Consider the following 72,089-nt stretch of genomic DNA (forward strand, 5'->3'; position numbering starts at 1 on the left):
AGAATTCTTCTCTCCTTGAGCCCTGGCTTCACTGCTAGAGTTGGCAGTTGAGCAACAGTTAAATTTAATATATTATTATTACTAATATTATTAGCCAATACGTATAGAGTAAGGAAGATGACCTTGATGGAGATATGCATTATCTAAGCCAAAAAAAGTAATCTTTTTTTTTAGCTCCAGAACAAAAAACTAACATCAGAAGCTGTTCAGGCAGACAACTCCCTTATTTACTGAACTGTAAAAAAGATGAAGAAGGACAGCACAATCATACTTACAAGATTCTGTCATTATAGCCAATCTAAATTAAATAATTTAACCTTCCTATGGAGTTGATTTCCTGGTCTGGTCTACCAAGCAGGGTTGACACAATCTAAGTGGCAATCAATGCATGCAGCCAGTTCACAATATTCACAATATACCCCTTGGATGTATATAGAGCAGATAGACAGATAATGACAGAGACTCTTGAATCTCTTCTCTATAGGAAAAAATTAGTTCTTGAAGAAACACTTAACAAACTATTGTGGAAGTCCTTTGGTTGTCACCCAATAGGAGGAGGAGTAATTTAAAATATATCAACACATCCTTGAGCATTCACTTGCCAAAAATAGGAGCTTTTTTTGCCAGGCATGGAATGTTCAGAAATTAGCTTAAGCTATTACTGATTTATATTTGTTAATAATTTTTAGCTGCCCAGAGTCATTTGACACGAGATGGGTAGGAAAATAAATAAAATCTCCAGTGTAAATGGGGAAAGATTGAAAAAAATGATTCTAATTAAGCTGAAATGGAGATAAGCAGTAAAATTCTCTGTAGCAACTTTTTCTAGTATTATTCTAACAATAATGGTGTGCTTTCATTTATGTTTCATTTTCTTTAAAGCTATTTTACAGTATTATACTTTCCCCCTGGAAATGTGTCTGTTTTTCATGAGTGCATTATAAGGACAAACGGATGAGACAAGGGAAGGTAATGAATCAGCTAGAGCTTTCAAATGCCTAAAGAAATATGAACTCGGAATGAATTATATTATACAATACATATTCTACTAAATATCTGTCAGCATGAAAACTGGATAATGGTAAATTATAAGACTTTTCCTCTCTTTGGGGACACATGATAAAAGCTAGATTTATACAGCTTAGTTCTGGTTAATAATAAATATCAAATATTGGCCTGGTAATTGTGCCTCCATAAAATGGTATTTTACAAATGTAATAAATATGTTGTACTTATTTTGGAAAAAAGAATACTATTTTATTTGATCTTCATGCCAATTTCATTGAGCTGAAAATGTTCTAAAATTTAAACTGTACTATTTGACCTGATTTGTCTGTGTTTATTTAAAAGAAATAAAGGAAGACAAGCAATGACCTCCTTGAAATAAATTAAAAGAATAAATTAGAACTTCTGAAGAAGTTCCATATGATTACCAAGACATATACGGATGAGATGCATGTCTGTATTAATGCATTTTACAAACTTGATATAATGCTAAATTTTGAGGAGCTGAATTTAATCACATCCCAAAAAGAATACCTAATCACTACAAAGGAAGTCTAATACTGCAAGGGCATGGATCCAAAAGCAGTTGAATAATACGTGTGTTTCCGTACATCAATACTCTACCAGAAAGATCTCTGCATTTTCTCTAAAATAGAGACTGCTTTCACAGTGCAAGAAACTTTTGATCTTCTACCATATTTCCAGGGTGCTTGAGAATTTTTAAAACTTTTGATGAGGTTTTTGAACTTATTCTATAGTTGAGGTTAGCAAGGAATGCTTTCTATAACTATTGTTGCATCACTTTGAAACTGGTTATATTGTCCATCTAAATAAAGCCCAATAAGTGTAGTTTCTTCACAATGCCTTTATTTGACATTTAAAGAGATTGCAGGATGCTGGAGTAAAGTTTGTACACACCACAATCTACGAAGGAGGGTTTTCCTAAACTTCCCTTCTCTTATTAGATAATACATTGTCTATGGGGCCTGACTTGTGGAACACCAAGTTGCACTTTGATTCTCATTCAGGAACACTACAGTCTATGGATAGGCCATCGCAATATATTTCTTTTGTCTTGACCATTTGCTTTAGGATTCAGTCCACATTCATTCATCAGCTATTCATTATCAATTCTATCTCTTCTTGTTTTAATGTACACATGTAGTTAAATATTGTACTCTTATTGCGTTCAACTTTTGTTTCTTCTAACATATCCAAATCTCACTTTCATATAACAAAGTAAGTAAAAGCACACTGGCATACAAACCTTTTTACTTTCTTTAACAAATATTCACTTTTAGTAACAAACCACATGCCATCACCAACTTTTCTAACTTGCATGTCTTAAAATTTCTCCATCCATTTTACAAGTTAGTAAACATCTACAAGCGCCAAAAATCATCTAATTGCATTTATTTATTTATTTATTTATTTATTTATTTATTTATTTATTTATTTATTTATTTATATCATTTATGAATTACTGCAATCATTACTGAATTACTGTCACTGAATCATTAATTTTCAGATCCATGCTCCTAATTGCATCATATAAGATATTTTACTTTCATTATATGCTGCTCCTATCACATTCAGGAACCAGCTCTCAACTCTATTTTCTCATAAAGATTCCATAATTCAAGTTATCATACAATTTTGTCAAAAAGTAATCAACTCCTCACAGATTTCCTGACTTTTTCCCTATCTTTTCCAATCAATCAAAATTTTATGTGGATCTTGCTGATTTATAAAGATGATGTGGGTGACAGTGCTTCCTTCATTTATTTCATAAACAATTCATCCCACAGATGGAGTTTACAAGTGTGAAAAGTAATCTGTCTTTAGATTTGATAACTGATTGTACAACCTTTAACTGAAATAGTTGCAACAAAGCATTCACCATAATTGGTGATGTATCAGGTAGATGTGCAGAATTAGTGTCACACTGATGTGTAGAATTTCAGCTCATTTCTCCATGGGCAATTGCTTCAACAGAAATATTTCAGATTTTTTCTAGCATGAACTGCTTGCTTAAAAAATTGGATTTATTCTTTCATCCATTCTTGTGGACTTGCTTATATATTTGAGAACATTATCTTATGACACACTTATAGTTCAGCTTCAGCTGATGGACAGATGCTGATATTCTCCTGTTGAATTCTTTGACACAAAGCACAATTAGTTATTCCTTCAATGATGGTAAGTCATACAGGTCCAGAGGCAGTGACATCTTCCCAAACCGTGAGACTATTACTTTCATGCCTCACAGTTGGTATAAGTTCTGATTGCAGAATGCAATCTTTGGCTTCCATCAATAACCTTTTCCAGACTGATAGGCATTGTTGACTATTTTATAGAAGTCTTTCAAAGAGTCCTTTGTGTTGGGAATAATGTTTGAAAGAGAAAAAAAAATAAGGAAATGTATGTCTACCCACAGTTTTGTAATTGCCAGATTCTGAATTTAAAAAAAAAATAATCACACCAGATAGAACAATATAGTTAGATTCTATTACCAGTTTGAACTACTTTGAAAAAGCCTGAATCAGATACAGGAAAAGATTTGCCTTTTTCTTTTGAGTGTGCTAATGCTAGTAGTGATAATCATATTATCTAATTATGACTTGAAGAATCATAGTTAAATGATAGAAGCATTTTTTTCATCATTTGTTACCACTGCCAGAGTCGTTATTAAAATCATTTTCATCTTGTCTTTGTTTCTTCCCTACTTCTGAATTGCCTAAACACTGCAGAAAGGCCTTAAAACTGAAGCATTTATTGGCCTCCAACTTCTCTGATGACCTTTTGTTTTGTTTCCTTATATTTCCGACTGCCTGATTTGTATTTATAACCAGTCATTGTGAACAAGTGAGAAAGACTAGAATGTGCTGCAGCCTGTAATATGTTCATCGTCCCTTTCCTCCCTCCATATGCATAACAAGGGACTCGAGGATTTTTAGTTCATGAGATGACAAGTCACACAGGAAAACATAAATCCTTCCATTTCTCAGTTACAAGTTTTAGAATTAATCACATGGCACATTCAGGCTATAAAAAGGCTGATCCGGCCACACATGATTCAGTTTTATTTTTGTTTTTGATTGGTCACATACTTTTGTATGCAGAGCATGTTCCATTATTGGTTGAGAATTCAAATGATTTGCAGTGATTGTTGGGTCTCATCTATACATTCTGTCAATCTGCTTTTCTTCCATCCTTGAGATGGCAGGAAAATCAGTCAGTTGGAGAACCAAGCCCTCCACCCTATTCCTCAGGAACGAGTCTTTTGCGGTGCCACCTTCACACAAAGCTGGCTGCTGCCTGCAGGAATATGAAGAACACAAATTGGAAAAGGATTCCCCTCTTTCTCTCCTGACCAACCAAGCACAACTGCTTTGACTTCTCCATCTTTCTCCCTTCTGCTATCCCTTCCCTTACTAATGTAAAGTGAATAGCATGTTTGTAGATATATACAACGAGTTGTACGATATACTGTACTGCTGTTGGCTGCAGTTTCTACCCATGCTGTAGAAACTGTTGTCTAATAAATAAAGCAAACACCAACAGTTTTATTCAGCTCTTTGTTCTGTTTCTTTTCCTTTTTTTTTTACTTTTCCATTTCATGTGCTGATAATTCCAGAGTTATCAGCTCATCACCTTCAAGTGCCACATTGCTCAGGATATCCTTGGATGGCATCCGTGGCCCAAAAAAAGACTTTTAGAATGGCGGAACTGTCTCCAAGGTTTTAAAATGAAATCTCTGAAATCTTGGAAGATTCAGTGTTCCATATGACAATTCAGGGAGTTTTTAAAAAGGTAGAAAGGAACGCTTGCTGTCTGAAAATAGTGCCATCACTTGCAATATTTCATTTCAGTTCTTGACAGTTGAAATTATACAGTAAATGCTGTCATGCTTCTTTAGTCAGGATGATGAAGACAGCATTGTGACATTGTGCTGCAGAATTCCATTCTTTTCACATATCCACACAGCCTCACAACATGCATATAAAAGTGGGGGGGGGATGACATCATGTGCCACAACTCTTTTATCATTCTAAGCAACTAATTCTGTCTACTAGGCACCTCTGAATACTATATAGGTAATTCTCATTTAGCAACCATAATTAGAAGAGGCAATTTGGGCATTAAGCAAATCAGTCACTAAGTGAAACTGTCAATGCTGCTAACATTGGATGTTCCTGCTCTGACAACTCACGAAAATGCAGCCATTTTCTCTTCTCCTTTAACATGGTTTTTCTTGCTTTTAGAAATCAAGTGCAGCGGGGTGTGTGTGTTTGTTGGGATGTAAGTTCAGCTAGCCATGATAATAACGCTGCTGTGGGACAAGCTGATAACATTTTGGCAGGCTGAGGAGCTGAGGAGAAAGCCCGTGCTTTAAGGTAATTGGGGAATGTGCTTTATGACAGTTTATTGGGGGTGAGAATTGTACTTTGTTACTTTTTTTTATCTGGGGGAAGGGAATTTAGTTTTGGGGTTCAACTATGTAGTGCCTATATTTTGTTTCCTGAATAAGTGTTCTTTATGGAAGAATATTGCCTCAAAGTTTCTTTTGATGGGTTTTATCTATCAGAACCATGACAGAAACATCTCATGATCATGACTGCGATCACAATTGTACTTGGGCTTTCCTTTGCTTTCTAGCATCAGAAGAATACGATCCCAAACACTCCAAATGGCAAAGGAGAAAGCTGGTTAAAATGACAAATTTTATAGCCCCTTTTCTCTGGTCCCCCACCCTTTGTAATGCTTACCTTGGGACTATGATAATGAGCAAGATCAGAACTGATATTTGTATTTACATTTACATGCATTCATTTCATTTTTATTTATTAATCAAATGAATATGGCTGCCCAGCTCATAGAAAATGGCTCATTGGAGAGGAAGGGATGTCAAAAGAATAAGCAGGTATACAATGAAAGCAATGCACCGGCATCGGCTATTTGCCTATTGGGCTCACAGTTATGAGCCATGAGCTGCTTAGGAAGCAGATGAAAGCCTTCAGTGTGAAATTTGAAGTAGCATCTCTGAGGTGGCTAATTAAGTTCACAGACCTCAGCTTGTTAACTTCCAGTTAGCACTTTTTAGGGATGCTCTGTGTTGTGGAGGAAAAAAAAACAGTTCAGGAAGAGATTGCTTGTTAAAGCACTCTCTCTGCTCTGCAAGGGGAGAAGAAAAAAAAACAGGTCAGGACAATGCATTCTTAGTGGCTGTAGCTGTGAATACCTAATTGAGAGAAAGAGAGACACTGTGAAGATTGTAATGCGGGCAGTGGTTGCAAAATTTCTATTTCATCACTATCATAACTATGAATAGTTGCTATCCGAGCCATTTTCACTAAATGAGCATTACCTGTACATTAAACACACATTCAGCATTGTCACTGTATTAGAGGTGAAGCCTTTGTGAGCTACAACATGATTATGCTGTAGAAAGAGCAAACACTCTGAATATTTAAGGCAAACATGAGATTTAGAAAAACAGAATTCAGCCATAGAAGGAATGTGCCTCTATCATGGAAGAACTTGGGGGAAAAAGAATCCTCTGGCAGTATACATTATTGGAGCAACAGTATTAGAAAGAACAACAGAAGAAAAGGATTTAGGTATCCTCCTAGCAGATGACTACAAGATGAGTAAACAGTGTGGCCAGGCAGCTGTGAAGGCAAACAAAATTCTGGGATGCATCATTAGAGGGAAATGGAGGTCCTAATCCTTCTATATAGGGCTTTAGTCAGACCTTGTTTGGAACACTGTGTCCCATTCCAGAGACCTCACTTTAAAAAAAAAAGATATTGATAAGATTAAGTGAGTCCAGAGACTGGCAACAAAAGTGGTGCAAGGTCTGAGGGACAAAACATATCAGGAGAGATTGGAGGAACTGAATATGTAAAGCCTGGAGGAAAGAAGGGACAAGGTGAGGACGAGATTGAAAAAATAAATAAATTTACTGACAGCAGAGAAGTTCAAAATAATGTTAGAAAGTACCACTTCACAGAAAAAGTAGTATAAACTTGGAAACAACTTCCAGTGGAGGAGTGAGTCAATCATCAGTAGCTAAGTTTAAACATGCTTTGGATAAAATCATGTCCATCATCCAACAATTTTGTTAAAAATAATAATTAGAAAATAATAAAACAGCAGAATAAACAACAAAAAAATTTCAAAAGGCAAATTTAATGGTCCACTAGGTCTTTTTTTTTGTGCCATCAGTTTTCTATGTTTCTAAGATTATGGTACTCCCGGGAACTTTCTTTCAATAGGACAGCAACTTTTGAGTTACCTTTGTAACCATGTGTATAACAAGCTCTTATTCCAAAGGTGCTTTTTCACGAGGCAACTGTATTTTTTTATTTTCTCTTTGAAAATAGCTTCTTCAGCTCTGGACTGAGAATCTCCCATAAACAAACTCTTATATGCTTCACCATCATGAAATTCTTAGGATTGTGGACATTGATCCATTCAGGAATGTTGATAAGATTTCCCCATTATCTCAGTGACATGGCAATCAAAATTATCATTCTTTTTGATGCATTTTCCCCCTTTTTCTCTATTTAAGACACTCCATTGTCTCAGCAATCTGTAAATCTTATGCTAAAGGATGAATGTCATTTTCCTCAAAATTTAAGAAAGATTGCCTTTTCAAACATCAATCTGTTCTTTTTAATTCTCCAAATGAATGAGTCATTTCTTTCTTATGCAACAGCATCTGATGTTTATTAAAATCTTTACTTAAAATGGTAATATTTAAGCATTATTTTTTCCTCCCATAAATATAAAATAATAGTAGTCTTTAGTTTGAAGGATTACAGTGGTCTGTTCTTTATTCTTATCTGTTCTTTAATTGGCAAGTGTTTTCTAGATTCATCTAATGAATGAGCAGAAAACAGAACATCCTAAAACCAGGCGATTAGACTTTTTATAGACTTTTTGTTAGTGTTGGTATTCATATGTAGATGTTCATATAATTACATAACACATTTCAGATTATGTTTTGAGCCCTTGAACAGAGCAGTACAGTATTTTAATGAGTTGCTTTTCTTTCAGCCTCACCTTTTTAGTTTTAGAAAGCTAACGTTCCTTTTTTTAATTGTAAAATGGCACAGTTCAGGTCTGACATGAGATGAGGTTTCATGTCTCAGTAAAATCATCCAGGATTTCTTAGTAAATCTTCAAAGGATTGAGATGAAAGTGAATTCATAGTCAGCAAGCCCAGCACCAGAGTACAGATATTCTATCGAGTGGACACATACAGTTTCTACAGAAGACCTTTAACTTATCTTAATGAATTATAAGAGGTCATCTTTGATAAAAGTCATGTAGGGCTAGCAAGGCTTCACCCCTAAAATGCTGAAGGAGGTCAGAAAAGTGATTTGATGTTTAGATAGTGAGGTTACTATCAATATAAAGAACAGCATGAAGTAGCAGAAAGAGAGCTAGCACAATAATGGTGGATTCATATTGAGTTAAGCTATTGAAATGGAAGGTAAAAGTTCCAGTGGGGCCCTATATGGAATGCCTACAAGTATGATACACATGCCTATTGTGATTTTATAATTACTAGGAAGTGAATGTCGGAAACTACATAAAATTTTCTCATCAATGCTTGTAAGACCATGTTATATTGTGCACCATGTATTGCTGCAAATAGAATTTTATCTAAAGTACTAATTGGGAATAAGTTTGTTTTTAATCTGAACCAAAAGCTAAGGTGGTCAGATCTATCTGTGACAATCTGTACAACCATCAAATAACATCAGAGCAATAGGAAAGTCTTCCTCTTCTAACCTCTATTTGTTGTCTGGATTTTTGCAGCCCAGATCAAGCAGCCCTACCAAAGACTTTCCCTCTTCCTCAGCTTTAGCTATGAACTCATTACTTCACCATTAATATGGTGGGAATTGTGATAGTGATCCAGAGAGAGCTCTTAGAAGCCCTTCAGGCAACAGGGAAGAAGGATAACAAAAACCTCCATTTCTATTTTCATAATAGCTGCAGATACATTAAGAAGATTTTAGATGTTCACAGGGTAAATATGAAAATATGGGGGTCTTCTGGCTTTTCCCTCCATACATTCCCATTCAATGTGAGGATTACTCCCTTTTATTTGGGTGTTCTATTAGTGTCTACCTCTACTGTATTAATATCTTCTGCCTTGATATTACAGTATGGTGCAGAGACTAACATTTTAAGGACTCCAGATCAAGTTCTCCAGAACTCCTAAAAATATTTATTTATTTATTTATTTATTTATTTATTTATTTATTTATTTATCGCCTTTGAGTCACTGTTGTCTCCTGATGACTGCCTGAAAATGTCCTTGCAGTTTTCTTGACAAGGTTTTGGAAGTGGTTTGCCATTACCTCCTTCTTAGGGCTGAGATAGGACAACTGTCCCAAGGTCATCAGGTGGCTTCATACACCAAACTGGCTCTCACATATCCAAATTGTATGTGGAATTTCACTTTAAGATGTAAAATGAAATCATTTTGGCAACCACAAACCGTGTCTTCTTTTTTCCCTGAATAGCTAACAACGGGTATATCCCAAACTCTGCTTTTCCTACTTTCTCTCTGCCCTCATTCCTACCTCCACCTCCCATCTTTCTCATAAATGATATCTTGCATGATGAGCATTACTCTCAAATAAAGTGCAATGGAGCCTTTAGTATTAAAGGATCTAACATGGAGAGATTTTCATTCCTGGTTTTCTTATTGCTTATCACAGCTTGAAGTGTTTTCTCAGCCATTGGATGGATATAATCCCGTTGGGAGCAGCAACTTGTTAAAATGGTAATCTGCTGACTGGGACTGTGAATGTGACTTCTCAGAGACATTATTAGGCATCCATATGCTATGTACCTTATTTTTCACACCTGAATGCCTGGTGTGTCAAACACAGTTCTTAAGTGTGCAATTCCTATACTACATAATCCTGCAGGAATGAGTCTTTTACAATTCCTTTCTTTCTTTTGCTCTCTGTCTCACATAATCACACAACACAAAACTGTGCATGCATACACACACACACAGAGAGAATTTATTTATTAATTGACTCTCTATTGAATTAATCCTTGAATGTATACCCCACCATTCTGTTTCTTGAAGGCAGCTTGAAACAGTAAGACATACAAGGCAAAAAATAAAACCAATGTATTAAAATCATAGTCAGATGTTCAAGAATTATCAATTTAAAGTGTGAAGAATGAGGAGTTTTGCCATTTTTTAAAAAAAGTTCTGAGACAATGGATGTACGTGCATGTGCCAAGTAGGGTTTAATCTCTCATTTATTGAAAATGAAGGGAGCTACTTTCACTTTTCCTACAACATTGAAAAACTCAAAATAATGTTAATCTACTTCCTGGAGATGGGCAAATTTGGATGCTGATGGCATCACGCTGTATTATTTTTAGTGCTACTAATTTTCAGCAATAGACCTGTGCCCACTAGCCCAAAATATTTGGCTCCAATGAATTTGTGTTTAATCATGGGCACAATTGTGTCATATTCTTGCCTTACTGGCCAGCAGGAAACAATGTCAATTCAGAAAAAAAAAAATACCACATCCCTTTTAACAAGTTCTTCCTACAATTTAGTTCATTCATTCTGACCTTCAGTTAAATAAACATGAAGGTATCAGCATGTTCTCTAGCATGTCTCTTCTTATTTCCTTGAATAAATCCCCCAATGGGATTTTCCAATGTGTTTTACCAGAAAACATAGTCAAGCCATGCTCAAAAAGTCAATGCCCTGCTAAGCATATTGATATGCTATGAGTCCCTGGCGATGTCCATTTTGCTCTCTGAATTCAAGGAGCCCTTACAATAACCATAAGTGGGTTTTCCACCAATGGGATTTTCTCATGTATTTTACTAGGAAATGTAGATTAGGCAGGCTTCAAATGTCACACCCTCCAATGCATACCGAAGCACTATGAATAAACTGGGAATATCCATTTTGCTGTCTCAATTCATGGAGACCTAACCCTAACCCTCAGTGTGTTTCTCCACCAATGGGTTTTTCTCATGTATTTTACCAGAAAACATAGATAAGCAAGTTGTCAAAAGTCAGTGCCCTCCTAAGCATACAGATGTGCTATATATCTATTACCAATGTTCATTTTGCTCTCTGAATTCAAGGAGAACTATCCCTAATCCTAAGTGGAATTCTCCCCCAATGGTACTTAAGGCAGGCTTGAAAAGTCACTGTCCAAGTATGCATACTGATGCACTACAAATCCATTGGCAATGTCTTTTGTTCTCAAAATGTCTTTTGCTCTCTGAATTCATGGAAAACTAATCCTAAAGTGTGCTTCTCCCCCCCCCCCCCATGAGATTTTCCCATGTGTTTAACCACAAAAACTAGTTAAGGCAGACTCAAAGAGTTAAACCTCCTAAGCATAGCTATGTGCTATGAATTCTTTGGTGATTTCCATTTTTCTCTCTGAATTCTTTGAGACCTAACCCTAACCCTAAGTGGTTTTCTCCTCCAATGGGATTTTTCCCATGTATTTTACCAGGAAACATAGTTAAGGTGGGCTAAAAAAAGTTAGTACCTTCCTAAGCACACCGATGCACTATGAATCTGGGGGTGATGTCCATTTTGCTCTATGAATTCATGGAGACCTAACCACCAATAATTTCAATCCTTTCTTTTTCTTTTGTTAGAACTAAAAGGTATCCTGTTTCCTAAACTGTGCTGTTGCAATACCTCTCTGAAATGAATGTATGGATCGGCACAGGAAGATTTTTTTTAGAGGGAGAAAAAAAGAAAAGAAAAGGGAAAAAATTATTTCCAATATTTTAGCCTACTAAAGTAGTTAGAAAAATACAGTTATTTTGTTTTTTTCTGATAAACTATCTCCCAGTTCTTTGGTTGAGTATTTTGAAAGATACATTTATCTCAATGTAATTCTCTTGAGTCTCTTTAATGAAGAGCTGTTAGCCTGCTTTTAAATGATAAGGATAGTAAATTGACCTTTTTGGGCAAAAGGGTACCTGGTCACATGGATATAAACCTTTCCTTTGACTTGGCTAATACGTTAAAATAAAGCCTCGCGATATATATACACCTTTATGAATTTCATGCTTTTAAATTTTAGAATGGGTCATTTAAGACCTCTTCAAAAGCTGCCAACAAGGCAGATGTTCAAAGGTGTGGGTGGTGGGAAATATTGTAATATTATTTTGCATCTGGTTATTGTTTAAAGTTCTTTTTATGACATTTTAGAACTGATAAATTGCCAACAAAATGGTCGTTGAAATAATACGGAATGTAATTTTAAAAATATATAGAGTGAAGGTAGGCAAACAAATCTACTTAACAATTACAGAACTTTAGCACAACACATTTAGCACAATCTAAGTCCTAACAGACTGAGCTGAGATATTTTTGTGCATTTGTGTGCTTTTACGTCAGTATTGACTGCTGGTGACTTCCTGAACTAGTCCGTGCTGTTTTCTTGGTAATTTTTTTTCCAGAAGTGGCTTGTCATTGCCTCTTTCCTAGGGCTGAGATATAGTGACTGGCCCAAGGTTACCCAGCTGGCTTTGTGATTAAAACAGGACTAAAACTCATGGTGCCTTAACCACTACACTGAACTGTCTTAAGCTGGTGCAAACATCTCAGAGATAAATAATAATAAAACTGTCCCTGTGTCTAGTATTTTGGCATGCCATGCTCAATAGCGCTGTCCTGAAAGGAGGAGTTGAAACAATTAATGTCCAGGATATGAGGGATGTGAGAGATCTGTAGATATCTTGTCAGCCCTCCTTCTGACCCGCGCAATACACAGATCTTGTATGGAAGGCAGGCTGGGTGTACAAAGCCCTACATGGCATGGGTCCGGAATACCTTGGGGAGCACCTGCGGCCGGCATCAACTTCCCTCCGCCCAGTACGCTCCCACAGAGAGGGCCTCCTCAGGGTGCCACCAGTCAAAGAATGTTAACTGGTGGCCCCTAGGGGGAGGGCATTCTCTGTGGGCGCGCCGGATTTATGGAACCATCTTCCGGTCGAGCTCCGGATGGCGCCTGACCTCCGCTCCTTCCAGCGCGATCTCAAAACCTACCTTTTCAAACAAGCTGGCCTGGCCTGATGGGATGGGGTTGGGTTTTATTAATCTGTTTTAACCTATTTTTTAATGTGTTTTAACTTATTCATGGGCATTTTGTTTAATCATTTTTAATTTTTGTATCTTGTTTTTTAATATGTATTGCCCTGTTCACCACCCTGAGTCCTTCGGGAGAAGGGCGGTATACAAATAAAATAAATAAATAAATAAATAAATAAATAAATAAATAAATAAATAAATAAATAAATAAATAAATAATAGTTCTTTCTTCAGTCTTAACTATCTATTGGAATCTGTACCTGTCCTACTTGGTTGCTATACCAAACTGGACAGTTATAGAAGTACAAATGATAGACTCAATAGACTCTGTAAAATTGTACCAACAGCTCCTGGGGCAGTCTGAACTTTCTGACTTGACCAGGAAGAACATTCCTCGTTGTGCCTTTGTAATGATGTTTCTAATGTTAGATATCCATTTCAAGTCCTGTGAAATTATATGACCCCAAAACGTGAAGGACTCAACTGTTGATACTGTGCTGTTGAATATAGTAAGAAAAGGCAGAATAGAAGGGCTCCTCCTAAAATCAACTCTCATCTCTATAGTTTTAAGCATGTTCAGGTCTGCATTGTTCCAGCTGCACCAAAGGGTTTGGGTTCAAAGGGTTCAACCTCCCATCTACATGCAGACTCATCGCTGTTGCAAATGAGGCTAATGACTAGTGTATCATCTACAATACTAGTGTATCATCTATCTACTAGTGTATCATCTACAAACTTAGTTAATTTAACAGAGGGATCCCTAAAAATATGCATATATATATATATATATATATATATATATATATATATATATATATAATCTGTGGGGTAGTTTTTTTTTAAAAAAACCATTTATATCCCGCCCTTCTCCGAAGATTCAGGGCGGCTTACAATTTAAAGCACAAATGTGCCTAGCAATAGCCTTCATTCTATGTATATGCCTGCTTATTAGGGCTTTTGCCCCCACCCCCAAGCGGCATTATTACAAAGTCAGCTTAATTGCCCCCAACAATCTGGGTCCTCATTTTCCCTACCTCGGAAGGATGGAAGGCTGAGTCAACCTTGAGCCTGGTGGGATGCGAACCTGCACTAATTGCAGGCAGCTGGTGTTACTTAAGGAGGCATTAGCCCACTGCTCCACCAATTAGCTTGTGCTAATTGTCTGGGTATTAGATATAATTTTACCTAGCTTCACCTGTTGCTCCCTATTGTCAAGAAGCTAATAATTCACCTACAATTATGGACAGGCACAGTGAGCCGAATCAGTTTAGATTGAAGAATTTCTGGAATTATGAATTTATGGAGTATTGAATGCTAAGCTGAAGCCTACAGAAAAGACTCTGTAGGTCCCCAGAAATTCAAGGCATTCTAAGCTGTAGAGCATATTGACAGCATCATCTGCTAGTAGTCTATTTGCTCAGTAGGCAAATTACAAGGATCTAACAGCAGATCCGTGATGACTTTCAGGTGGGCCAGCACTAACTTCTCAAAGGTTTTCATAACTACAGGTGTCAGAGCAACTGCCAGGAGTCATTCAGCTTCTTGATGGAGGGTTTTTCTAGGAACCAGGATGATGGTAAGTATTTGAAGCAGGAAGGGACATAACACATCTCCAGCGATTTATTAAAAGTCCAAGTGAAGATGGGGGCCAGTTGTTCAGCAAAGTCTTTCAAAGGAATTACTCCATCTGGGCCTGGGGCTTTTCTGATCTTTTGATATGACATAAACCACACACATTTTTTAAGAACCCAGAGGTTATGTTATGTGACTATGAGCTATGATGACACTAGAATAGAACAGAACGGAATGGAATGGAATGAAATGGAATGGAGCTGGAAGGGACCTTGGAGGTCTTCTAGTCTAGCCCCCTGCTCAAGCAGGAGAACTACCATGTCAGACAAGTGACTGTTAAACACCTTCAGTGATGGAACACCTACAATTTCTGGAAACAAGCTGTTCCACTGGTTAACTGTCCTCACTGTTAGGAAGTTTCTCCTTAATTCTAGGCTGCTTCTTTCTTTAGTCAGTTTCCAACTATTGTTTCTTGTCCTGCTCTCTGGTGCTTTGGAGAATAATTTGACCCTCTTTTCTTTATGACAGCCCCTCAGATACTGGAACACTGCTATCATGTTGCCCCTATTTTTTCTTTTCTTTAGACTAACCAAAACCAAGCCCTGCAGCCATTCTTCATATGTTTTAGTCTCCAGGCCTAACTTGCTCCTCTCTGAACTTTTTCCAAAGTCTCAACATATTTTTTGTAGTATGGTTACCAAAATTGGTTGCAGTATTCCAGGTGTGGTCTTATTATAAGTACTACTTATAAAACATGGGTGTCAAACTGCCAGCCCATGAGCCAGACACGTCACGATAAAACTGCACCCATCCCATTGCCGGCAATAGGGAAAAAGTTCCGATACATCATGTGACATCACATGACATCGTGAGTTTGACATGTCTGTTATAAAGCATTACTAATACTTGCATGATCTTGATTATATAACCCAGGATTGCATTAGCTTTTTTGGCGGCGGCTGCACACTGCTGGCTCATAGTCAAGTGTTTGTCCACTAGAACTCCAAGGTCCCTCTCACAGTTACTGTTTTTGAGCCTTAACTTTTACTCTTGAGGAAACTGATGAGATTTAGAAATAAATTACAACTACTTCTTTCAGGATACACTTTTTCTGAATGAACTTTATCTCCCAGAATTCTTAGTAATGACCATAGAAGCTAGAGATATCTAAGAGCTAAGCCTCACAGCTGAACAATTCCCAGGTTGAAGAACTCAGGTTTATGGAAGTAACGGAAATTGGCTGTATAGAAATTCTGTCCCTCTGTTCTGAGTCCATTTACTTTATTCAGGCTAATCTAGATCTGCAATTGACTTGTGTACCAATAATCAATTCTCTTTTTCTGTCTTTTTTTTAACCCAGTAAAACCCAATTATAGTTCCTTTCAAAGACTGGCTCAGTGGCAATGCAATACATGTCTATGCAAAAGAAAATTCCACCAAATTCTGGTGCTGGTGATGACCTATAAAGCCCTAAATGGCGAGGGTCCGGGATATTTGAGGGAACACCTGCTGCCAGCATCAAGCTCCCTTTGTCCAATGCACTCCCACAGGGAGGGTCTTCTCAGGGTGCCGCCGGTTAAAGATTGCTGGCGGGTAACACCCAGGGGTAGGGCCTTCTCAGTGGGTGCGCCTGCCCTGTGGAACCAGCTGCCTGCGGAGCTTAGGACTGGCCCCAACCTCCGTTCATTCCGCCAGGACCTGAAGACCTGGCTCTTCGAGCTCTCTGGCCCAGGCTGAGAATTTTTTAATTTTAATTTTAATTGGGTTTTTTACTGTTCTCAGGGTTTTATTTAATCTTTTAAAATTTGTTTTAATGTTTGTATTGACTCTCTTTTAAATGCCCTGTAAACCGCCCTGAGTCCTTCGGGAAAGGGCGGTATATAAATCTAAATAAATAAATAAATTCACTGGGGCTTACTTTCAGAAAAAGGGTTTATAAGGGTTTAAATCCTATCTTAGAATGCACAGATTTTATATTAGCTAAGAGCCTACAGTATATATGGATGTCCTAGTAACACAGCTTCATTTGCTTACCCCATTAAGATGGCTCAGAATCAACCTTCCCCCCATCAATTACACTAATTTCTGGAACAAATACAGCATCCACAAATCAGTTCTGAGACTAAAGAAACTAATTAGTGCTTTAAATTCTGCTGTGTTACATTTCTAAAGATTTGTGAATTGTGTTGAATTGTTTTTAATTCTGAAGCATATCCAATACATTTATGCAATGTATTGCCTATGATTTGCACCCTCCATGATGGAGTCTGAATATCTAGGCTTAAGTAAAAATGAGACCTGGAATGTCTTGGGAAGGCCAAGCAAATATCACACCTGATCTAGAATTAAGAGTGCAGGTATTCCTTGATTTACAACCATTCATTCAGTGACTGTTCAAAATTACAACAACACTGAAAATGACTTATAATCATTTTTCATACTTAGGACTGTTGCAGCATCCTTATGGTCATGTGATCAAAATTTACATGCATTTATAACAGTTGCAGTGTCCCAGCATCATTTTATCACTTTTTGCAAATTTGTGATGGCAAAGTCAATGGAGATGCACTTAACAATGGTGTTACTAACATAACAACTGTAGTGATTTACTTAAGAATAGGTCCTAAAATGTGGCAAAATTAATAACGGTCTTGCATAACAACAAAATTTTTGGGCTCAATTGTTTTCATACATTGAGGACTAGCTGTACATTCATTTGTGTGCTCAAGAATTATCTGGGTAGGCACAGGGCTCTGAGAAATGCACTTTGTCTTTAACAGGCTGAAGAGAAAACAAAATTGAAAATTTGGGGGAGGAGGGAGGCTGTCATTTAACAAGCATCCTACTCTTGAACTGAGTTAACTAGCTTGTTTCTTTTCTTCTTATTCTCCTATGCAAAATAGTGTGTTCACTTCTGAGCAGCAACTTTGAGTTAATTCAAATATGAGCATAATATAAATGTACTCTCTTTATAATGGTAATATTCTATTTTCTGTTCTCAGGAAAAAAAAAATATTTTAATTCCATTTATATCCCACCCTTCTCCAAACTCAGGGCGGCTTACAAGCTTAGCAGTAGCCTTCATTCTATGTATATGCCTGATTATTAGGGCTTTTCACACACACACCAAGCGGCATTATTACAAAGTCAGCTTAATTGCCCCCAACAATCTGGGTCCTCATTTTACCTACCTCGGAAGGATGGAAGGCTGAGTCAACCTTGAGCCTGGTGGGATGCGAACCTACACTAATTGCAGGCAGCTGGTGTTACTTAAGGAGGCATTAGCCCACTGCTCCACCAAGGCTCTTTTGCAATATCTTCAACCATCAGAATAGGTATCATGGCATTGACCTCTGGGTCTCGTTTTTCATTTTCAGCTTTCTGTGCCCAAATTTGATTCAATAATGATGATCTGAAATTGTCAAAACTGAGAATCACATGCCAAAATCCTTAAGTTCTATCCCTCCCCCCCCAATTGTCTCTTGTTGCCCATCCCAGTGTAAACAATCAAATCCACACAAGATGTTTTCATAATGGTCAGTCCAAGAATGGCTTGGAATGCAGCTCCCTTCTTCTTCCAGCTGGATGACCTTGAGCAATGTCTCTAGTTGGTACAAATTCCACTTTCGATTCTCCAAACATCCCGTCCCCACATAACAGTGAAACACAGCAAGCAGGAGGTAACAGCTGACATTACTGTATTTGAAACAAGCTTCTGACTCCATTCCCCAGCTCTATATCTATTTGTATCTGTTTGTATTACCATAAACAGACACCAAAGGCTCAAGAAATAAACTCAAGCCCAGCACACACACTGCAAGGCAATTTGTAGCTTGAGACAAATGATAATATGAAAGTAGATAAAGAAGATGATTGGACTTTCAGTTGAATCTCTCCTGTAGTGCTGATTATGTATTAGCATCCTCCATATATCTGAGATAGAAGAATAATTCAGGGAATCCACTTAGGCTAGTGCACTGTTCCAATAAAAAGGAAGAGTTGGGAAATTCCTGCTGCTGCTGCTTTGCCCAGCATCAGTCTGGAAGGTACACTCATTTGTTGATTCTGATCTCTGGCCAACACTGGATTTTCCAGCCAGTATCATTGTTTTATGTCAAAGTGATGAGAGGCAGGTACCATTTTCATGCAAGCATTACTACTAGTCTCACTGAACTCAGTGAAATTGCTACTCTTTTCATTTATATATTTATTATTTTATCTCGCCTTTGCATATCCCACTCAAGACAGCAAACATAACCAATACTCATTCCTCCTCTTTTTCTTCCTACAGCAATAGGGATGAGTGTAATGTGGTGGGTCCGACACAAGGAAGAGACGCCAGCCGGAGTACGTGTTCAGCTCTTTATTGTGTGTGTGGGGGGGTGTACTGAGGAACAAGGGCTACCTGGCCTCTTTATATACCCGGCCAGGAAGGTGGCCAGCCAATGGGTTTGGCCCTAGGTTTCCCGCTGAAACTAGGTTTCCCGCCAAAACCATCCAGGCCAACGCCCCCTAGTGGCTGTTGCTATGCAGATGCCTGCAACAGGATACATAACAATGAGAAAGAGTGATTGATCCAAAGTCACCCAGCTGGCTTACATGCCTGTTTGCTAGGCCAGCACCTTTAACAAGTACAACAACAACAACCCTGCTCTCTTACATGAACTGGACCTCTCCTTATGTGTACCAGATCACTATTAGTTATACAAGCCAATCAGGATTAGAAGCAATAAAATAACAGAACAGAACAATACAGAACAGAACAGATGCTACACTGCACTGCACTGCTCTACATCATAGTACATTAATCCTTTCTTGTATTATTTCTCTTAGTCAATAATCTGCAATAGGACTGAATGGATTTACCCAGGGACATTTGTGCTCCACATTGTTGTAGAAGGAAAACTTTTCAGTTTCTCTACCACATTTTGAAAGGCAACACAACGTAATGCCTCCTTCTTCTCTTGCCTTTCTTGAAAGAGAAATAAAATTACGCTACCCACACTTGTCTTCTTTGAACTATCTTTTCAGAAATGATACAATGATTTATAACACATCACAGCACTTCTTATCTATGTTTTATGGTAACACTTCATTGTCAGAGTAATAGACAGACTGGCCAAAAATATTTAATTACCTTCTTCCTTTGATTGCATCATGGCTGCAATACTTAGGTAAGTGATTAACATATTCTATGAGTGGGTGTCAAAAATAGCTTGAGGGAAATTACAGAAGTGTATTCATAAACATCTCCATAGCTTGTGTGGATATCTCCATAGCTTGTGTGGTTGAAGCCTCAGGAAAGCCCTCTTTTTTGCCAGTCAAAGAAGATTAGCATATGGAGGTGAGTATCAACTAGCACATGCCTATGGATACTCTGCAGGAATCTTTTGCCAATTTTGAACACACAGAATGATTATACCCATATTATATGCTGAGCTATAACCTGGGCACAATACTGCACTTCTGCTGGTGGGGGGATCAGAGCGTTTTAACACTCTAAAGGTAGACAGGATTTTAAAATTGTTCTTTTTGTCTTCAGAACAAGATGACATTTTCACTTGAGCTCATGGTGAAAGCTGCTGTAGTTTGCAAAAGGGATGGGGAGACCAAGAGTCTGAGCAATTAGCATCAGAGTATAAATTCTTCATCAGCCATGTGTACAGTTCTGAAATCTCTGCCAGAGGCATCTTGTAATTCATCCTCATTCTGGGGTTATTGAAAACAACCAAATGTAAATGGTCTTTCTTTAGAGGTTTCCTAAGCAGATTTCTGGTTTTGGAGTAATCTGGTAATAAGGTAGTAACGAATCTGGATTGATTGGTTTATGTCTAAAATTCTGCTTTGATTGCCAATCTTCACTTATGGTGCCATTACTGGCTTTAAGGCATGTGGTGAGGTTTGCTTTGTAGGATGGCTGCAGCTTTTCTGACTTGATGCATTGAATTAATTCGGTTCTGCCTGAGTTCTCTTTCTTGGTTGACCACACAATGACTTTTATAGCATACTCAATCTGCCTTGCCGTTCCAATTACTATACTTAATTGCCATTTAAGCTACAGCTACTGCAAACGACCTGGCATGTTAATGTTCTTTCTTGGAGAGTAATTACTGCTGGAGAGCAAAAGTGTAACTGATCATGGATCAGTGATAGAAAAAGTATGTTTTGGTAGGAGAACACAAACTCCCAAACTTTCACATGGATTGTTTTTCAAGACATGCTCCCAATAATGAGAAAGAGAAAGAGAAAGAGAAAGAGAAAGAGAAAGAGAAAGAGAAAGAAAAGAGAGAGAAAGAAAGAAAGAAAGAAAGAAAGAAAGAAAGAAAGAAAGAAAGAAAGAAAGAGAGAAAGAAAGAGGGAGGGAGGGTGGGAGGGAGGAAGGAAGGAAGGAGAAAGAAAGAAAGAAAGAGAAAGAGAGAGGAGAGAGAGAAAGAAAGAAAAGAAAGAAAGAAAGAAAGAAAGAAAGAAAGAAAGAAAGAAAGAAAGAAAGAAAGAAAGAAAGAAAGAAAGAAAGAAAGAAAGAAAGTGCAAATGAGGTAGTAAGGTGGGGAAGAGATTTGCCTGAAAAAAATTATTGCTGGAGGGCTTTTTACCCATGCTTTAATATGATACTTTATATAAAGCTATTAAAATAATAGGAAAGGAAATATGCCTATAACACTCTGATGGGATTCAGAATCATGCTGCTGAGATTTCAAGATTCTATATTTCATATCTATTATTAAAGGTTATGAACAGGATCTTCAAAACATGGTGGCAGTTTCTCCTCATCTGCTAAGAAAAGTTGTTCCCTTCCAGCACTGTAGAGATCCTGAGATAGGAAGTTGTAGGGCTCCTCAATACAGAGATCTCTTAGTAGGTGGTGGTGGAGAATGGGTTTCGGGAATGGAAAGGTAATTTGAAAAGCAGGAACGAACAACTGATAAAAGATGCCATCCACAGTCTTCTGCTGCTGTGTTTTTCAGCTTAATACATTGCAAGTCTAAAGTATGAACATTTGAGAGTGTTTATTAAGGGAAAGGATGTCAAAGAAATCAAAATGGCAAGTTTGGTAGAAGCCTTCCTTCCTTTTAAAGGCATTTGCTCGCTCCCTCCATGGCAGACATGTCAAACCTGCGATGTCATGTGACATCATGTGAGGTATTGGAAGTTTTTCCCCATTGCCAGCAATGGGGTGGGCGTGGTTTCATCGTAACGTGTCCGGCCCACGGGCCGGCAATTTGACACCACTGCTCCATGGGGTCCATAAGCACCAGGTAGTTGTGTAGCCAACACAGGGAGCAGAAGATAGATGGAGCTGCACCAGTTGAATCCTTGCGCTATAACTTCATTTGGTGACACTCTTATGTTTTTGGATGGTGAATAACAGTTTAGTCCAATATGCAAACTAATTTGATGTAGTATTTTATGATATGACAAATGAGCTTCCAAGGATTTTTCAACAGAACTTAGCTGAAAAATCTTGGTTTCATACAGGCAGTCCTCAATTTACAACCATTCATTTAGCAACCATTTGAAATTACAATGGCATTGAAAAAAATAGTTTCTTTTTTATAATATATTTTATTGATTTTTTAACATAGCCACCTTAATATTTAGTAAACAGTGTGTTGTCTGGGTTTACATTTAAAAAACAGGCACTAACAGTTAGAGTCACTGAAGCAGTAGGCGTGAGCTTAAATGGACTCCAGAAGATGGTAGAAGACAGAAAGGCCTGGAGGAATGTTGTCCATGGGGTTGCGATGGGTCGGACACGACTTCGCAGCTAACAACAACAAAACAGTTATTTTCTATGATCTATAATTCACACAATAACTTCACTTGATTTCCTCTTTTTCCCATAATGTTCTCTTTTGCCAACTTTAAGTTATTACAATTCTTGTTGTTTTGACAGATAACAATTGGTTATTTTTTTCTAATATTTCTACAGATAAGAATCACATTAATATAATATTTATCTAGTCATTCTGGTTGCCTTATCATAGATCTTGTTTACAGTTCTTGTTTACATTTGTTTTTCCCCTAATGTTCAAGACATTCTTACTGGTTAAGATTTTCTCAAAGTTAATGACATTTAAACATTTAAGTCTATTTTTCTCATTTAAGCCATCCCAATAGTTTTACCTTTCTTAAGGAGTAAATAAGACTTAAATAGTAAAAAAAATAGTATACTACTTAAAACACATGTTCCTCCTAAGCTAATACATATTTATTTCCAAAAAGTTTCCATTTTTTACCATAATTAAAAATATGTTTAATCTTTAAATATTCCATTCAATAAATGTAGTTTCTTGGTTTCACACAGGGAGCCCTCAGTTTACAACCATTCATTTAGCAATCATTTGAAAATACAATGGCATTGAAAAAAATGAATTTCAACCAATTCTCACACTTATGATGATCATAGCATCTCCACAGTAATAGGATCAAAATCTGGATGCTTGGCAACCTGCATATATTTACAACAGGTGCAGATTTCTGGGATCATGTGATTGCCATTTCGACTTTCCCAGTCAGCTTCCAACAAGTAAAGTTAATGGAGGAAGCTGGATTCACTTAATGTTTGTGTGACTCGCCTAACAACTGTAGACATAAAATTGGTCATAAAATCAGCATGACTCACTCAACAACTTTTGAATTGTTCTGGTTCCAATTGTGGTTGTAAGTCAAGGACTGATGTGTACTTAGCCAGTTTCTAAGCTAAATGATACAGTACTTAAATCACGATTTTATTAGAAATGTTAAAGCTCAATGTATAAAATTATGTATATTCTGAGGTGCTCTTTTTCTCAAGCGAATCACATGTGTGACAACAGTCTGACTCCTGTATTTCAACAATAAAAAAGATTGACATAATATAAATGTTATTATTAAACTATGATAATTTAAGAGTGTTGTTAGGAAAGTGCATGAACCAGAGCGGTATAGATACCCTTGATTGGTTGCTTGTCATTTTTTGAAATGACAGATGAAGGGGGAAAAAATCCTTCCATAATTAAGAATTTCAAATAATAAGCCAGTATTCAATTCTTCATCAGTTTATCACACACTTAAATGAATAAATAAAAACATTATACATATTAATGTAGAAATGGTCTCCGTCAAATCAGAGGTTGTCAAATAAGCATTAATCAATGCACTCAAACTAACTGGAGTTCTTTATACAGTAGTTTTGATTTCCTTTGACTTTTTTTTTTAGAATGGTTTAAGTAGAATTGGCTTTTTAATCACCTGCATAATGTATTTGCTCTGTGCTAAAAACAGAAGGGAACGATTTAAAGAGAGCTCACATGAGTTGCCTCTTCAAGGGAAGGAAAACTCTGAACAATCAGGCTGAATTGGCTTGTGATCAAATGCTACTCTCCACCTTGATCAGGTTCTAGTTTCAGATCATGCCTACACATACACAGAAGCACAGACACTCAAACACACACACACACACACACACACACGGATCATCATCATGTTTTAGCCATTGTCTATCCACTGCAGGCTGAAGGCCTTTTCTGCATTTTTCCAACCTATTTTTTTTTGTCAATTGGGCCTTTAATACTTGCTGATGTCATGCATTTTGTTTAAGGTCTCTTTTGTAAATGCTTTTTATCAAGTGGGATCCATTCTATGACTGCCTCCTGCCATCAGTTCTTCTTGCTATGTGTACAGCCCATTTCTATTTCATGCATACACACACACATATAATTTTATTTTGTTTTATCTTATGTTATTTTGTTTTTTAAATTTATATTGTTTCACTAATCTTTTCACTGTTGAGCAACTCTGGCGGTCTTACAGCATCATTAAAACAGAAACAGAAATAGAAACACAAAAAACTGGATAAGCTAGGAACCAATATATAAATAAGGTCAAGGTGGAATTGTCTTCTCAGTTGACTAACCATCTTGAGTGTGAAATGCCCCTATTGAGGCCCAGTCAGCAAAGCCAGGTTTTAAGGCCTTTGTGGAAAGCCAACAGAGTGGGGCAGATCTCATCTCAAGGGGTACAATGTCCCAGAGGGTGGGAGCCACAGCTGAAAATGTTCTTCTCCTGGATCCCACCAGCCCAAGTTTCTTAACAGATGGGGTCTACTACATGGCCCTTCTTCTGAAGCAAGTGAATGATAATGATAATGATAATGATAATGATAATGATAATGAGAAGAAGAAGAAGATGAAGAAGAAGAAGAAGAAGAAGAAGAAGAAGAAGAAGAAGAAGAAGAAGAAGAAGAAGAAGAAGAAGAAGAAGAAGAAGAAGAAGAAGAAGAAGAAGAAGAAGAAGAAGCTCTTCCTGATCCCTCAGTGGTGAAAATGTCTGAACACCAACCCTGACCATGACAGTCATCAGCATACTAATGAAGCCTAATAAATGATGGCTTCATATAAATGTTAGCATTCAGACAAAAATCATGTCTTATGGACATGAAATCATATATGCCCGGGTGGACAGACACAGTCATCCAGTACTATCTTCTGCAACCATTCACACAAAAAATAACAGAAGCACTGAAATATGGTGCAACAACTCTCAACTCACAGAGACAACAACAACAACAACAACAACAACAACAACAAGAAGAAGAAGAAGAAGAAGAAGAAGAAGAAGAAGAAGAAGAAGAAGAAGAAGAAGAAGAAGAAGAAGAAGAAGAAGAAGAAGAAGAAGTTGGAAGGGACCTTGGAGGTCATCTACTCCAACCCCCTGCTCAGGCAGGAAACCCTGTACCATTTCATACAAATGGCTGGCCAGTCTCTTCTTAAAAACTTCAGTGTTGGAGCATTCACCACTTCTGCAGGCAGGTTGTTCCACTGGTTAATTGTTCTAACTGTCAGGAAGTTTCTCCTTAGTTCAAGGTTGCTTCTCTCCTTGACTAGTTTCCATCCATTGCTTCTTGTCCTGCTTTCAGGTGCTTTGGAGAATAGCTTGACTCCCTCTTCTTTGTGACAGCCACTGAAATATTGGAACACTGCTATCATGTCACCCTCACCCTTCTCTTCGTTAAACTACACATACCCAATTCCAGCAACCATTCCCTATATGTTTTAGCCTCCAGTCCCCCAATCGTCTTTGTTGCTTTTCTCTGTACTCTTTCTAGAGTCTCGACATTTTTTTACATTGTGATGACCAAAATTGGATGCAGTATGCCAGGTGTGGCTTTACCAAGGCATTGTAAAGTGGTATTAGTACTTCACGTGATCTTGATTCTATCCCTCTGTTAATTCAGCTTAGCACTGTGTTGGCTTTTTTGGCAGCTGCAGCACACTGCTGGCTCATATTGAAGTGATTGTCCACTAGGACTCTGAGATCCCTCTCACAGTTACAACTATTGAGCAAGGTACCACCTATGCTATACCTGTGCATTTGATTTTTCCTGCCTAAATGCAGAACCTTACTTTTTTCAACATTGAATTTCATTTTGTTAGATAGTGCCCAGTGTTCGAGTCTGTCCAGATCCTCCTGTATCTTAAGCCTATCTTCTGGAGTGTTGGCTATTCCTGCCAGCTTGGTGTCGTCTGCAAATTTGATGAGTTCCCCACCTATCCCTTCATCCAAATAGTTGATGAAGATGTTGAAGAGCATTGGTCCCAGAACAGAGCCCTGGGGCACCCCACTACACACTTCCTTCCATGTAGATGCGGTTCCATTGAGGACCACACACTGAGTACGGCCTGTCAGCCATATATTGCAGTGTCATGTACATAAACAGTGGCAGGCTTTCAATCACAAGCTCACAAAACCATCTTGATATTTGGGGGGGCTCTCCTCTGTGGATGCCTCTGCCCTTCTTATGCCACTTCACTCAGAAAGTTTTCCTGCCATTTGCTTCCATTTCCTTCCATCTTTCAACAGAACAGAAAACCAAAATGCTAAGAGCAGAGAAAGAATACCTAGATCAATTAAGATTATGTTGAGACAGCAGTGAGCTTAAATGTTTGTAAGCCCAATAAAGATAGATCAATTTGGAAAACAATACAGTCTCACATTTTCCAGGGAGGCAACTGCTATGCTATTGAATTGGACAAGCTCCCAAGGGAATATTTACAGCAGCCCTGGCCACAAGAAATCTGTACACCCCTGGCTAAAATGGCAATGCATTTTGTGCAAAGTGCTACTTAAAGAAAAGTTCCTTTTGCTGTTCACAGCCAATCTTCCAGTATTACTTCCTGAGAGCAATCAGGGAAAGGGAAAGAAAATGTTGCAAAGAAGAATGTGGCACCAAAGCAAAATCACAAATTGTAGCCAACATTAAAATTTAATGCATGGCTGGGTTCTTGCTTTGGAAGTCAGAAATTCTGGAAGGGGAAATAGAGAACAGGCAAAGGCTGAGTCATGGAAATAGTGAAACTAACAGCAGAAGAACAGATTTGGCTTATGGTCATCTTAAGTACTCCAGAGACTTGAACCAGCAGTGTATGTGGCATGAGTTTGCATTCATTCAGCGCAAGAGTTACAAAGCTACACTTGACAGCAGAATACAGATGGGTTGCCTGAATTCCAAATGCTATTCCTTTAAATCTTGCAATGGCTGTTATAAATATGCCATTGAAGGGTCAAGACACTAGCTTTAACAATAATGCCATGCTGTTTAATACAGCCTTGGAATATTAAGATAAAGATATTGTTAGTCCTGTATATCGATAGTACCTGTGATAATCAGTATCTGGACCCAGGGTCAATGCTGACACCATAAGAAAATACACCAGGAGCAAATTACAAAGTTATTTATATGTTTTAATGCTTTTTAGTGCCTCCCAAATTAACATCCTCATGCTATCATCACCACCCTGCACAATTCTAGAGTTGTGGTGGCCTTCAGAGCATTTATTTCTTAAATCCTGCCTTTTGTAGATCTGTAAATTATTCCTAGAAATATAAAAGCTGCTAGGAGTTGGAATGGGAGAAGAAAAAGTCTTCTTTGAAGGAGATGATCATCATGCCCTTGACACTCTTGTCACAAAAAAGTGTTTGAATTGTTCCACGAAAGACGAGAGGGAGGTGGCAGGCAGGGTTTCAGGCGTTTATTTGGCTTCAGCTCCGGACAGCTGACAGGCGCACAAAACCAGCTTTATATAGAGAACTGTCAAACACAACAACCAATCAGGGAACCGTGCTTTCCCGCCACTAGGGCGGCAGCCAATAGCCTTCCGGCAGTCTGACAGCTCCTGGGGGCTGTGCTTGCTCGGCTGCTTGGGGAATCCGCCAGCTGACCGGCAGGCTGGCTGGTGGACCTGTTTGGGAACCGGCATTCTGACAGCTTCGGCGGCTGTCAGCTGGATCGGTCTTGGCGCATGCATGAATGCTCTCGGTAGCCCTTTTGACAGCTGTCACTGTCAATGGCTGCCTATTGGCTCGTACGCATGCGTGACTTCTTCCGGCAGCCTTTTGACAGCTGTCAACTGTCAACAGCTGCCGGGTTAGGGTTTCCCTGTTAGGACCGATGGCTCCCAGGGGATTGGTATGTAACAGTGTTGCCAGGTCTCTCTGCATCTGTCTGTCTATCCTGGACAAATGAACACCGATACATAATGTTGATTTGTTATATTTGGCTTTAGAACTTAATTTGAGTCAAAGTCTCTTCCTTAAGCCTAGCTGAGATGGCAAGAGAAGCATGAAGCATTTTTTTTAATAAAAACAACAATCTAATGTCTCTTTTTAAATGGCATTAAAACAAATAGGAGGATTAAAATGAATAAAATTGCTCATTTGTTTAACAGACTGGGGCAACCTATATAATTATTAAATACATTTGTTAAATAGAATCAAATCTAAATGATGTTTAGTGCATGCAAAATTCTCTATTTCAGAGACCTACAAAGTATCTCTCCTATGCCACTATTTCAGCCATATTAAAATGGAAATCCTATACTCAGTTACTGTAGCTGATAATATATCCAAAGAACTCTATATTTTCTTTTAAATAATCAAGGATAAGAGATGACCATCAATCCCTTTTGTTTTCATTGGATTGCCCAACCTTGCTTTACATTTCTCTTTGATATAGGGCAAACTTAGCAGAGAAAATGCAGACACCACGTTATATTCCCTAGTAATTCCAAGGGAAAGCTTATATTCCTGTTTTGTGTTTGATTTTTTTAGCATTGTTGGATACCATCAATCATGATATTCTCTGGATAGTTGAGGAGATTAAAAGTGTGACATGTGTGCTATAGTGGTTCTCCTCCCTTCTCCAGGACTGGTTCCATTTGGTATAGATGGGAGAGGATAGATCTAGCTCTAGGCTTTGCATGATGCTGCAGAATTCTTCTCTCTTTCTGCTTCTATTGAACATATACATGAGTAGTATACTAATAATACCCAATTGTACATCCCTGTTTCAAGTTTATTTATTTATTTATTAATTTAATTTATATACCGCCCTTCTCCCAGGGGACTCAGGGCGGTGAACAGGGCAAGTTGGCCAAGTGTTGCTATTATGGCTCTTTCTCAGTGGGTAGAGCTTGTAAAATTTTGACTCAACTCTGGTAAGATTGAGTGGCTGTGGACTTTGAGGCCTCCCCAAGGTGAGACTTTTCATCTTTAACTTTAAATTGGTTCAGCTCACTCAACTAAAATTGGTGTAGACTTCGGGGTTCTCTTGGATTTACAGTCTGCGCTTGAACAAAAGGTGGCATCCTTGACTAAGTTCATCTTATGTACCAATTGGACATATTTCTCAATGGGCAGCCATCATCATGGTCACTTATATCTTAATCACTTGCTGTTTGGATTACTGCAACGTGGTGTATATGAGGCAGGGTCTCTTTATTGACATAGTAGATTCCCATGGTCCAAAAGCTGATATCCTTCGATAAGGCTTTCAAAGACTTGATTTTAGGGCTGGGACATTAGGTAACCCCAGCTGGCATATTGTGTACCTGTTATTTAATTTGCAACATAGAAGGAATGTTACATTGTATTAAATTTTACAATTACAATCACAATTCTTAAATTATGCATTTAAATATAATTGGCTCATGTGAAATATAGCTCATTACATATGGATGGAAACTATCATCTATATGTAAAAGCAAGCAGATCAGCCACTTCTCTGTTGCATTAAACTTAGGGGCACCATGTTAAGATACAAAAATCTACACAACTAATTGGCAGCAAAGAAATACACAAAACCTAAATCTAGCTCTATGCACAGGTCCCATTTTTGATCTTTGGAGTTCAGATACTATAGCTTTGATTAAACTGGAAGAGCTTCTTTATGCAAGGAAGCTCCATCTGTTTATTATGGCCTTCTGCAGCACACCTACTATAAACATGCAAAATAGATTGTTGAATTAGCATCTTCTACATTAAATACATTCATAAATTCCTGAAGTCATTAGATTGTTGTATAAATTAGGATTGATTGTTATCTACAGACTACTATATATTTGCTACACTTGTAACTAAAACACCTCTGTTATATTAGCATGAAGGTATAATTTCAAATTTCCAGTCTAACTTTAGCTTTTTTGTGAAGAAGCCCACACTCTGAATTTATTACTTCTACTGAGTAATCTTTTTTTTTTCTAATTTTATGACAAATCTTTTTTTAAAACCATGAATTTCTTTAATGAGAAGTCAGTATATTATCTATATTACACAGAAATTTTGTACAGCGTGAAACTGTACAGTGTCTGCAAAGCATGTGATAATAACTCACGCTAGCCTATTCCTGAGCAGAATCAATCAACACTTTTTGAACCAGACAATTCAAACAAAACTGGGGAAATTGATCCCTTTTTTTAATGTGGTTAGCAGCTGTCTCGTTAAAAGAGACAATTGCAACATGTTACCATCCATCAATATTATTAAGAGGTGTGATAGTTTTAACCTACTGAGACACTTTCATAATTTTTATATGCATCCTTAGTGTATATCAGTGGACTGCATGCACTTCTTAGTAATATTTTATTTATTTTTTATTTGATTGGGTAATTAATTGATTTTTTGCTTTTCCTTCAAGAGTTCAAGGTGCCTTAAATTGGGACGTTGCTTCTTTTGATATTTACAAGAGAAACCTAATGAGGTATGTTGGACTGAGACAAATCATTGGTGCAAAGAAACCCAGTAAAAATAGATTAAGAATTATAATCAACAACTTAACTATTACATTATCCTGGCATACAGGGATGTCAAGAAAAACCAAAAAACAGAAGAGTGAACACATGATTGCACAATTATATATGCATACAATGTTGATGTAACATACAAAAGGGATAGCATGGACCTACAAAATGACAGGGCCCAAATTATCCATCTCTATTATACTGCAATCAGATTCAGCTTTTAACTTTAGCTGTGATGATGCAGTGGTTTGAAAGCACTAAGGGCAAAGAAATGAAAGTAAAGATTTAATTATGAACCAAAGGCTGAAATATATGTCAGAAGTATAAATTGGTGTCATTTTGGTTGTTAGAATGTAGGAACCCATAGGTTGATAATAGTTATACTCAAAATTTATACTCAAATGAATGGCAATAATAGTAGAGCTGGAGATGTGTTTTCGGGGGGGGGGGGAGAAAAGTACAACATTCTGAATCTGATTGCAGTATAACAGAGATGGATAATTTTGGCCCTGCCATTTTGTATGTCTAAATCCCAATTTCCCTGCTTAGGTTTTATTAAAGATTTATCTGGGCTAAGAGGCAATATTTCCAGGCACAAGAGGTAACAATATGTCCATTCAGAATCAATTCATTTCCTTAGAGATGAGGAAAACTTCTTCAATAGAGTGTTGTGAACCAGAGAATCGCCCAAAGGATTTGTTTCAGGCAAAACCTGAAATGAGAAAGTCTCTGGCAGATCTCAAGAGAAATGCAACCAAACTCTAGCCAAACAAGGACATTTAAATTTGAGCAAGGAGACAAATTATGGCTTTCAGAAACATAGGCTAAACAGCTTTTAAAGTCAAGGCATCGTTATAAACAAAAAGTTGTGCTCTTAGTGTACTAGATTGTAGAGTATGAATTGTTTTTCAGAATTCTGCCTGAGGTAAAAGAGTTGAGAATGTGCAAAACTTGGGAAATGTAGAATGGTTTTTGCGGAAGGGTTGCCTAGATTTATCTTCAGGAAGATATGTAGAAATGTATAAATCTGAGAAGGAAGTCTATTGATCTGAAGGTTGCTTGGTGAATGTCATAAAAGTGGTATATGGTGAGAGTAAAACATGTGAGGGAATCAATAGAATGCTTATTAAATGGTTCAGCCTTGAACAAAGAGTAAAAAAAAATGTATGATGTCTTCTTGTTTTGTTAAGTATTTGTGGAAAAATGTGTAAGAAATATGGACAGCAACACATAAATATGTTGTTTAGATACATGAATTTATAAATGAACTTTAGTATGCGGATGTTACTATATTGCTGGCTAAGAATCCAAAGAGCTTCCAACAAACTTTATATAGATTACATGATTAAAGAATGAAGTATTTACAAGTTAGTATTTCAAAGACCAAGATACTTCCATTTCACAAGAAATATAGATTGAACAATTGCAAGTTACACATATATTGCAAAATAAAGAATGGATGAATTTATGTGTTAAGGTAGAATTTTTAATAACATTGGGAAAATTGGATGAGGGTGTGCAAATTTTGTTAAAAATGTAAAATTAATCATAAATTGTTAGTTAAAAACATGAATCAAATAAATGATACTATATTGATAGCTAAGAACAAAAAAAAACACCTTCTAATAAACTTTACATAGATTAAAAGAGTAAGTATTTACAAGTTAGTATTTCAAAGACCAAGATACTTTTATTTCATAAGAAATATAGAAAGAACAATTGGAAGTTACAAACATATTGCAAAACAAAGAATGGATGAATTTATATGCTAAAATAAATTTTTTAATAATGTTTGGAAAATGAGAAGAAGATGTGCAAATGCTGGAAGAAATGTAATGAATAGTATGTGGTTTTGTCTCAAGGAACAGATGTTTGTTGAAAGTGGAAATGACATGTTTATCTGAGCATTATATTTTATTGAAGTAAGAGCTAGGGATGTCAGTTGAAAAATAGATTGCTGTAGGTCTGGGTTTGCTTATGAGACATGTGTGTAGAAGCAAGTAGATATAGAATCAAAAATAAATAGGTGGTGAATTAATGCCATCTGAATACATAAATGAGTAACCAGCACAAACATTTCATTGAACGAAGTTAAAAAAAAATGAAGAAGAGTGAATGATTTGAGAAAAAGAGAAAGTCAGGGTTGGATGGAGTTGATGAGATCCTTCAAAAGAGGCAGGTAAGAATTTTGAAGAAAAAGCAATATATGAAGGATGGTTTGGAAGGATACAGAACTATGGAGACAGAAAATGAATGATATTGGTGTAAATTAGTTTTAGTTGTTTGTTCATCTCATGTTTGTTCATCTTCAAAAAAGGAAAAATAATAGAGCCAGGAAACTACTGACCTATCAGCCTGACATCAATAAATGGGAAGATTCTGGAAAAGATAATCAAGCAATGAACACCTAGAGGCAAACCAAAAGTCATAACCAAAAGCCAACATGGGTTTGTCAAAAACAGATTGTCAACGCTGCTAACATCGAATGTTATTGCTTGACAAGAGATGAAGAAGTAGCTATTTCATATGTTAAACTTGTGTATTGCTTTAAGACTTGTATATTGTTTTAGTTTAAGGTTAGGAGTGGGGATGAGTAGGGTTGCACTTTTCAAGGCCATCTCTAACTAAGAAGATAAGGCTTTGGCTGGTCTTCTAATGGAAGGGAAACTGATTCTTTAAATTAATTGGAGAATATGATTAATGACAAAATTAGAAAGGTGGAGAATTGTGTTTTAATATATTGTGCAAGGGGTGGAGATTTCAGATTCCAGCTTCCTTTGAGCAAGCATTTGCCGGTGTATTAGGCTAATAAAGGACTTTTAAGGTAAACAATGCCTCAGACGACACCAAACTGGCAGGAATAGCCAACACTCCAGAAGATAGGCTTAAGATACAGAGGATCTTGACAGTGTTATCTAACAAAATGAAATCCAATGGTGAAAAAAAATAAGGTTCTACATTTAGAATTAATCAGTGGAACAACCTGCCTCCAGAAGCTGTAAATGCTCAACACTGAAAGTTTTCAAGAAGAGATTGGACAGCCATTAGTCTGAAATAGTATAGGGTTTCCTGCCTAAGCAGGGGTTGGACTAGAAGACCTCCAAGGTCCCTTCCAATTCTGTTATTCTATTCTATTCTATTCTATTCTATTCTATTCTATTCTATTCTATTCTATTCTATTCTATTCTATTCTATTCTGTTCTGTTCTGTTCTGTTCTGTTCTGTTCTGTTCTGTTCTGTTCTATTCTTGTTTTTAATTTCCTTTGCTTACTATGTCTTGCAACTTTTCTATGCTTAGCACAGATGTGAATAACCTGATGATTACATGTGAATCATTTTACATACTAGAACAAAGTCTATTACAGTTAAGTTTTGAATAAAAATAATAATATAGCTGTAAAAAGATTTAAAGCACTTACAATTCAAATTAATGAAATTAATGGTCGAAATTCTACCTTAAATACTTTTCATTTAGGATTTATCCTTAGAAAATAAATTCTCATCTTCAGAACTACATTTTATGAGTTTATTCTATTTCTATTCTAGAAAAATACTTTCCCTGTATTTCTTAAAGCCTAGTACATTTCATATTTACAAGAACATAAATGAAAAGAAGCCTAAGAGTGAATCAAACAAACAATGAAGTATTTTAAGTCGGAAAAAATGATATTTTTAAAAAAGACTGTCCCAAATTTTAGATTTTGCAGTATATTGCAAAAAAATAAAAATAAATAAAAATAAATCCCATATCAGCTTCATGTTTGGCTAGCTTGTGCTTCCTCAAAATGAAACAGCTTTTTTCTTACCTTGGCAGCTGGGTAGACTTTTGTCCATGGCTGCATTTTACCTAAAGCAGGGGTCTTCAAACTTGGCCCTTTTATGACTTGTGGACTTCAACTCCCAGAATTCCTCATCCAGGCATGCTGGCTGAGGAATTCTGGGAGTTGAGGTCCACAAGTCATAAAAGGGCCAAGTTTGAAGACCCCTGACTTAAAGGAATAGTGAATAAGGAAATCAATTTTTTCCTTAACTTCATTCTTCTTTTGTTATTTTCTTCTGAGACTTAGCTGTCAGTACAATGCTTACTTTTCCATACTACATATATTACCATCATTGTTCTTTAATTTATTTTCTGATTATAGAAGTTCATCACACTTATTGTAGCAGATTACTATAGTAAGGTTTTGTCTCCCTGAGAAACATCAGAATAAGTTATGACTGAACGCAAAGGCTGAATAACATAATTTGATTTGTCCACTTGGGGTATCTGCTCTATTCAGCAATTGTGTCCAAAACTTGATGGACCAATAGATTTATAATAAAAATATTATTTTTTGTACAGAGCCTCATTTTGTAATCATACCTGGTGGGAGAACTTTAATAGAGTTCATCAACTTGACCACACCCAATATTGTAGTAGAGTGAAGATAACAACCATGTATGATGTATGTCCAATAATACTGTCATCCCCTCCCCCCAAAGAAACCCCATACCCTTGCGTGGATTGTTACTGCACAGTATGTATCACTCTTCTTCATGACATAGATAAGTCACCTTATCTATAAGTCACCTTATCTATGTGATTGGAAAGGGCACCATTAGCCACCAATGTTCTTTCTGTCTGCCACAACTGAAAATGAAATAAACCTGAATCTTCCTATGATGTAGAAAAAACAGAATTCTGAACTAAGTAATTGCAAATCTTTTTTTATTATAATTATAGCAATATGCTATAAACAATGGAAGAATGAAATAATTATTGCACATTATTCATCCCATGATAAATCTTTATTAAACATATACAAAACATTGCTCAATTTAGAGAATGTTGTTATATTCTCTAATTATATATAATTAACAAAGTGCAGAATAATATGCGATTGAATATTTATGTAGCATATTATTTAATAATGTATGACATTTGGTGTTTTTGTACTAGAACATATTTTATATTAAATTATGTTATGGTCATTTATAAATAAATATTTGGTCTGGGAAAATCACTATCCAAAAATGATGACATGAACTAAAATTGCCTTCACATTTGAATTATTTTTAGAATGTTATTTTAGATAAATTTTGTAATGTATTGGTCTTTAATGCTTAAATCACTTGCTTTATGTTTAACTGCTTGCTTAATGGCTGACCTACTTTTGTATGTTATGTAATGGTTGCTGGCCGAGCTAGACTTGTTGTCTCCAGTCTGTTAAGTAGGTTTGGGGCGGGAAACTGCTACTTGAAATCTATTGGTTGCCACCTAGAGGCCAGCCGTATAAATAGCTGCACAGCAGCTATTAGCTTGCTTCTGTTATGTTCTGACTGAGAATAAACTTGCTGCTGTTTGAACACTTCGTCTCACTTAATGCCTTCAAGAACTGAATACTTAACAAATGCACACATTAGTTTTAACATAAACATCTTTATTGACAGCACATGGGGGCAGTGTGGGGAAAGGGAGGGTGATCGGGGTGAAGTATGATCAGGAAGGGTGCATGACAGGGTGGTGCAGAGCAGAAAGTATGTGTGGGAGTGTACAGTGGTGTGTCATGGGTTGGGGAAGATGCAAGGGGGGTACAGTTCTAGGAGGGTGTGCGGGGATGTGCAAGAGGTGTTATACAGGTCACAGAAGTTTCACAGGGGGATAGCATGGATCAAGGGGAGCATGGGGGAGGCAATGTTGGCTGGGAAGATTGTGCAGGAGTTCTTCCCTATTCCTCCCTCCCTCCTACATCTAAACAGAGAAACAAAAAAAACTTACTTACTTCCTCCCTCCCTCCCTCCCTCCCTTCTCTTTCCGTTTGAGAGGTCTCCCAAATTATGACAACTGCTATATGCTACTTTTTATTCAAACCTTCAAGAGGAGAGTGCAGACTTTGAACTTAAGAACCTACTAGTATTTTCATAAATTTGCTTTTAAAAAAATACTTAAGAGAGAAACCTGCAGGCTCTCATGCATCATGTATTAAGGTGCTGAGAAATAATCCTTTACTATTAAGTTCTGGAAATGACTCTGCAGGTAAAAATAGTCCAACCATTTCATAAATTCCCAGACTCACTGAGTCTATAAAAAAACAAAACAAAAAAAACAAAAAACAGAACTCATTATCAGTGGTGATGGAAAGCACTAAGAACTCCAAGAGAATAAGCAAGGTCACACATTTCCTGTTCTAATATCAGAAATATCCACAACTACTGTAAACCAACAAATAGAGGGTTCAAAAGGATTAAGGAGTAATTTTAAATCTCCAAGAACTGGAGATTTCACTTAGTTTTTAAAGAGGTAAAAATAATATATATATATATATATATATATATATATATATATATATATATATATATATATATATATATATATATATATATATTAAATTCTGTTCCAACATTTATTTTTTCAACTATAAGAGCACCACAAGATTCAATCCATAATACCCATTTATGTTTACTAACATTTAATCATGATATCTATGAGCAAGTAAGTAGATCAAAGGCCAGAAAGAAATTTAAATTTGTTGAAAAGATTAAGCAACCACCCATAACCACTATTTTTTTTCTAAACAAAAGAACGCTGGGTTTTCATTTTAAGAGTTCTTCCCTCCAGTGCAAAAAAAAAAAAAAAAAAAACTCAAAACAAAAACAAGTTACTCCCTAAAGGAGGTAAAATGTTAATGTCAAAAGTTTCACTTTTTTTGGCCATGAGTAGTTCACTGAATTCCAGCCATGCACAGAGCCAAGTAAATAGTCTTAATTGATCATTAACAGTAAGATATTCAGGCCTTTTCATTCCGTGTCGCTGAAGGCTTTTATTTTCAACATTACCATATCTTGCTTAGTCAATAGCTCCCTCTTTAGCTTTTCTGTAGAGAACGACATTAATTTTACCCACTGAAAATATATTTAACAGATTGACAGGACAAGGAACTAATTGATTAATCTTGTAGGAGAACATGTTTGAACAATTTAAATTTTAACTTCAACTTTTACTCTGGTTTTTCTGTAACAAACTTAGTTTGGAATCTTGGGAAGTTATCCACCATTTGCTATGTCATTTTATTTCATGTAGGCTGTTCATGACACAGCATCACCTCCTTGATCTACATAATTATATGACAAAAGTGAAATAATTTAAACTGGAGAAGATCACATATGAGAGATTGTATAGATACTTTTTAAAACATTCTTAGCAATGCATTACAGTTCAGAAGGACTAATATTTATAACAATGAACAGTAGAAAACTAACAGCCCAAAATGGTAGGGAAATTTTATTAGATATAGAAAACAATAGATACAATTCAGGCCCAACAATTTTCATCTTTTAATTAATAGAGTTCCTATTAGTCTAAATGAGTATTATTATGCAATCAATACTTCAGTTTAAACATCTAGATGGAGGTGATGTACAGGAACACACACACACACACACACACACACACACACACACACACACAAATGATAATCCCCAAAACCCTACATAACATTAAAACATATGTAGCAGAAAATATAAAATGAAAAAATGGTGACACAGAATCATAACAGAACAACCAATGGAAGGAAAGGGTTGCTGATGAAATGCTACTAATCTATTGTGTGTGTCTGTGTGTGTGTGTGTGTGTGTGTGTGTGTGTGATGGTTGTGTTAAATATTTCTGTAGTATTGGATATATCAATTGGCCTAGCACTGAAGATGCTTGCTTCACACTCAGTAGGCTGAGAGTTCAATCCTAGGCAGCAATAGAAGTTTCTCTATCAGGGCACAAACAGGAAGTATCTGCTGCAAACTCCAAATAGGTATCAGGAAGGGCATCCAGCCAGTAAATGCTCAGCTCCATTCAGTCACCTTGACTCCACCCTCATAAAAAGGGATTACAGGGTTGTAAAAAAAATGAATGTATCGACTGTAAGATATCATGATACTTTTACAGTTAAGCAAATTTGGAAGTCTTTTTTACAATTTTATTTAAAACCTTTTTTCCAGGAAGGTCTTAAATTCCATCAGGACTAGGACATATTTTTTTAAATGAACATTTGCAATTTGAATTTCAAAATCTTTTCCCATAAATGTAGCATTCTAAAGGGTGGCTAAATTGTAGAAGTGGGAAAATCAAATTGGAGGAAGAAAGAAGGGATGAAATATCTCATATTTAGAGATAGGAACTGTGTAGGTCAGAGTGAAGTCTTGAGATTTGCTAGCTAAATAAGAGTACATAGAAGAATCACATTTACAAAAGTAAACATTAACAGGTTCACTTTATGGTTTTGAATAAAAAAAATCAAATACTGAAGTGTGTACTTTCAATGGTGCTTCCTTTATGTGTAGAATTTGGGACAATTCCCATTTCACAAGCGTGCTTCCTTCACAAGAGTGCTCTAAGGTGAAGGTACGGTACCGCTTGGGAAGTGACACATGGACTGTAATTAATTTTATAGAGAATAAAACCTGAATGTCAGACATCATGAATTATTAATGTCCTGAGAAACATTTCAGACCAAGTAGAACTTACTTCACCCGTGGTGTCATCTATAAGAGAGTATTGAGGTACAGGTAGTCCTGGACTTACGACCGCAATTGAGCCCAAAATTTCTGCTGTTAAGTGAGATATTTCTTAAATGGGTTTTGTCCCATTTTATGACCTTTCTTGCCACAGTTGTTAAGTGAACAATTGCAGTTGATGTTAGTAACTCATCTGGTTCCCCATTGACTTTGCTTGTCAAAAGATTGCAAAAGGGATGACCTTGGTACACAGCTATGTTCGTTAGTATGAACCAGTTGCCAGGTATCTGAATGTTGATCATGGGAAAATGCTACAAAGGTTGTAACTGTGAAAAAAGGTCATAAGTCACTTTTTCCAGTGCTGTTGTAACTTTGAACGATCACTAAATGAACTGTTGTAAGTCAAGGATTACCTGTACATTATTCCATTGATGCTTGCAGTAAAATGAAAGAAAAAAGGTATTTCACCAGGTGCACTTCGATAAAACCAGTTTTTATTACTTTAGTGACCCTTCAACAGTACCAATACTTCATTCAAATTGGAAGGCAGCTAAGCAAACTAATGCATGCAGTAGCACAAAGTGGGGATTAAAATGGGACACCTAAAGTAAAGTCCAAATGTTTCAGATGAGCCAAAATGACCTAAACTAATTCATACAATTTGGGGACTGATAGTATGCCAATAACTATTGATTACATCAGTGGCAGATTGTAAAGCTCTGCACTTGCCTTTCAAGCTGAACTGGAAAAGTCTGCTAGATATTACAGCTCTGGTTCTGCTAACACAATCCTTGTCAAATAAATCAAGATGCTTAACATGTCCACATCAACCAGATGGATTTCAAATTCTTTTACAGGTAACTGTGAACTTTGCACTAGCAATAAATAAACAAATATTCAAGGAACATCACTGCTGACAATCCTTTGTCTCCTTCTGCTTTCTAACTCAGAGTGATTAATTGGTTGGGCTCAGCAATCCAACTTTTCAGTCAGGAAATGCCACATACAATCCATTGTCACATCAACAATTCAGTTGGGGTTTGCGATGCCAAGATGAAATGGTGAGAGAAATCGGATGGGTAAACACATAGACATGCAATTGCTGTGGCCTCAAAAATAGGCACTAGTTTTCGATAATTGTGAGGGGGGAAAACAGTAGTTATTTATTTGAAAGTTTGGTTTATATAGCTGCACATTTCAAATGCACAGCTCTGGGTAGTTTTCAACAGGTAAAGTGTTTTTTTGGAAGTGGTGATCTTTATATTAGACATCCCCCTTCTAGTGTCTTTATATAAGCCAGTTTGGTCTAGAAACTTTCCTTTTCCTTTTCTTTTACCTTCCTCCTCACCTTCCCTTTCCCCCTCCCCATTTCCTTTCCCTTTCCTGAATTACTGTCAGTTTACCCATTTACTTTGCTTGTGAGAAACTTGCAGAGAGAAAGTGTGGAGAAGCAAGCAGAAAATTGCAAGCCCAAGACTAGTAGGCAATTAAGTGGTTGCTGCTGGATAGTGCAAATGGGTGTCTGGGTGGTGGACAGGAATGGTATGTAGATGTGTACAAGATTTGCTGCATCAGTTGCAAAGGGTGCATGAGAGTCAAGGGATTGTGAAACTGGACAGGAAACTGTCACAAAATGTTGAAAATGGAGATCACACGACTACAGCACCAGCACAACAGCAATTAGTAGTACCGAAGCAGCTTCAACTTTCCCAAATTTCATTCTGTTGGGAGTCATGGGTACTGGGTTATGGATGCATTCTGTTATTAGCCCATTTGTGGTGTCTTGGTTCAAAAATTGTTGCCCTATGATGCACCATTTCACAAAAGTTAATGATTATGTGTCAACCTCCAGCTTGAATATCCAAATAAAGTCCAGGATTTCTTTCATTTCTGAAACTCTTACTGGTTTATTGAATACATGACATGGTATAGATGAAGGAAAACTAACTCTAAAATCCCAAGACATCTAACCAAAGCATATAACAATGACATTCCCAGCCAAACCTGCCAGATATACACATAGTTCACGTAAACATATTCTCATTGTTTTGAGAACTGTCTGCTATCTTCTTCACAGCAGTTAGAATGCCTTTGAAAAGTTTCTATATATTTTTTCTCAACAAAGATCTGCAGAACTGGAGAAGTTTCATTTGTCTAACTAACCCATTTGACGCCTCATCTCTCACACCCCCACACCTTACTCTAATGACAAGATGAAAACAATAAGGCATGTAGCTGCCAGATTTTCACTCTTGACATTATGCCAACAAGAGTTTTTGTAGAGTACATATTGTCCATTGTGTTCCAGTTGCTTTTCTCTTGAATTAGAAATATCCAAAACAAGGTGCATCAACTAAATGAGTACTTTTTTTTCTTATTCTATAAATATCATATTTCCACCATTTGAACTCTTGTAAAATACATCAATATTTTTTCTGCAGGTTAGGAGAGCCCACAAAACATAGTTTAAAAGAAAAGAGGGCTTTGGGAAGATTTACTAGATTATCAAGTAGTCTCCTGATAATGGGGGAAAAAAGATGTAAAAGCAGAGTCTTGGTAACTAAGACTCTGGTAACTGAGCAATCAAAGTGATGCTCTCATCATTGAGAATAGTTAGCATAATCAAGCCATCTGTCAATGACAAAACTAGCCACTTGCTGCTCTTCCCATTGGCTATGTCAGCTAGTTTCTATGGCATATTCCAAGAGCAAAAATGACTGCTAAAGAAGAAAATAATAAAATCATAAGAAAGTATCAGCATTAAATCACTTGGCTAGGTCATGGTAACTTTAGGAGTTTGAAGCCTACCAAACTATAGTAGGGAAATATATGTATCTGTCTGTTGCTGTTAAGCAGGCCTCATGTCCACAGAATGAACATTTAAACATTGAGGTCATTCAATTCTACTGAATCTTTTCACAAATAAGAGGGAATGATCAGTTGATTTTCAATGGCAGCTATGAAGATACAATGATATGTGAGAGATGAGGTGAATTTTCTCAGGCTATAAAGGAAACAGAGGGAGATTTGTACTTTAAAGGTTGTAAAACTGATGTCAGCCTTCCAAGGTAGACCAGACATGAAACATGACTAGATGAGTGAAATCTATTTCTTGCAAAATCTTGCAAGCCTGAAACTAGAAGTCTCTCATCTCCTTTATAGCATAAGAAAATAGTGTGGTGGGGGGGTCACTTCTGAGCCTCTTTCTCCACCCATTATCCAGCTGAGGACTGTTCATTCATCCATCCATTCATTCATTCATCCATCCATCCATCCATCCATTCATTCATTCAATTTCTATATAGTTGCCCATCTTAATGATTCTGGGTGGCTTACAATAAAAAAAAAACATTGTAATTAAAAATACCAAAAACATTTTAAAACAATTAAAAACAGTAAAAACAGATTATTTCTTTATTATGCCCTGTCCATGTCTTCTCTTGTTTGACTTTTCCCTAGGCAGCATTTCTCTCAAGGTCTTTCTCACATACCACTACAGCATTTTTGCATTTGAGCTGTGCAAAGCTTTGGATCTGAAGGCCAGGGGATGAATGTAGCATCAGTTTTCAACTTATTAAAACATTTATTCCATTCCTGAGATTGCACAGTTGCTCTTTTGGGTTTCTGAATCAAGATTCAGATTTTGGCTAATAGGCATAATCAAGCTAATTTTGGGTGAATCAGACCATTTTCCAACTCACTGAATGCAGGATTTTTATGGTGGGAAATCTTAGTTCATTAGCTCACACTGAAAAAGCCTACTTAGGTGTTCTTTTTAAAATGTTGCCATTATGTCCTAATAATCATAGATAACTTCCACTTCAAAGTTCGTGTGACATTCTGTAGGAATCTATTGTTTTGGAAATCAAGCAGATAATTTATTTTAGAGCTATTATATTAATTTAATCAGCCAAAATGTGGGGTTTTTAAATATTCTATTGAGATATCAGTGTATTTTGATAGCCCTTTAAAAATATTTTAAAATTAAAGCAAACTGCTCATTTTCATAATGTTTATTATGTGCTAATGAATCAACTGGTTTCTTAAGTGGTATTTAATGAAATGTATTACTTTACAGGAGAAGAAGTTGGCACCTAAATAATTGGAACTCTAATTAATAGTGTAGGCATCATTTCATTATCGTCCAATGTTGAATTGTCTCTATACCAGTGTTTCTTAATCTTGGAAAATGTAAGGTGGATGGACTTCGACTCCCAGAATTCCATCCATCTTAACGATGCCAAGGGTGATAAACCTTGTGAGTTTATAACCAGGCAGATTTCAAAATAACATACTTAAACATATCAATAATAAATTGTATTCACCTAACAACCTTAGCCTTATCAGTGTTCAGTTTTGGTAGTCTGAAGTTAACCTGGTTTCAACTCCCTTCACAGAGTAGAGCCAATAACAAATCAGCAACTTACTTCTTTCTTTTTATAAAAATATTGTACCATTTATATTGCTTATTATTAACAGTGTCTTTTAAATGATTGTAACTCCCTTAGAGAGCTATGATAGAAGGATTAAATATTAAATAAGAATTGATAAATGAAATCCTTTTTAGGACTGCTGCCACTACAAGACTTCCGAGAAGCTTTCCCATAAGATTTTTTTTTTGTTATGTTTCCCATAACAAAATTTCTGGACAAAAATGTAAATTCTTCCATCTTCCTCTTGAACACTGGGAGGTTTGTAAACTGGAAAGTTTTTTAAAAAGTGTTAATTGTTGGGGAAAGAGACTTACTAATTGCATGAATTCAGATCTATACATAACGCTTCATTCTTATTATGATCTGTCCTTGGTTATTTGCTGCATTATTTGGCAGAAACAATTTAGAAGTCACTCTCTCTCTTCGTTTACATCTTGAGTTATTTATTAAATATGGGATCTGGTAAGTGTTCTGTCAAGTTCATCAGTTGCTGAGCTATAAATTAAGCCACTCAAAAAGACAAGCAATCCTTTAATATTTTTGAAAAGCTTTGCCATTGTCTCCTGAGAATGTCAGCCTTTGCAAACTAAATCTCTCAAATGTTCAGACAAATGTAGTCAGTCTGGCACCCTGGCCTATTAAAGTGATTTCCCAAACATCTCCCAATTCATCTAATTTAAAGAATGTTCTGACTCCTGTCATTTTCAGAAAAGGTCACCTGATGCTGGAAGCATTTTTTTCTGAATTCATTAAATCTTTAAAGATCTACTCAGATACAAATTTCTCATTTTTTTTTTTTTGATGACTGAGGTTATAATCACTACATTTTTGCTTTCCTTCCTGGTACATTTCTATTGTTGGAAATAACAGGAAAAAATGGAAAAAATGTTATGGTCTATAAGTAAGCATGATGTCTTGAAACAAAATCAGTGGCTTTTGTTAAAAAAATGACTGATATGTTATACTAATGTATAATTTTTCTATACCACAAGCTTACAAAGTTGAAAATAGTAGCACCATAGTAGACTCAATGTTTGGAAATTTGTGTTATTGCCATTCAGGTAATTAACCTGCAAATAAATAAATTTTCCAGCCACTGATTTTTAGTGTATAATGCAAGAAACATGATGATGATGATGATGATGATGATGATGATGGTAACATGGTTGCATGAAAAACTCTCCTATTTAAAAAGGATTGTTGAAAACAATATCTATTATTCAGGATACTAGAAACTTTAAATTCCTTTGTCACTGAAGAAATGGTTTCTGAAACTATTTGTTACAATACAAATTTATTTATTTATTTATTTATTTAATTGTATTTATATACCGCCCTATTCCCTGAGGACTCAGGGCGGTTTACAGGGAATTAAAAATCCAAAATACAAAAATTAAGAACCAAATTAAAAAAAAAATTAAATTAACCCTGTAGTCAGTTAAAAAAGAACCCCAAATTAAAAATTCCTCCTCAGTCTGGGCCCGAGAGCTCGAAGAGCCAGGTCTTCAGGCCCCGGCGGAATGATCGGAGGTCGGGGGCAGTCCTCAGCTCCACTGGCAGCTGGTTCCAGAGGGCAGGCGCTCCCACAGAGAAGGCCCTATCCCTGGGTGTCACCCGCCGGCAATCTCTCACCGGCGGAACCCTGAGCAGACCCTCCCTGTGGGAGCGCACTGGGCGAAGGGCGTTTGATGCCGGCAGCAGGTGTTCCCTCAAATAACCCGGACCCAGGCCATGTAGGGCTTTATAGGTGATAACCAGCACCTTGAATTTCACCCGGAGGGCAACCGGAAGCCAATGCAGCTCGCGGAGTAGAGGTGTTACATGGGAGTATCGGGAAACCCCCATTACAACTCGCGCGGCCACATTCTGCACCAGTTGAAGCCTCCGAGTGGTCTTCAAGGGCAGCCCCATGTAGAGAGCGTTACAGTAGTCCAAACGGGAGGTCACAAGCGCATGAGCGACTGTGCGTAGGGCGTCTCGGTCCAAATAGGGACGCAACTGGCGCACCAGGCGAACCTGTGCAAAAGCCCCCCTGGTCACGGCTCCTATATGATCTTCAAAATTGAGCCGTGAATCCAGGAGGACGCCTAAGTTGCGAGCCCTATCAACGGGGGGCAACACCTCACCCCCCATCGTTAGAGGTGGAATAACATGGTTAACCCGAGACGCCAATATGCAGAGCCACTCAGTCTTGGCGGGATTGAGACGAAGCCTGTTTCTCCCCATCCAGACCTGAACCGCCTCCAGGCACCGGGACATCACGGAGAGGGCATCACTGGGTTGGTTCGGGGTGGAAAGAAAAAGTTGGGTATCATCAGCGTACTGGTGATACCCCACCCCAAAACCACGAATGATCTCACCCAGCGGCTTCATGTAGATGTTGAACAGGAGAGGCGAGAGAACCGACCCCTGAGGAACTCCACAAACGAGAGACCTCGGGGCGGATCTCTGCCCTCCTGTCAACACCGACTGCGAGCGGCCCTGGAGGTAGGAGGAGAACCACCGTAGAACGGTGCCTCCCACTCCCAACCCCCTGAGACGCCGCAGCAGGATACCATGGTCGATGGTATCAAAAGCCGCTGAGAGATCTAATAGGACCAGGACAGAGGAGCAGCCCCTGTCCCTAGCCCTCCAGAGATCATTCACCAGTGCGACCAATGCCGTCTCCGTGCTGTGTCCGGGCCTGAAGCCCGATTGGTACGGGTCCAGATAATCAGTTTCCTCCAGGAACATAGGGAGCTGATGCGCCACCACACTCTCAACAACCTTCGCCAGAAAGCGAAGGTTGGAGACTGGACGATAGTTGTTTAAAACAGCCGGGTCCAAAGCAGGCTTCTTGAGGAGGGGTCTCACCACCGCCTCCTTCAGGGCGGCAGGGAAGACACCCTCCTTCAAAGAAGCAGTTATTACTGCATGGAACCAGCCTCGTGTTCCCTCCCGAGCCGCATAAGCTAGCCAGGAGGGGCACGGATCCAACAAACAGGTGGTGGAGCTCAGTCTCCCCATGATCCTGTCCACATCATCAGGGGAAACAGGGTCGAACTCAGTCCAGATAACATGCTCAAGACCGCCTGATTCCTCCACATCAGACTCTGCCCAGTCAGAGTCCAGGCCGGTCCGGATCCGAGCGATTTTGTCCGCCAGGTGATGACTAAACTCCTCGGCTCGTCCCTGCAAGAGATCCTCTCTCACCTCCTGGTTAAGGAGGGAGCGAGTCACCCTAAACAGGGCGGCCGGGCGATTATCTGCGGATGCGACAAGGGCGGCAAAGTAGTTAGACTTCGCCGTCCTTATCGCCGCAAGATAAGACCTTATAAAGGTTCTTAACTGCAATCGGTCGGATTCAGATCGGCTGGATCTCCAACCGCTCTCTAGACCTCGTCTCCGACGCTTCATCTCCCGGAGCTCCACAGAGAACCATGGGGCCCAACGGGATCTGCGCCGAATCAGAGGTCGCATGGGTACAACGCAGTCGAGTGCCCTGGTGGCAGCCGTTTCCCAGGCCTCCACCAGAGCATCAACTGGGCTGTGGGTAAGGGTGATAGGTATCGGCCCAAGCGCCCTCTGGAACCGGTCCGGGTCCATTAGGCGCCTGGGGCGGAACCACCTGGTCGGTTCCGCCGCCCAGCGGCGGGGGATGGCATGACGGAAAACCAGCCTCAGGAGGTAATGATCTGACCATGACAGAGGGGTGATAGATGGAGAACCCCCTCCCAGATCATCCAACCACTGTCCAGACAGGAACACCAGGTCGAGAGTATGATCCCCCTCGTGAGTAGGGCCCTCAATAACCTGGGTCAGTTATCAGATTTACCAGTGATGCCTCCTATCCATTGGACTTCAATTTAAAGTTAATATCTAAAAGGTACAGGGTATTTGTTTCTGTGTATTTCTGAAAGACATATCTGCTTTTTCTAGTCTTTTGTAGGAGATAACCAGGCTGAACCAAGGATGGAGTTAAATCAGCTTGGAATTGCTACTTGGACCTAACTCCAGCCCTCCCCCTCCCCCTCCCCCGGAATTCCATTGACTCTTATCATTCACCAATTTGCCTTCATCACTAGGAGATCAGAATCTTGTGTATAGGTAGCATGAAATAAACTTCTTGTACTTTTGAACTCTATTCTTGCTCCTGACAGTTCTTCATGGATAGAGAAAAAAATAGATGGAACTGCGAGATATTTGGCGTGAGAGACATCTACAGGAAAAGGATTATACTTTTTATTCTGATAGACATCAATCTTTTTCGAGGATTGATTTTATTTTGTTGACTAATGATTTTTTTTTGAGGACTAAAAAGGTGAAGATCTGCGCAAGAACTATCTCTGATCATAGCCCAGTTTGGTTAGAGATTGATAAAGAGAAAAGGGACAGGCGCTCCTGGCGCGTAAATGAGAACTTATTTAGAAATCAGAGAAATGTGGAAGAATGTAAACAGCGGATGAAGGATTTTTTTGAAATTAATATGAACAAGGGTACCTCTATGGATATGGTTTGGGATGCTAGCAAGGCCTACATGAGAGGGGTGTTGATATATATGAATAATAAACATAGACGTGCTGTGGAAGCTAGAAGGAAAGAACTGGAGAATGAAATAAAGGAAAAAGAAAAGGCTTTGATTTTGAACTCAGAGGATGTGAAGATTAAGGAGGCTATTAAATTGTTAAGAGGACAATTTGATAAACTAATGGCTGACCAAGTGGCAACCAATTTGCGGTTTGCCAGGCATAATACTTTTTGCAACGCTAATAAACCAGGTAGATGGTTAGCTTATAGATTGAGGAAAAAACAAAGGGCTTCTAATATTGATAAGATTGAGCATAAAGGAAGGGTTGTGTTTCAACAGGACCTTATCAAGGACGCATTTGTGGATTTTTATTCTAAATTATATGCTAAGGAGAAAATTAATGAAAAAGACATTGATATATATTTGGAGAATGCTAGCATCCCAGTTCTTACGCAAGTACAAAAAGAGGGGATTAACCAATTGATTACAGAAGAAGAAATTTTTACAGCAATTAAGGAACTGAAGGTGGATAAAGCACCAGGTACGGATGGTCTGACTGAGGCCTATTATAAAAATTTGCAATCAGAGATGATAAAACCGTTAAAGGAACTGTTCCAGACAATCCAGAGGGGGGGAAAGGTGCCACCGTCTTGGAGAACAGCTTTTATTTCCCTGATTCCGAAGGAAGACCAAGATGCTACTCAAGTTAAAAATTACAGACCGATATCGCTTTTAAATACAGATTACAAGATATTTGCTAAGGTTTTGGCTAATAGACTGATGAGGGTTCTGCAACAGGTGATTCATGGGGACCAAACGGGGTTTATTAGTGGTAGGCAAATGAAAAATAATGTGAGGCATATAGTTGATGTGTTAGAGTTTTTGGAAAGGAACAACCAGATCCCTGCGGCGCTAATTTTTCTAGATGCTGAAAAAGCTTTTGATCAATTGAATTGGCAATTCTTGATGAAAGTTTTAGACAAAATGGATTTTGGGGAAAATTTTTTACAACCGATTAGGGCATTATATCAAAAACAAACTGCCCGAATTATAGTTAATAATAGTCTGACAGAAGCATGTAATATTGAGAAGGGCACAAGGCAAGGGTGTCCGTTATCGCCCTTGTTATTTGTGTTAACATTAGAGATATTATTGGTTAAAATACGGAATTCGGAAAAAATTAAGGGGATACAAATTAGAGATCAGGACTATAGATTGAGAGCATTTGCAAATGATCTGGTTGTTACAGTGACCCAGCCAGAGAATTCTGTTGTGGACCTGATGGAGATAATAACACAATATGGGAAGGTTTCTGGATTTAAAGTTAATGTACAGAAAACTAAAATTTTGGCTAAAAATATGACAGCATCGCAAAAGGCCCTTTTAGAAGGGTTAACTGGATTTGAGATTGTTAAAAGGGTTAAATATTTGGGGGTGTTTTTGTCACCCTCTAATACAAAATTATATAAAAATAACTATGAAAAATTATGGGGGAAAATTCAAAAAGAATTGGAGAGTTGGGAAAAATTGCAATTGTCTTTGTTGGGACGGATCGCAGCAGTGAAAATGAATGTCCTGCCTAAATTTTTATTTTTATTTCAAATGATACCTATCCTTAAGAAAGACTCTAATTTGGAGGAATGGCAGCGAGGTATCAATAAATTTGTGTGGGCAGGGAAAAAGCCACGAGTTAAACTTAAGATTATGCAGGATACTCGTGAGAGAGGTGGCCTTAAAATGCCCAATTTTAAACTATATTATGAAGCTGCTGCATTAGTAGGAATAAGTGATTGGATTAATTTGACACAAGAGAGATTATTAAATCTTGAGGGCCATGATTTGTTGTTTGGCTGGCATGCATATTTGTTGTATGATAAGAAGGTAGACAATGTGTTTAGAGTGCATATTTTAAGACAGGCATTGCTGAGAGTTTGGAAGAAGTATAGACATAAGTTAGATTGCAAGATACCACTGTGGGCTATTCCAAAACATGCAATAGAAAATATACATGCTGGTTTCAAACATGATGTGACTACGTACAAGGAGATCCTAAGTTTGGAAAGAAATGTCTGGTGTTTGAAATCATATAGCCTCTTGCGAGAAGAGAAGGTTGTTCAAAACTGGTTTCAATATACTCAGTTACGGGCCAGGTGGAAAGAAGACCAGAAAAATGGTTTTACAATGACTGATGAAAATTTGATAAAGCAAATTAGAAATCAGGGTCCAGCACATATCAAACGGATATATCTTGCATTGATAGAGATTGACTCAGAAACAGAGCTTGTTAAGGATTGTATGATAAAATGGGCCCAAAACATCCAGGAAGTTATCATAATGGATACGTGGGAAAAGATTTGGGTGAGGAACGTAAAATTTACACAAGCTCAAAATCTAAGAGAGAATTTTTACAAAATGTTTTACAGATGGCATTTAGATCCTAAAAAGCTTGCAAGTATGTATCCAAATTATCAGCCTAAATGTTGGAGGTGCGGTGATGAAGATGCAACATATTTTCACATATGGTGGAGATGTAAAAAGGTTAAGGCTTTTTGGATAAAAGTCTGGTGGAACATGCAGAAGATCTTTAAACAGAGGATAAAGTTTTGTCCGCAACTTTTTTTGTTGGGAATAATTACAGATGCTACAGTTGTGGACACCAAGCTGATGTTGCATTTAATTACGGCAGCAAGACTTTTCATAGGTCAGTATTGGAAGAAAGAGGAACTGCCGACCATAGAAGAATGGACTTTAAAGGTTTCCGACCTGGCTGAGATGGCGAAGATTTCGGCCTATTTGAAAGATCACTCGCAAGAACGCTATATTATGGAATGGAGAAAATGGATTGAGTTTATCCAGAACAAGTATAGGGTTAAGAAGTTTTATGTAGCATTTGAATAAGTCTTCTTTCTTTTTTTTTCTTTTTTTATTTTAGTTTCTTTATATATATATATATTATATATTACTAAGGCTTGTTTTATCCTATATAAGCTAGAGAGTGATGGATTTTAGAGTTTATAGTTGTTAGTATATGATTGTTTATGATTGCTTTTTATATATATACCTTGTATTTAGCTCTGGGAAGTCGGGGGGGGGGAGGGGGGGAGGGGGGAGAGGTAGGGGGGGAGAAGGGAGGGGGAGGGGGGTTTTAAAGGAAAATTGTATGTTAAAACTTTTCAATAAAAATAAAAAAAATAAAAAAATAGATGTAAATATACATAATTTTAAAATTGAAAACATGTTTCATAAGTGAAAACATGTTTATTTTTCATAATTTCTACATATAACAAATTCAGATGCTGAAGTTTTAGGGGTACATGTAATAAATTGTTCTTAAAGTGTATTGTTTTCATTGTTATGGTTGGTTATAGTCATCAGATGTTTAGACTGGACTTGGTTTTTATATTCCCCCTACTGAATCTTTCCTAAGTATTATTATTGTTAGTGAACTACAGGTAGTGATTAGCTAATTCACATTAAGGTAGACTTGTGTTGTGATTTAGGAGACTGTTCTCTAGCTGGAGGGCTATACATACATTATACATGCAAACTTGCATAATTAGAAGGGAGACAAAGCCTATATATTAATTAGTGACAGTGAGCTATTCAGATGTTAGAGCTCATCCATCTCCAGTCTTAATCACTAAGGTGAGACTTTCTCTTTAAAAACTGGAAGATCTTTTCTAAATCCTCTTTTATGGTGCCATAAAGGTAGGCAACATAATTTCAATGTTTCTCTAGGTTTCAGATATTTTGACATAAATAGAATCTCTCCTTACAAGCCATGTTCATCAAATATATCCAAGATTGTCTCCTAGTCATGCCTGGAGCTGTTTTCCACAGGAGTAACAGATTTACCAATCCTGCTCTCTTGTCTGTTCGATAAAGCACTGAACTCGCTAGCACTATTCAGTCAACACAGAGGAGCTTTAGAAACAGATAAAAGCCAACAAATCACTTCTTTTGATTGGGACAAGCCAAATTATTATCAAGGCTGAAGGTTTCTGGAGCAGGAAATTGTACTACTTTAGCCTTAACTTTTGACACTGTGTCTGGGAAAATATAGAAAACACCAGTGACAATAAAAAGCTATTCTTTATTGTCTTTGAGAAACAAGAAAGGAGAAAGTCAGCAGGCATTCACATTGAAAAGCAATGGATCAATTAAAAAAAGTCTCAATTACTGAAGCAATTTGCTTGACAAAATGATGGCTATCCTTAAATTCCCCAAAGATTATAATGAAGACAATGGTGGTTTGATTTTTTTTAAAATAATCTATCTTTCAACTCAAACGAGTATTCAAAGCAGATGACAGTGAAAGAAATCTAAAATGGAAAAATATAGAAGTCTAAGCTAAAATGAACCAACAATCAAATGACTAGCAAGATCTTATCCAAAGACAGTATGAGACCTTTATGCAACTCTTGATAGCAGGTATTCCATAGCTTGAAATGACTCAGGAAAAATCCATGTTCTGCATACTTAGTAGGTAGGCTTTTAACAAACTGGCCATCATCAGAAGGCTCCTCCAGGTGTTTTAATGCTTAGGAAAGGATGCCTCTTTTTTTTAATTGAAAAGCTTTAGAATACATTTTAAAAGCATAAACTCCCTCCCTCCCCCTCCCCCCCTCTTACCCCCCCTCGCCCTCCCCCTTCCCCGACTTCCAAGGAAAGGATGCTTCTTGAGCAGTCATGTACTGAGCTTAGAGTTGTAAAGTTTATCCCCCATAAACAGTTGGTAGCCAATATACATATTTCCATATAAGCAATACTTGAATCCTGTACGTTGCATATGGAAATAACATATGGAAATAGCTTGTTTTTATTTACACCAACTGCAACTTCCAGACATTTTTCATAGATAGTGCCAGGTAAGTATACAATAATAGTAAAGTATGTAATCAAGGTGTTACCAAATCTGATTGATTTAAGAATACCAATAGAAGACAATATGTGTAGCTCAGAGTTGAATTGTGGAGTCCTTGATGTTTTCTGAGCTTGGTTGTAAAAGAACTCCATAATTCAAGAATAATCATGAATGTACTTAGGGCTGCCAGCTTTGAATCTAGTATCCATGGACCTCCTGTTTCAGGGGATTACAAATGCCATCCAGAACAGGTTGAACTTTGATCTCAAAATCTAGTTTCCTAGTTATCAACAGAATCTCCAAATTGGCTCAATTTAATTTCAACTTGCTTTCATCCTCCTGAGACTGAGTAATCTTAAAAAAAGTATTTTTTTTTTAGTTTTAGATGGCAAGGGAATTCCAATCCTAAAATCCGAATGATCTCTGTTTCACATATATCAGGCTTCAGATGGTAAGAATATTCCAATCAGAATTGTATAAGTGTTGTTTGATTACTAGGGTTTCAGCATTCTAAACCACAATTATTTATTTGATCAACAGCCATTCATTTGCAGCAGCAATGCAGACTTTGCACTATTGCTCTATAAAAATTAAGATTGCCAGTGGTGATTTTAGTTAATGAACTGCCTCAATAGCTGCAGCTGAGACCCAATTTTTATTTAAGGGGAGATCAGGATTTGCTTGTTTGTTTAATCTATCCTGCCTTTCCTTTCCAAGGATAAGCTCCAAAAGGCTAATGAACAAACAAAAACAGCAGCAGAAGCAATAGCCTTATTGATAAAATGAGTTCCAAACATGCCCACAATTAAGAATAGTCTTGAAAACAAGATCTCAGGGAGTTGGAACAAGAAATTACAGTTAATAAATTGATCAGCAATCATTTCAAAAATAATCTATAAACAAAGATGTTTGAAGGTATGTGGGATACAGGCAAAGAAAGTTTTTATTCAAAGTTTCATATGCTTTTTTAAAACTTCATTGATTATTGACTTGTTCTTAGAACTCAATGGCACATGCAAGAAAGCCACATCCCTTGATCTTAAAGCTATATTAATTTGCAATCCAACCCATTCAATCCAACTCTTTTCCATTTCCCATTTCTCTTCTATTGTATGTACTGGAAGGCAATTACATCGTTATCACAGTATGTTCATTCATCAATGTTCCTATCACCATCAGAAATTCTTACTAATTTCTGCAGATTACAGTACTAGCGTCATAATTATTTTTATCTTGGATATGTATTCCTTGCCTAGAATACTGGATCAACTATACTATAATCAGTATATAGAAGGAAGGGATATTGCAGGTTGCTACTGATTGTATGCCAATTTATGGCTAATAAAAGCTATAATTTTCACCTAGTGTCTCAGAGCAAAGAATCTTATAATCGCAGACAACTGTGTGATGAGTGATGGTGACTTTCTGTTTGAGCGATCAGAAGTCCACTGATATTATGCCAGGCAAAATGCTGAATAAGAACCAAAATAACTGCCCAAGTATGCCAGGTCTAATGAAACAAACTATTAGAAATGTATTTATTTGAGATGACCTTTTTGTAAAATCAGCAATGAGGCCAGACTCAATAACATGGCGAACCCAGCTTGTTGACAGCTATAATCAAAATAAGTCGACCTTTGAGAACACAGTGGAATTATAGGCTTTTGAAAAATTTCAGTAAGAAAAGAAGAAAACAAGTCAAAGGGTACAGAAGCTCTGCCTTCATACAGAACATTTCATCTGCAGCTGCCAGGGATATAATTGTACCTATACTTTTCCTCTCTGTCCTCTCTTGTTTCCTGCTGGCTACTCTAGGTTTGGCAAGATGAATATGACCAAATAGACTATTATATATATATAATATAAAGTAAGCATATAGCAGTGATGGCAAACCTTTTAGACAGCGAGCGTCCAAAAATCACCCCACCCTCAGGGCCACCTACCACCTCCATGGCCCATTGCAGCAGATAGGCCAGGTGGCCCTGCAGCGCCATGGCAGCCACACCCTCCACCCGTGCCCTGCAGCATCATCTGTGTGCAACAGGGCATGAGGGCAGAGTGTTGTCCCTGCTGCCCGCCTGCCATGTCCTTCACTGCGCTGCTCCACACGGGCTGTGCCTGTGGGCGACTCTGCTCTGGGGGGGCTTCTGGTGAGGAGGAGGCTGCGGGGGCAGGCGGGGCTGGGGTGACAGTGCCCGTGCCCACAGAGAAAACTCTGAGTGCCGCCTCTGGCACGCGTGCCATAGGTTCGCCACCACTGGCATATAGGATTATTTAGCTAATAACAAGAGAGCAAACACATATCAGTGGTATAAATCTATTCTCTTTTAAGTCTAAAGAATCTGGAGGGAAGATTTTTAAAATCACAGAATTAAACTAATACTTTTGTTAGATTGATCTGTTAAATCTGATGAAAAAACATTGGCTGGCATCAAAATTTCCACTTTAGTTTACTGGTGTATATTTCCATTGACAGCCCAACCACACTGGAGCATGCTATCTTAGTGCAACTGATATGCTCAGCTAGGAAAGTAAAAGTAGCAATTCTGCTTTTATTGAGCAAGCGTAAATTGAAGACAAAATATATTGCAAGGTAATTTCCAATTCATTGTTCTTTTAGTCAGTGTACTCAGTTTTTGCTTGTTCATGTGTGGAACTGCATTATGAGAATTAGGAACACTAAATGGTTACAATAATTAATGATTTTGTGAAAATGTTGTTTGAATAAGTTCATATTGTTGCTGTTTAAGCTTCAGGTCTGTCTCCAACAATGTTGTGTGAACAATCTTAACCCCTGGTATCGGAAAGGACATTTCTGACATCCTAGAGCAGACATGTCAAACACAAGGCCCGGGGGCCAGATCCGGCCCGCGAAGTGGTTTCATGTGGCTCGTGAAGCCATCCTGGAAACAGTGAGGGAACGGCCCCCACTGCCTTGGCCCTGGCCCAGAGACCCTCCTTCTGCCAGAGACCCTCAGATCTGTCCCACTCCTGCCCAGGCCCCCATAGGCACCCTTGATGCAAACTATGTAGAGCTGGCCATGCTCACCCAGTAGGCCATACACACTCTAGCCACGCCCATGCAGTAGGCCACGCCCACCCAGGCCATACCCACCCGGCCCCCTGAGGGCAACCGCAATGCTGATGCGGCCCTCAATGAAATTGAGTTTGACACCCCTGTCCTAGAGAATTGTAATGAGGACTTGCAAAATACAAGGTACAGGTAATCCTCGATTTAAAACTATTTGTTTAGGGATCATTTGAATTTAGAACAGCATGGGAAAAAAGTGATTTATGACCATGTTTTACACTTATGACCATTGCAGCATGCCCATGATCATGTGATCAAAATCCAGATGCTTGACAACTGGCATGTATTTATGATGGCTTCAGTGTTCTGGAGTCAAGTGATCACCTTTTGCAAACCTCTAACATGCAAAGTCAATGGGGAATCCAGATTCATTTAAGAACCTTGTTACTGACTTAACTGCAGTGATTCACTTAATAACTGCCAGCGTCAACTTCCCTCCGCCCTGTGCGTTCCCACAGAGAGGGCCTCCTCAGGGTGCCTCCAGTCAGAGAATGTCGGCTGGTGGCCCCCAGGGGGAGGGCCTTCTCTGTGGGCGCCCCGGCTTTATGGAATCAGCTGCCGGTTGAGCTCCGGATGGCACCGGATCTTCGCTCCTTCCGATGCAACTTGAAGACCTACCTATTTGAACAAGCCGGCCTGGCCTGATGGGGGATGCGTTGGGGTTTTTATTGGGGATTTTTTTACATTTTTCTACTGTTTTTAGTTTGGGCTCGTATTTAATTCTCTTTTAACTTTTGTAATTTGTATTTTTATATATGCCCTGTTCATATAATATACAAATATAATAAACTTAAACTGTGGCAAGAAAGCTTGTGAAGTGGGGCAAGTTCACTGTCTTGTTTAGCAGTGGAAACTTTGGGCTCCATTATGGTCGTACGTCAAGGAATACCTGTACTGAGAACTGAAAGCAAAAGCAATATGAATACACATACATTTTCTTTTAGCTGCTGCCTTCAGATTCTGTTTCTGTATACAGATTTTTGCCATGTTTCAAACTCTTTAAGAAATGAGTTGCTCATTTGATGATGGAATCTAACTGTCTTCAGTACTGGATCTTGTGTCCTTTGAGTATATATTCTTTTTTTTTTACCACAGAGATATTGCACTTTGGTTACAAAATTTTGTAGACCTTTGAGATAGGCGAAAATTAGTTTAAATGGAGGAGGACAAGAGTGGACAACTAAAGCTCTGTAGCAATAGGACAATTTCAGAATATTCAGCATGAATATCTAGGCAGAAAGTATTCAGAATTACTCTATGAAATAAATATCTATGAAATAAATATAAAAAAAATGGTAATTTCTGAGAGATTTATTTGAAATCTTGGTGATGAAATGTATCCAGTTTCTCGATACTGACTCAGTTTTGATGATAGCTTTGTGAAACTGGTCCTCAGCTATACATAAAAAAATAATTATTTTGAAACAAATTGAACTTTTGATAAACTCCTCTCCAGTTTTCTTTTTCTTTAGGTATTCTGGGAAAGCAAAAACAAAGAAGTGAATGATTGAGCTTAATATCATGCACAGACGCAGAACGAACCAAAGGGAAAGTTATAATTATTTTATTTATTTATTTTTATTTATTTTAATTCCATTTATATCCCGCCCTTCTCCGAAGACTCAGGGAGGCTTACAAGCTTAGCAGTAGCCTTCATTCTATGTATATGCCTGCTTATTAGGGCTTTCACACACACCCCCAAGTGGCATTATTACAAAGTCAGCTTATTGCCCCCAACAATCTGGGTCCTCATTTTACCTACCTCGGAAGGATGGAAGCCTGAGTCAACCTTGAGCCTGGTGGGATGCGAACCTGCACTAATTGCAGGCAGCTGGTGTTACTTAAGGAGGCATCAGCCCACTGCTCCACCAAGGCTTTATACCCATTATACCCATGCAATTAGGTGGTAATAGTTCTACATCACCAAATATGGAAAAAGGTTGCATAACTTGTATAACTGATGTACTGTATATTATGAGAATGGATGATATCAAAGACATGATTGGAATCTCTTTAGAGGCATTTCAAGTCATGGTAGAAGCCAGGATATAGGGAACCAGGATTAACTTGATTTCACTTTATTATCTAATGATAAAATTAGTGCTGAACTTTCTTTTTCAATGGGTGGATTAAATATCAATCAATCAGTTTTCTAACTGTGCCAAATTAGCATGCAAAAATGTCAGGAAATATATTTATAAGTTTGAGAATTTAGGACTGAGAAATTCTAGGATGCAAAGGATCTTTTTAAGGGAGGGTCATCAAATTTTGTTATGGAAATTTCAACCATGATGATTGACAGCATTCATGAAGGTTTTTGTCATGTAACACCCTTTGCTGAGGATGTCACTGACTTATCAAAATTCACTGAATTGAGTAGATTTGCTTCTCCACTTGTTTGCTTTGGTTAGCATTCTCAGTAATAAGATGCCTGGTATTAAGGCATTGATGAACTTTTAACTTTTAAGAATGCAGCAGACTTAAAATCATCACATAATAGAGCTACACATTTTATTTTTAATCAAGAGCTGGCTGGAAGCTTAGAGACTTGCCAAAGGTCACTGAGCTGCTCAGTGAACATGAAAAGCAATATTGCTGCACTGTATGAAGTGCCAGTATTTAGATGTGAATGTTTGACAAGTGACTTGTGCAAGACAACATTCTCCTTCTTCCCACAGTTTATGTATTTCATCACTATAAAAAGAGCTGAAAGAGGCTATACTACACTCTAGAGGTAGACCTCAAAGAATGCTTTCACATGAAAGACATGATTTAGGAGTGATAAGAATTATTATAGAGCTCCAGTTTCAAGAAACATTCCCAAGTTTATTTATTTGCATATTAAATTTATATGCCTCCCATCTCACTGTCCAGAGTGACTTTGGCAGTTTACCATAAGTGCACAAATATAAAAAGGCTAAAGTTAACAAAGAAGACAATTAAGCAGTGGAACAGATTGCCTTCAGAAATCGTGGGTGCTCCATCACTGAAGATTTTTAAGAAGAGGCTAGACAGTCATTTGTCTGAGATGGTAAAGGTTCTCCTGCTTAAGCAGGGGGATGGACTAGAAGACCTCCAAGGTCCCTTCCAACTCTATTCTATTCTAGGAAACAGTGTGGACATGGAATCTTCTCCTTTACTCCACCAGCCATCTCCACTATAAATTGCCACCATCATTCCCTCAAGCCAATCAGCAAAACCAGGTTTTGAGCCTCTTCTGGAAGGCCAAGAGGGTGAGGGCAGAAAAGGCTCTCCTCCTATGTCATGTTTATCCCATAAAATGAGAAACATGCAGGATCTCCTGACATTTGGAATCATAGTTAGGAGTGCCTGTTTCATTTGGTTCGAATTGCCTTATAACCAGTGCTTTTTTTGTAAAAGAAAAAGGTGCCGGAACTCACACATGTCATACAACCTGCCTTGCCTACCCTACTAGGTTCCACCCAAAAAAGGTGCCGGAACTCCGTTCTCAGCATTCTATAAGAAAAAAAGCCCTGCTTATAACTGATTCTCTTGTAACGTACATTGCTTCCAGTCTTTTTTGTTACCATGTATGCTAATAGTATGCAGGGGGGGATCTTTATTTTCCTGTAGTTGTAATTCAATCTGATGAGAGAATCTTATCTTAATAATCCTTTCCAAGGATAAGAGAATCTCAGTAAAATTCTCATTGGTCAACTATGGTAGTCTTCTACTGATTTGGTAAGAGGTAATCAAGAGGTGTGTATGAGCATCCTGCCTTTCTTTCAACCATCTTTTTGATAGTAATTCTCCCGTTTGGAACAATCCTGGTTTTTCACCCTTTAGGTAAATCCTGAGGAAAACTCTAATCAGCTATCCTTTTCCATTTAGCTCTCCCCCCTTCCCCAAAGCTTGTGCAATGAAAGGAGCTTTAGAGAGTTTGATGGATGAATAACATAAATGAATAAGAGTATTATAGCACCCTCTGTTATTTCCAAAAATAAAGTATAATGAAACTTCAGTTTAACAGGCCATTTGGTGAACGGGTGCAATTTTTAGGCTAATTAAACCCAAATTTAACTAATTGATATGATTTGTGTAATTATGTTACTGATGTTTTCACATCATTTGCTTTTTTTGTATAATAATGTGACATTTTAAATTAATTTGCATTGATTTACATCATTTTCATGGTTACATACCTGTGCAATCAATTCACATGAAGGAGTTGCACAATTAAGCAAATATTATCAGTGATATCAATGTTGTAAATTACATGAATTATACAGACTGCTTAAGAAACAGTTGATTCCTTGGGGATGAAGTCTGTAGTAAAAATAGTTCTTATATCTGAGGCACACTAAATACAAATTCAAAGAATTGTGATTGCACTGTAAGCTCAAAAAGTCACTGAAAAAATAATAACTTGTCAACGCTGATAACATCGAAATAATAGTATTTCTTTTTTTTCCTATTTCTTTTTGTCTATTTCTTTTTCACTTTTTCACTCATTAGTTTTCCCTTTTCTTTTTCTTTCCAAATCAAATTTGGTATTGCTTCTATTCTATCAAAAACTTACTTAATAAAAATAAAATAAGTTAATAAATATATATAATAATTATATATAACTTAACTGAAAGTCTATGGAGATTCTCAATCATCCAGGTCATAGTTGTCTCACAGGAGCTTTTCCAAAAGGCAACCAGACTTTCTTGTTGTTTTAACTTTGGAAACATTTTTTTCGAAGTTCTTTTCGAATGAGAAGCAAAACATTTTTAAAGGAAAATAAACAAAAAAAAATAAAATCCAAAAGCTGCCTTTTGGAAAAGCACTTTGGGACAGCTTAACTGAGAGGATTCACATAGAAACTCTCAAGCATAGCCAATAATAATTGTTGTTTTCAGGGGAAAAAACATTTGAGAAATCACAAAGGAGATTTTGGCACAGCATTAATAGGTACATTCATTTCTACAACTCCCCCACCCACCTGCTTCCTCCATGTGTGTCTATGTGTATGTGAGTGTATTGTTTTTGTATCAAATGGTGAAGTCCAAACTCGGGAAGTATTCTGTCAATCAAGGGTATATTTGAAATGGATTTCTGATTTTATTGCTGTCTGGTTTTTTGTTTTTTTGTTTGTTTGTTTTACTTTGGAGACAGAATGTCCAAAGAGTGTCCATTTGATCTGTGAAATATAATAGGGGCTCTTAAAGCTAATAATAGTTGACCTTCTGGACCTTTTTGAAACAGACCTCTCTCTCTGTATGTGTGTAATATACATATACATATACATATACATATACATATACATATACATATACATACACACACACAATATATATATATATATATATATATATATATATATATATATATATATATATATATATATATATATATATATATATATATATATATATATATATATTCACTAATAGGCTGAAGTAATGCAATGATATCAAAGAATATATTTCCTTTTATGTATTTCACCTCTTGTCTTCTGGATCCATATATCAAGACAAGAATACTCTAGATCAGGGGTGTCAAACTGCCAGCCCACAGGGTGGATGCATCATGCAGAAGCTACGCCCACCCCATTGCTGGCAATGGCAAAACTGTCCTGATACGAAGCGCAACGTCATGTGATGTCACGGGTTTGACATGTCTGCTCTAGATAGAACAAAAGGACAGTCCATGACTGGCAAACAACCTTAATCCCCACTCCCATCCCGACCCCAAAATTACCCTCCTGAAGTGTGGCAGTAAAATGCATGAAATTTCAGTGCTGCTTTTATTAAACATAAATCAGGTTGAAATGAGACCATGATGCTTCTCTGATATTTTTTATTCCCACCCTGATCCCAAAGCCCTAATCTCACTCCATCATATTTTTTTCAGCTGAGATTTGGGTGGGGTTGGGAAGTATAAACGTGAGTAAAAAGCAATGTGTATTCCCAAGCTTTCCATTAAGGAAGCTTACTTTTAGTAGTGTTATTATATCATCTGTTAGTCTCTTGTCGTTCACTGAAAGATTGGATACCTTCCTTGCAGCCAATGCTGGAACAAAACTTGTATCTGCAGGAAATAACTTAGAAATCAGAAAACTACCGAGATTCATGAGGTAATGAAGACAGTCCTTTATAGTAATATTACCACACCTTTGTAAAATGCAAAGTTATCAAGCAGTCTAAACATTTTTTAGAAATACATTTCTGTCAGAGTCCTTACCAGCCCTGGCCCCACAGATGACAAATGATGGTCAACAAGATAGCTGGCTAGGCAGGAACATTCTGACCAGCATTTATTGATGGCAAATAGCAGCAGATAAAGTCAACACTGGGAGTGAATTGCTCCCAGCACCTTACATACAGGCAATCCCCTTAGCTCCACCCCTATTCAACCAGCCAGCATCCGGTGGCTGTCCCTAAAACCAGCATTACCAGCCTCCACCTCCCTCCTCCAGCTGGCCATGCAAGTCCTGCATGGACCACTCCCTCCACTTCTCTGGGTGCTGCTCCAAAGGTGCGTTGCCAACAGGGCTCCATATGATCAGCAACTGGGACCCAGGAGCTCTCCGGCCCGTCAGCATCATTGCCAGCGGTTCAGCATGCTGCCAGGAGCCTCAGCTGTTTGGCAGCCGGAGAGAGAGCAGTTCAGTATGCCGCTGAAACACCAGCTGTTCGGCGGCCAGAGAGACAGGTAGCGTGGCACTGGCACCCTCAGCTGCTTGGTGGTCAGCTCGGGGGATTCCCTGGGCATCAGGCGATGATGTCAGCAGCTTGCCATCTGACCGCAGGCTCCCTCAGCTGTCTCCCTCCCCCCTCCCTGAAGTGGAAAGCCCATGTGGCTTGACAATTTCTCTATTTAAAGCAGGAGTCCACAACCTATGGTCCGTAGCTCACTGCCGGGCCGTGGCATACTGGCCACCAGGCCACAGGACAGGTTGACCAGTGCATGCAAGTATGTGCGCACACTCACCCACTTTTGCTAGAGCCTGCAAACACAGAGCTAGCAGTGGTGGTGGCTAGCGCCTGCATGCCTATACAAACAGGGCTGCTAGCATGCATGGGTTGCATGGCCTGTTTGTGCATGCGTGAGACACTAGCAGAGGAGGTGGCTAGTGCATGCGTGCATGCACAAACAGACCACTAGCGCCATCCAGGTTGCGCAGTCCATTCACGCATGAGCATGGGGCTAGCAGTGGCTTGCGCCTGCGTGCATGTACAAATGGAGCTGCTAGTGCTGTACAGGTTGCACGTGGTTCTGTTTGCGCACAGCCCTGTTCACAGCTGCTCCTTTCCCTCTGGGCCACCAGCATGAAAAGATTGGTGACCTTTGATTTAAAGTATCATTTTAGCCATAACCCATATGCTTTTGAATTTGAATTCTTAAACTGAGGATATTTCAATGTGTTTGATACATTTTTGCCTCTGTGCTACTCTTTACTGTATTCTATTCCAGAAGAATCATTATAGATAAGCAAATTTACCAGAAATTGCTGAGAATGTTTCATTTTTCCACAATAACAAGCAGATGAAAACATAGTATTTGTTATTATTTTTATGTAACTTTAAACTGAAAAGAACAAGTACGTCGTTAAGAATCCATCTGTTTTTCTACTGCTGCAAATAAAATGCATGAATTTTTGTCTTGCAACTTTCAGTCTTGATTCAATTAATTATATGTATTCAACCACACATAATGGTTTTATTCAGCAACAGAATTTGGGATTCATTCAAATTTTACTACTATTTAAAAGGAAAAAAAATCACATGTAATTAGAATAAGCACTGGCAGTAGAAAATAAAGGCAGCTGGCAGTTTAGGCAGAAAACTCAATCTCAGTAAATCAACTGTGTCAAAATTAAAATCTAAGCATTTTAGGTAGCCATACTTAATGGTTAATGTTGTCTAATCAACTATAAAATTGCACATTTTCATAAATGTTCTACTTTAGAAAGGTCAGACTAAGCCTTTGAACAGGAAATCAAACAATCATATTACACCAAAATGACAATATTTTTACTATATCTTCATATTAAAGACAACTGATTCCCTATTTCTTTATGACTTCTAATATGATATAGGCCATCCAACTGTTGTTTTTACTGAATTAGGCCAGGGGTAGGCAACCTTGGCTCTTTGATGACTTGTGGACTTCAATACCCAGAATTCCAGAACCAGCTGGAGTTGAGTTGAAGTCCACAAGTCATCAAAGAGCCAAGGTTGCCTACCCCTGCCTTAGGCAATCTGTGCTGCTGAGACCCAATTCATGTATAGAATTCATGAGAATAGAACATACACCAATGTGAATCACATTTTTCATTCATGAAGTTTCAAGATATTTTTTATTATTATTATTTGTTGTTGTGTTTATCTTTTTTCCCCTTTGTACTGGCCTATAATCCCTTTATTCAGGGTTGAGTTGGGGCTCTTCCTGACACCTATGGGGAGTTTGCAGCAGATTGAACTCTTAACCTTCTGAGTGGGTGGTGAGCATCTTCGCCTCTAGGCCACCTTGCCACTCTTATTGTGTTTATCATTTGGCTCTGTGCAAAGGTAAACCAAATCAGAGTTCACCACAAGTAAAATAATACAAATTCTAATTTTCTTTCCAAACAATTTATCATTTAAAGTGTAGCTTTAAAATGAGCACCCTGTTTGTACTGAAAACCATCTGAGCATATATATATATATTCTGTTATATAAGATTGCTCAGAAAAATCTCATCATTTTTTTTTCTAAATCCCTGGTTAAAACAACGGTAACAATAATAAAAGCAGCTTTAATTGGAACTTTAATTATATCCTGCAAACAATATCTTAAACACCATCAGACAACATCAACTCCCTATCCCAGATCCTTGGGTAGGACATGAGAGGTGGGCTGAAATGGCAAATCCAATTTAAACATCTGGCTGGTTCTATGACCAACCAATTTGGTATACCTGGTTAATCTGGCTAGAAACCAGGAGACCGTGAGTCTAATTCCACTTTCAACACAAAGCCACCTAGGTGACTTTGGGCCAGTCACGCATTCTGTCTCACTACTTCCAAAAATCCTTTTCAAGAAACCTTCAGGAACTAGTCCAAGCAATTGCCAGAATTCAACATTGACTCAAAAGTACCATAAGAAAATAAAAATGTAAATTTGGTTAATTTTTATACAGGTTTTTTTACACCCGTAAACAAAACTGGAATTTGTGTGGCTTCCAGACTTGTGAACACAATCTTCCTCAATCTTCAATCAATTCTTCAGTCTTCCCCTTATATGAAGAAACTTTTTCTTCATTCCACACTTGCCTCTTAATTAAAAGTCTGAAGATTGAGGAAGTTATTTTGAGCTGCCGTATCAAAAGAAGACACTGTCTGGCATTTGCCATGTAATACTTTACTTTCCTCTGTTCTGAAAAACGTTTATATATATATATATATATATATATATATATATATATATATATATATATATATATATATATATAATGTTAGCAATTTAAAATTTACACAAATATGAGCTGTCACCGGTGTGACTACTGCCTGTCGATGGCCTTCAGGTTAGGCTGACACAGGAAATAAAGATTTGTCCCATGTTTGGGGCCTAGCAAGGTAATCTAAAAATAGTTATATATATATAATAGTATATATATATACATATATATATATATTATATATATATATATATATATATATATATATATATATATATATATATATATATATATATATATATATATATAATGTTAGCAATTTAAAATTTACACAAATATGAGCTGTCACCGGTGTGACTACTGCCTGTCGATGGCCTTCAGGTTAGGCTGACACAGGAAATAAAGATTTGTCCCATGTTTGGGGCCTAGCAATTATATATATATATATATATATATATATATATATATATATATATATATATATATATATATATATATATATATATATATATATATATATATATTGTTATCTATCGATATCTGTCACTACCTAGAATTGATATCTATTTCATAACATTAGCACTTCCAGGAAAGTTAAGAGGATTTAAACATACCAGTTAGCCAGTTCAATGGCATTTGGGTTTCTTACTCCTTAGAATTAGTCATTTTTATTTTAGTAGTCATTTGAAATATTTGTTTATTTATTGGACAACAGATATCTTACAGAGGAAAATATAAGGCTGTTTATGGATTATTTGGTGAACCATCCCATATACACTTAAATTAAATGGGAAAAAAAGTTCTGTTTTGTATCTTCCAATTCTGACTCTGTAAAACTTTCACATCACCTCTACTCAGTGCTTTTTTGTAAAAGAAAAAGGTGCCGGAACTCACATGTCATACAACCGGCCTTGCCTACCCTGCAAGGTTCCATCCAAAAAAGGTGTTGGAACTCCGTTCTGAGTGTTCTATGAGAAAAAAAGCCCTGCCTCTATTAAATCATATTCTCAGATATGAGGAACCTGAGATACCCCTTTAACAGATAATAACCGTAGGGGTCATTGGTGCTCTCTGAGCTTGCTTGTTTTCTTGCAGACATTTCTTTATCCAAACTAGATAACATCATCAGTGTATCACCAATCCATACTGATGATGTTGCCTAGTTTGGGTAATGAAATATCCGCAAATAAAGAAAACAAGCTCAGAGAGCACCAAAGACCCCTCATTCTAACCCTGAGCTACAAATATTCTCCTTTATTAGCTAATCAACTACAAAGTCAGAATGCACATTGATGAGTTGAACATGACAGAAAATACACATGTGAAAGTTTACAATTACGTGTCAACACCACTTTAACTGAAAACGTTTCTGAGCAATCTTGAACACTCTATCATAGAAAAAAATCTATAGCGATGTCTCTTAAATACAAGCTATTGCTGTTTTAATGCTTTCATTTTTTGTAGTAATGTAGCTTAACACAAGGAGTAAAATTTAGTAACAGGAATGCTATTTTCTTTTAATTGTAACCTTTTGTTCCTTTTGGTTCCCTCTGGTATTCAATCTTCAAAGCCCCATCTGATCATTTCTTTAAAAAGAATCAAAACAGAAGCATTTTTCCACAAGAAGGAGTCTTGTAATTAATTTCAAAATCTTATTTTAAATCTATCTGGACCTTTAGACCCTTTGTAATTTTTAAAAAAAGTTCTAATCACCATTTTGCTGTTTATTTTTTTTAAAAGATTTATTTTAGACTTGTATTTAAAATTGCTTTTGCAAAGGATAGAAGGAGACTTCCCTGGTACTGTAAATGTGTTGATCCAAAGCTTCTAATATCTGAAAAGCTGTCATTAAGCAATTTCTGAAAGTGCTTGGAAAAGGAATTATACCAATCCAATATCCTTTCAAAGGCACTGACTGTGGTTTGAGCAAAGATGGTGTTCCTTTATCTCCCAAAGTTTTAAACTAATCAGAGATTGCTCTTTTACTCTCCTTGTGAGGACCCTCTGTCTGGAGTACCTATGGGCAATCACAGGTCCTCACCTTTTTCCAGAGAGGAATCCCCAAAAAACTTGTCAACTTACCAGCTCCTCTTTTGCTACGGTGGTCAGCTCAACACTAAGCATAGCTCTCTTAATTTTGTAACTTACCCAGAAGTTACAAATTAGTGTGTCCTTTTAAGATATTTTTTTTTGTTCCATTTGCTTTGAGGAAATAATTGTTAAGGGCAGTTTTGGTCTCAGTATTAATTATATTAGCTAAAGCCTAACAATAATCTTTGGCCCAAATATTTATTAGTTTTAACAGTCATACTAGCAATGTCAGCCTCTTTTCCTTTAGCCTGCCACTGTGTTATGACAACCCAGCTGGCTTTTGAGTCCAACACAATGACGTGCATGCCATTTCTTGCTCTTTTGATAAGCACCTCTTTGCCTATACTTGTTTTATTTGGCACATTTTTTCTGAGCCTCCTAGCAACTCCCAGAAGTTCTGATACCTATCTACAAAGGGATAATTGGTAATGAAGTGAAATTTCAGATTAACAATCCTAATTGCTATCATAGATTTTTTTTTCTGTTTTGTTTTTTATATTAAAGTAGGACACATTCTGTATGGATTCAGCACTGTTTCTTTTATGCATGAGCCATCGGATGGCCAGTTTGGAGATTGCTATGTTGTTTTTTCAAGTCTACTATTATGGCTTTAAAAGAGCTACAGAAGAAATATTTTTTTAAAAAATCCACTGTACCTTTCATGATCTTCTATGAAAGTATGCAGGGTTAGGGTCCTCTAAAATGATCAGTCATCCCTCTTTTTATTCATTCTATGAATGCATGTAGCTGCTGCAGGCATTTTGAGTTTTTGCCATTAATAACCTATAGTTAGAACTATTTTTTTAATCCTATCTTGACTCTCAAAGCAGTTTGAAACAAATTGGCTTGCCTCAGAATTTTGAAGCACAAAATTGAATTGAATGAAATTACCTCTGAAGATTGAATTTCCAACTGAAATCAGTTTAGCACTGATTCGGAGAAACCTAGTATTTATTCCAAAGAGTTTGAAGGATGGTTTTCAGAAGGAATGTGTTCACTCTGGATTTGGAATAAAAACTAAATTATTTATTCATGTTGCAAAAGCAAAAATCAATTCATTAATCCCAACCTGATACTTGTTCTACATATCTAAGTTTAAATTAAGCAAACATGTTTATAATTCTACGAGAAGAAGAAAATATTTGTGGCTCAGAATACAGATATAATTGTGGTGTCCTTGTTACTCTCTGAGTTTGGCTGCTTTCTTGCAAACATTTCAAGGCTGGCAGTGATAGTGTTACGTAGTTGGGTAATAAAACAGCTACAAGAAACCTACCACACTCAGAGACCATCAATGTAAGTTGTATTGGTTTATTTATCATTTAGAAAGTATGTTAAGAGGGCCCAATGAGAAAAATCCTTGATTGAGGAACAGTCCTATTTGTGGGTCAAAATTTGTGTATCAGAAGTTGAGGAGAGTGCATAGGATGCCCTGTTTAAATGATTTAAATAATATAAAAATATTTAAAAATGAGAAATGGTGCTTTAGTGAGTGCTATTATCAGAATACCATATCTCCTTCATTGTTTATTTTTTCCATGTTCCCAATGGACAACAAATAATATTTACAAGAAATGTGAAGATAGTGAAGATAAAGAAAAAAAGTAAAAAAAAATACAACATTGCAGTGAAAAAGTCAGTAGATTATTGAGTGTATGACAAGCAATTTTTCCCCCTGATATTTTGGAATGAACAAGGCCTATGATTACTTAACAGGAAATGATGTGCACTGTATACTCATTAAAAAAGGCCATTGGATTTGTTAGTCCTCATGTCTAGACATCAGCTGAAAAATCAGTAAATCATCAGATGTTTCTAAATGACATCTCTCATTGTTACTCACTACAGTATTTGAACATATTGGATCACAGTTTAAGGTGGATCCACTCAATGTGGAAGGCCACTGATTCCCAAAATCTCAATACAGCAATTCTAAGTAGAAACTGCTCATATTTGCCCAGAAGATTTAATCAGCCACTCATGGTTTCTTTTGGCTTTACTTATTGGGAATTTTATGAACAATGTTGTTGTTTTTTTCATTTGTCATTGTCTTGTGTTTTCTCATCATTTGATTTTTAACTTTGAAAATTATCTATTTTATAGAATAATCTAAAAGAGTTAAAATGGAATTACTGCACAATTCCTTTTGATTACTAATGCTAAGAACTTGTCTTTCTGGACCCACCCTAAGAATAAAGAAAAATAATCATTTGAATTAGCTAGCCAAATTCTAATTCAAATTTCAACAATAAATAAATAAATAAATAAATAGGAAGGAAGGAAGGAAGGAAGGAAGGAAGGAAGGAAGGAAGGAAGGAAGATGTAAATTCATTCTGAATTATTAGAGGGCTTTTATGGGTTAGGACGCTGAGCTTGTCGATCAGAAGGTCGGCAGTTTGGCGGGTCAAATCCCGAGTGCCGCGTAACAGAGTGAGCGCCTGTTACTCATCCCAGCTTCTGCCAACCTAGCAGTTCGAAAGCACGTAAAAATGCAAGTAGAAAAATAGGGACCACTACGGTGGGAAGGTAACAGCGTTCCGTGCGCCTCTGGCGTCTAGTCATGCCGGCCACATGACCACGGAGATGTCCTCGGACAAGTGCTGGCTCTTCAGCTTTGAAACAGAGATGAGCACCGGCCCCTAGAGTCGGAAACGACTAGCACGCATGTGCGGGGGAACCTTTACCTTTACCTTTTATTAGGAAAACTCCATTTAAATATTTAGCAGATATGATTTTAATCAAAGTTAGCTCTAGTGTGATTTTTTTTAAAAAGCAACAAAACAAAATCACCCTCCCCCCCCGCCCCCAATCTCTAAACTCCAGGAACTATAGAATCTTGATGTTTGCACTTTATGATGGATTGTCTCATCTTTTACATGTGCTGCTTACTTTTGGCAGGGGAATGTAATAATCATAAGATTATAGCAATAATAAGGTTTTGATATTCATAGCCAATGTGTCTGTATTTTAGATGTATCCAATGGAAGATTTACCATTCTATGAAGTAGTATATGCCGCTTTCTGGATTTTTTTAAATGTTTGTGTCTCATTCTGTAGACTCATGTGAGACTTCCTGATAAATAAAGGAACTCAGAGAGAACAAATTGTATCAAAGCTTCTTATTTGCTTCAATCACTTCATAAATAAGGTCACCCAACATATAATATGAAAAAGGGAATTATCACCTTACATTCAATAACTGCTTCCAGCACCTTTAGCTGCATGGACAGCAACCCAAAATTTCCTATAATAGGTAATTAATCAACATGTAACTGCATTGGTCTGTTTTTCCAGTGCTGTTTGAATTCAGTAACCTTTAAGAATTTTCAAATATGAATGGCTACTATTAACATCTCCATATTGTAGTGTTTTAGTATTTGGTTTGTACTAGAGATAACAACCTCTGAATAACCCAAATCTTTCTGATTTAGACTTATTTGCTGGCAAAAAGTTTATATCATGACATCTACAGAATATCTAGATGTATGAATAATCATCTAGGCATTTTTTGGGAATCCTGTAATGAGCATCATTAAGCAATATCTTCCACTCCACTTGTCTCTTGCATAGGCCTTTTACCTAATGCTTTTCTGATGACAGAATTGCTTGAGAGTAGAATGTCAGCACACCGTCAACTCATTCTACAAAGGAACCATTAAACGATCTTAGAGTATCTAAAATTCAAATTTGAATGCATTGTTTTATTTCTTGTGCAGTTAAAAAGCCATCCCAGATGGGATGGTGGAATGGTTCATTCATGGTATAAACGTTTTGCCAGAAAATTAACTACATACACACACACACACACACACACACATCAATTTTTGTGTGAAGTTTAGAAGTAAAACAAGCCAGGTACCACCCAGTACCACAAGACATCTTTTGAACTTTTACCTTTGCTTGTCAATTTCCTCTTGTTCAAAAGGCAGCAAGAATGGAGGAACATGGTGGTGCATCTGTGCATGTTTGTTGAAATACTCATTGTAAGCAACTTCTTCACCAAGCATGGAGTTGAATTATATGACAATAATAATAATAATGATAATGATGATGATGATGATGATGATGATGATGATGATGATGATAATAATAATAATAATAATAATAATAATAATAATAATGATGATGATGATGATGATGATGATGATGGTGGTGGTGGTGGTGATGGATCTTGAAGATCTTCTGGCCTGATGGGGAATTACTTAGGGTTTTAATACTTATATATATATTTTTATTGTTTTTATTGTGGGCAATAATTTAATTCTTTTTTAACTTTTGTATTTTTGTAGTTTTAAGATATGCCCTGTTCACCGCCCTGAGTCCTTCGGGAGAAGGGCGGTATAAAAATTTAATTAAATAAATAAATAAATAGATAAATAGTCCAACCCCTTGCTCAGGCAGGAAACCCTATATCATGATGCAAATGGGAACCATATTCCTCAGAGATCTGTCCATGGGAAAAAAATAAGCA

The sequence above is a fragment of the Vipera ursinii genome (assembly GCF_947247035.1).
Source record: "Vipera ursinii genome assembly, chromosome: 2".
NCBI classification, from domain to species: domain Eukaryota; kingdom Metazoa; phylum Chordata; class Lepidosauria; order Squamata; family Viperidae; genus Vipera; species Vipera ursinii.